The sequence below is a fragment of the Peromyscus eremicus genome, unplaced genomic scaffold, assembly GCF_949786415.1.
Source record: "Peromyscus eremicus unplaced genomic scaffold, PerEre_H2_v1 PerEre#2#chrX_unloc_2, whole genome shotgun sequence".
NCBI classification, from domain to species: Eukaryota; Metazoa; Chordata; class Mammalia; order Rodentia; family Cricetidae; genus Peromyscus; species Peromyscus eremicus.
Genome location: NW_026734289.1, coordinates 3,797,640 through 3,869,728, shown reverse-complemented (window position 1 = coordinate 3,869,728; position 72,089 = coordinate 3,797,640). Strand labels below are relative to the sequence as shown.

Here is a 72,089-nt window from a genome sequence, read left to right as displayed (position 1 = left end):
ATAGAGCAAAACTATCTTTTAGATTATGCAGTATGATCTAAATACAAATATATCATGATGCATGACTTAAAAGAGGAATAGAACAAAATGTATAACGTAAAAAATATATTTAAAGAATGTATCAATGCCACAATTCTCACACAAAGGACATAGAACACAAATACAAAAACCAGCATGGGAAAGTCACCTATTCATACTGTGAATGGAGGTCTCAAATGAACAGCTATTCTGAGCTATTCTAACCTGAGAATAAGGCTTTTTTTGCCTACAAGTAAGCTGGCTCAGAAGACCACAAATGCTTCTATGAAGGACCAGAACAAGTTCATTTTAACTAAGCCCTGACTGCTGCCCAACTCAAGGCTATGCCATTACTGTAGAGAATATCATTTTTCTTTTGGTTTTTCTGTAGCTCCAGTGGCCCTCCTGGAACACACTTTGTTGACCAGGCTTGCCTTGAGCTCAGAGATTCACCTGCCTTTGCCTCTTGGGTTCTGGGATTAAGAGCCTTCACTACCAGAAACTGGATTTTAAGAATTAAATTTTTTTTTTTTAGTTTTTCAAACTAAAAGTTTCTCTGTGTAGCCTTGGCTGTCCTAGAACTCACTCTGTAGACCATGCTGGCCTTGATCTCACAGTGCTCTGCCTTCCTCTGCCTTCCAATTTCTGGGATTAAAGGTGTGCATCACTACCTTCCAGCAAGAATTTCATTTTTAAACTTTGTTTTAAGTATATGGATATTTACCTGCTTGTGTCTGTGTGCAGTACCTACAAAGACCAGAAGATGGAATCAGAGCCCTTGCAACTGGAGTTATAAGCAACCATGGTTTCCAGCACATAGAGGTAGCTCACTCCCACAGATGAGTGATTGTTGAGTACAATTCATGCCAGCTTGTCCTCAGGTACACCTCAGAAATTGCTCTGGCATTTGAACTTTGGGCTTTCACACCCAAAGGTCCATCCCTAAAAATTCTTCAAAACTCCACAGCTCTTTGTAGATGCCTGATTGCCTTAGCCTTAAACAGACTTCAGTTCCAGTCTCAGGATCTTCTCATAACCTGGATGTCTTCTAGAGTTTCCACCATTCAGAGCTCCAAACTGAATGTTTTGCAGGCATCAGGGAAGCAGAAAGTGATCACATTCAGAGAAGTCAGACTTTACACCTGCAAGTTCCTTTTCTCTCCTTATAGGAGGTATAAACTCAAGAAGGGGAACACCTGACATGTGAGATTCTGGGCTCCAATTGCTGCCTATTTACCACATTGGAGATAAACTCACTTTTGTGGCTTGAATTAAATGGTCAACCATCTTTTAAAGACTTTTAGTGTCAGTTCCTCTCCTCTCTGTATTCTTTGTATTTTCCCCTCATTTTGTGGAGATTTGGGTTTAGAAAACTCTTGGATCAGTTCTCCCACTGCACCTGCAGTTCATGTGGTGGCAGCTAAGGCAGTGCAGCACCATGACAGGTTCAACATCACACGTTCCTCCTACCCAGTGACACCACAATCATTGCCCAAGAGGAAGGAGTGGTGAAGTCAGAGCCCAAGTGAAGCTCGGTGAGACTGTTATCCAAGCCTGCCTCTGCCAAGGTGGATGCAACACTGGAAAAGGTGATGGGAAAGGATAAAGGATCACACAGAAGAGTGCAAAAAAAGGGAAGAGGAAAGCAAAAGGCAACAGGCTAAAGTAGCTGACCAACAACTACAGATCTGCCAGCAGAAAGTGGAGACACTGAAAAACAGAGTCCAGTCTCTGAAGTAGAAGAGAAGGAAGCCAAGCCTGACTAACCATCCATCATGTCTGTCAGTATCCCTGCCTCACCTGTAAAATCCAGAGGAATATTTTAACCAACTATTTTAAATGTGTTGTTAGTAGCTCTAGAAACATTTTTAAATGGTGTGGGGGGGAATCCCATTTCATCCCATATTTTCAGTATAAATGATTTTTTTATGAAGTTAAAACACTTGACAGTTTTTGTTTTTTTAATACAATCAGAAAATATCAGGATAGTGAATCAGGAGAGGATGTGACTGTCTCAGGGGTCACCATAATATTCAGTATAGGGGGCTAGTTTTATATCGTTCAACACAAAGGATTCTTTTTTTTTTTTTTAAAGTATTTTTATTATTTTTTTTAAAGATTTATTATGTATACAGTGTTCTGTCTGCATGTATCCCTGCAGGCCAGAAGAGGGCACCAGATCTTATTACAGATGGTTGTGAGCCACCATGTGGTTGCTGGGAATTGAACTCAGGGCCTTTGGAAGAGCATTGGAAGAGCAAGCAGTACTCTTAACCTCTGAGCCATCTCTCCAGCCCAACACAAAGGATTCTTAATGAAATTTGAAGTCTCTTGGTCATGCATTTGTATCCAGAATATTCTTAGTTATATCTGCTCTCATATTTCTAGTAGAAATGTTTCCTAAAAAACCACTCCTTGTTCCTTGCCTTGTCAGAACTGTCTCTGTTCATTCTGTCCATTTTTCTACCATTTGTGAAAATGTGCTATGAGAAATTTGGATTTGATCTCTATGTGGCATAAAACTGAGTCAATGGAATTGATAATTGCAAGCATTTGATTGTTATGTGAAGGCTTAGGGAAAACTTGCCAAGTTTAGGATGGACCATCACTAGAATAAGTTCAAAGAAAAACAACACATGGGTCTTTTGGATACATGAACACAATATATGACTCTTAAGAGTTTGAGTATGTTTCAGGAATTGAAATGTCTGTGTACTCTGCTCCTCAACCAATAAAATCTCATTTGGGGAAGAGTAAAAACAGATTCTTGGAGCACCAAGTCTTAAGTAGTTTTGGGTGCTATCAATCTTATATTTCTTCTGGGTAACCTGTGCTGAGGTAAAGATGAACTTAGATCAGCCATCCACACCTTACTATATTAGTGGCATGTTCATAGGCTTTAATAGAAGCCTCAGCATTGAGGACACTACCATTTATAAACAGGACCTGACTCTCATCCCCTGCACTCACAAGACAGCTGACAACTGACAATACCACCAGTCACAGAGGATCAGACACCACATTCTGGTCACCATTGGTACCTAGCATGAACATGGTATACTAACCTGCAAAACTTATGCACTTAAATTAAATTTCATTCTTTTCTAAGCTAATAGGCACATGAATAAAGCCTTTCTTACAATATGGAATCACATACATATCTGTCTTTTTACTGTTTGCATATCTGGTCTCCTAAGAGGCAAGGCAAATGCACTCAAGTACATGGAAATACAGGGAGATATGATAAATTTGATGTAGGTGCTAGGAATCAAACTTGGGTACTCAAGAGGACCAGTACTACTGAGCCAACTCTTCAGGTCCCAAATATGTCATTATAATTTTGATGATGAAGATGTTCTACTGCACTTTCTGTCTCCTGTGAGTTGAAAGTGAAGAAAGTCCCCTCTAGATAGTTGTCAAAGGATTCAATGGATTTCTGTACCTCTGTGAATGGACTCTCTATATTGTTTTTTATTTTCATTGGTAACACACTTCTCATGATGTGAGTAAAGATAACAAAAGCTTTTGTTGAAACCAGTCACAATCCAGCCAGATTATTTTATGAAAAATCCCATAATTTGAGATATGCTTTTCTGTTGGAATTTTCTTGAGACAGAATGTGTCCAAATAGGCTGCCCTGGAATTCACTATGAGGACCAAGCTGGCCTCAAAATCACAGAGATTGGCCCAACATATTCTCCCTGTGCTGGAATTACATCCATGCACCTCTATGTCCAGAAATATGGGTTTCTAAGTGAACTACAATGGAAACAGAACATAAAGGATAAAACAATATTTAAAAAGAAACCATAATTGTTTTGAAGAACAGAATTATTTCTTAAAATTCTATAATTTAAATGGGCAAATCATTTTATATATTCTCAATAATTGGATTGTTTTCCATGCTGGTATTTTCATCCACTTAAAAATATTTGAACTGCATTTGTTTGTCTATGCCTGTGCCAGGATGTGTATGTTGCACAGAGAAGAAAACTTACATTTGTCTCTTTTCTACTTCCCCTATGTGAGTTCTAGTGATGAAACCTATGGAGTCATTTAGTTGTAAAGGACCTCAATGGCACTTATTCAAGTCTAAAATTAATTTATGTATGTGCTGATGTATGAGTGTACATATGTCAATGCCCAAGTGTAGAAATAAAAAAAAATCGTAGGAGTAGTATGGATCACCCAGAGATAGAACTCAGGTCCTCAGGCTTAGAGGAAACAAGTTTACAGAATGAGGCAATTCTCTGACATTTGATTGTGGTTCTGAGACAAGGTTATAAACAAATGCATAATAGTCCCCATAATTTTTCAATTTTGAAAAATATGTGGTTGTATAAATATTTTAAAATGCAAAGAAAATTTATTATTCATTTTGTCCTTTGTTCTTGTATTCTTTTATGAATTAAGTTTACAATCTGAAAATAAGACAATAATTTAATGTTGTAGTATTTTTAAGAATCTTTTTTGAGCACCAGTGAAATGGCTCATTGGTAAAGTCGTTGGTGTGCAAAGCTGGAAACCAGATGATGATCAACCTTATTAGGAAGACCACAAAGCTATCTTCTGGTCTTCACATATCTGCAATGAGCCTACAACCCATAATCATATCACACACCACATAAATTTTTCTTAAAAGAGAAATCTTAGTGATATTACATTACCTGGTATCTCTGGATAATTCTCTTGGAAGGAAATACATGAAGATGAAATGCCAAATGGTTAACTCATGTGGATAGGACAGTCTTGGAACATCAAATTATATAAATATACATATATACCATAGCAAGCTATGATATGAGGTGTATGGTGGATTGCTGATTATCCTACTTTATTACAACTATCAGATAAATGAAAATACTGCTTTGAATACACACATGAAGTATTTCATATTTCTTATATTCTCTTCCATTAAGCATTTTAACATTAATATTGTTAAATTTGGTTGAAAAAAGCATACATGATGGGAATACATCATCTACCTTTGGACTTGTACTCAGGAGGTGGATACATGAGGATCATGAGTTCAAATGTATCCCTGAATCATTACTAACATCCAAGCCAAACAGAATTACAACCACATATCTCAAGGGAATTTGTAAAAATATGAAAAACAAAGTCAGCAACAAAAACCCACCACCATTTTTCAGACAACCTAACTTGAAAAGTATGATCACACACAGCCTAATATTTAAGTAAACAGTGGACCACTTAGATTATGGGCATACCATTCTATACATTACAGCAGAAAAATACCTATCACTAAGAAAGCACAATAGAAAATAAACAAAAACAATAGGAAAAATATAAAGGCAACAAAATAAACATCACTAAATGTATTTGTCACACATATAGAACTCTTTAGTATCTACTTCAAAAGTTTCAAGATAGAAATCACAATGCAGTGATCTCTACTATTAGTCTTAATTTACTTCCTTCAAGAGTGTGGTGAGCCCAGCGGTGGTGGCGCACACCTTTAATCCCAGCACTTGGGAGGCAGAGGCAGGCCCATCTCTGTGAGTTTGAGGCCAGCCTGGTCTACAAAGTGAGTTCAGGAAATGTGCAAAGCTACACAGAGAAACCCTGTCTCAAAAAACCGAAAAAAAAGAGTGTGATGAAAAACAAATAAAACATGATTTCTTTTTCTTGAAGCTGAAGACAACTGTGACGTCTTTACCAAATTGTTTACATGAATAGGGTTTTTCTCTTGTATGAGTTCGTCCTCATTTCCACACTTCAAAATGATATAAATAGACTTTAAAAAATTTACAGCACTGGAGATATGACTGGGCAGTTAAGAAATGTACATTCCAGCCGGGCGGTGGTGGCGCATGCCTTTAATCCCAGCACTTGGGAGGCAGAGCCAGGCGGATCTCTGTGAGTTCGAGGCCAGCCTGGGCTACCAAGTGAGTTCCAGGAGAGGCACAAAGCTACACAGAGAAACCTTGTCTCGAAAAACCAAAAAAAAAAAAAAAAAAAAAAGAAATGTACATTCCCAGGACCAAGGTCTGATTTTTGACAACTTCCTGTCATTCATCTACAAGATCAAATGGTCTAACATTTTCAGGAACCAGATTGCATGATCACATACCCACACAAACATAGACATCACATAATAACAGATACAATAACTGTTTAAAGAAACAATTTTACATGAAAAGTTTTTCTTCTTTTAAGCATTAATTACTGTAACAGATGTTGAGGCACCTAATGGCTTTTAGAGTATTTCTTCATCATGAATTGGTTCACATAACAGATCCCTAGCATGTAGGCTTGAAGCCAGGGAAATCAAACCTTCTAAGTTGGTGGTATCATTTGGGAAATTTTACAAAATGCTGCCCTGCTGGAGTAAATAAGTGACTGGGGGTAGGCTTTAAGAAATTACATCCACACAGCATTTCTAGATCTCATTCTCTGCTTCAGGCTGCAGTTTAAGGACATGAGTTCATAGCCTCCTGCTTTAGCTGCCATGTCTGACACATATTGCCATGCCACTTTCATACTGATATTGTATCTTTCTGGACCAAGGGCCAAATTATACTCATTTATAAGTTGATTTGAACATTATATCACAAAAGAAAAGGAATACAAATAGATAAATTATTATACCTGAAATAGGAATTTAATGAAATTTAAAAGAAGTACAAAATCTAAAACAGTTATATTACCATTTAAATCAGTAGTGCAAGTTCCAAAACTACACAGAGAAATCTTGTTTCGAAAAATAAAAAAAATAAATAAAAACAATGCAAGTTTTTACAGTTCTGGAGGGAAAGATATTCCAAATGGCAGAAGTCAGCTTTTACCTAGAGCTATGAATGGGAAGATATCCTGGATGTCTACTGCTGTGAGGGAAAAGGTAACCTGAATATTCAGAAGTCAGGCTACACCTGATGCTGTGCTTCAGTGGGAAATGGTCTCCCAGCAAAAGATATTAATCCTGCTTCTCTCCAAAGGGAGCCCTTACAGTTGGACTCTGCTCCACACTGCTAAGAGTTTCCCAAGAGAGATGTCCAATGCTGCTCTCTTCCACTCCCCTGAGGGAGTTTTTCAACAGAGCTGACAATTCATTTTCTGTTCTGCTCTATTAGAGTTTCTAACAAAGATGTTTATTTCTTCTCAGCTAGAGCTCAAATTCTTCTATGCTTCACTCAAGCAAGATGTGAAATGCTGCAGAAATGTAGCAGTCTTTGGTGAAAAGTTATTACTTCTGCTCTGATCTTTTAAGGGAGTTTGCCAGCAGAGGGGTCCACTGCTTCTCTAATCCAATCTTATAATCAGATTCTCATCTACTCCAGTAAAAAGTCTTCATGCAAAATGCATTCAAGATATATATTAGGTAGGAAGGAATCTAAGAGAGCTCCAGAATTTCCCAGGCAGCTGCCAAATAAACAGACACAGGGCTTGAAAAAGCTGAAATATTGGGTGGATTTCATGCTCATGAATTGGTTGATTTCAGGCTCATGGAATGGTTGGATTTGTGCTTACTTGGTCAAGTTTATAGTGTGTTTCTTTAGCTCTGGTTTCAGGTCTAAAGTGTGTTTATTTTAATGCCCCCTTTTAAAATTTTGATTCTGGTTTCATAACCAGGGTGTTCCTATAACTGGTTCTGGATTCAGGAACAAAGTGTGTTTCTTTGACTCTGGTTTCATTGTCAGTATGTTTTTCACTCTGATTTGAGGGCCAGAGGGTGTGTCTTTCACTGGCCCTATGTTCAGGGTCAGTGTTTGTTTTTGTGGCTGCCTTATTTACCCTATACAAAAGGCTTCATAAATTCATAAATATGTGTTTATTCCATGAATGTGCTGCTGTAAACAATATAAAAGCAGATACCATAATGCTTGAACATTTTTTGACACTGTCAAATACTTTTCTATTGAAGACATACTCTTCTGTAACTTATCATAAGTGTGTTGCCTAAAGATCTTACCAAACCCTTTATAAGCAGGTGGCCACCATAACTTTTTCATGTAGTCAAGTACTATTGTAATATATGGAAAGGCTTTAACAGACTAATTACACACAAAAGTATTATTCCCATATAATGCGCAAAACTTAACCACATTGACTATGCCTGTACGGTTTTTATGCAGTATGAGTTTGAGAAATCTCAAGATTTTTAAGACACATACAGAGGCTTTACCATAGGGCTTCTCTCCAGTATGTTTTCTTTTATGCATTTGAAAAATTTTGAGACATGCAAAAGCTTTACCGAATTTATTATATTCATAGGGTTTCTCCCCAGTGTGTTCTTTTATGCATTTGAATACTGAGTTGTGCAAAGGCTTTACCACACTGATTGAATGCATAGGGTTTCTCTCCAGTATGTGTTCTTTCATGCCTTTGAAGAGTACTAAGAAGAGCAAAGGCTTTACCACAGTGATGGCATTCATAGTTTCTCTCCAGTATGTGTTCTGTAATGCATATGAAGACTTCTGTGATATGCAAAGGCTTTACCACATGCATTACATTCACAGGGGTTTTCTCCAGTATGTGTTCATTTATGCATTGAAGACAATTGAGTTGTGCAGAGGCTCTACCACATTGATTGCACTCATATGGTTTCTTTCCAGTAGGTGTTCTTTTATGTATTTGAAGATTGTTATGACATGCAAAGGCTTTACCACACTAATTACATTAATAGGGTTTGTCTCTAGTATTAGTTCTTTTATGCATTTGAAAGGTACTGTTTTGTGCAAAGGCTTTACCACAGTGATTATATTCAGAAGGTTTCTCTCCAGTATGTCTTCTTTTATGCCTTTGAAGATTACTGATAAATGCAAAGGCTTTACCACACTGATTACATTCATAGCGTATCTCTCCAGTGTGTGTTCTTTTATGCATTTGAAGAGTACTGTTTTGGACAAAGGCTTTACCACTCTGATTGCATGCATAGAGTTTCTCTCCAGTATGTGTTTTTTTATGCCTTTGAAGGCTTTTGACATGTAAAGGCTTTACCACATTGTTTACATTCATAGGGTTTCTCTCCAGAATGGGTTTGTATATGCCTTTGAAGACTACTGTTATACAAAGACTTTGCCACACTGATAACATTCATAGGGTTTCTCTCCAATATGTGTTCTTTTATGCATTTGAAGATTACTGTGCCATGAAAAGGCTTTACCACAGTGATTACATTCATAGGGCTTCTCTCCAGTATTCTTCCTTTTATGTTTTTGAAGATTACTTAGATGTCCAAAGGCTTTACCACACGGATCATATTCATAGGGTTTCTCTCCAGTATGTTTTCTTTCATGTGATTGAAAAACTTTGTAACATGCAAAGGCTTTACCACATTGATTACATTCATGGGGTTTCTTTCCAGTATGTGTTCTTTTATGTATATTAAGATTGCTACGCCATGCAAAGGATTTACCACAGTGATTACATTTATAGGGTTTCTCTCCAGTATGTTTTCTTTTATACCTTTGAAGATGACTTAATTGTGAAGAGGCTTTACCATACAGATTACATTCATAGGGTTTCTCTCCAGCATGTGTTCTTTTATGCATTTAAAGACTTTTGATGTGAAAAGGTTTTACTACATTCTTTACATTCATAGGGTTTCTCTAAAGAATGGATTCTTGTATGCCTTTGAAGACTACTGAATCTTGCAAAGGCTTTACCACATTGATTACATTCATAGGGTTTCTCTCCAGTATGTGCTTTTTCATGCATTTGAAGAGTACTCAGATATGCAAGGTCTTTAACACATTGAATATTTATAATATATTTTTTCCAGCTTGATTTTCTTCATCACTGCAAAAATAATGGGACATGTAAAAGCATTATCACATGTAATATACTGTTTAACCTTTATATCTGTATGAATTAATTTTACAATTTGGTTCAATTGTAAAGAAGAACCATATCTTAAGGTTTTATCATTGTTCACACTCATGTTATTCCACTTTATTAAGAGTTCGTTTGCAGCCGGGCGGTGGTGGCGCACACCTTTTAATCCCAGCACTCGGGAGGCAGAGCCAGGCGGATCTCTGTGAGTTCGAGGCCAGCCTGGGCTACCAAGTGAGTTCCAGGAGAGGTGCAAAGCTACACAGAGAAACCCTGTCTCGAAAAACCAAAAAAAAAAAGTGTTGGTTTGCATTTGTGAAGGTACTTGTGTTGGTAAGATCCTTTGTTACATGGTTCACATATACAGAATATTTTTATATATGAGATTATTCACATATTTGAAGAAAACTGGAAAGTGACAGAGCTTCAACATCTGCATTGCATTAATAAATTTTCCTATACTGTGGTACAGGTATTAAGGTTTCTTCACAATAACTGACCATAGCCGGGCGGTGGTGGCGCACGCCTTTAATCCCAGAACTCGGGAGGCAGAGCCGGGCGGATCTCTGTGAGTTCGAGGCCAGCCTGGGCTACCAAGTGAGTTCCAGGAAAGGCTCAAAGCTACACAGAGAAATCCTGTCTCGAAAAACCAAAAAAAAACCAAAACAAAACAAAAAAACAATAACTGACCATAGACTCTTGACTCTAACTGCCCCCTCTCTTAGCAGCACAATCACAACAAGTATATGAACTACATTACCATTACTATTCACTATTTGATTATTAAAAAGCTTTAAAAATATAATTATCAACTTTTCACTATGTATACTTCCATAATATGAATAGGATGAAATGAATTAATTGGCAGTTCTATGGAATATTTCCCATGGTGCTATGATTCAAGTTGAGATATCTGCTAAGGCATTGTCCCTTGTCTTTTTTTTAAAAGAATGCCTTGTAAATTTATTTCAACAACCTGAAAGAGATATATGGTTTTCTGAAAATTTAATAATCATTGATGTCCTTTAATCCGTGCTTATTTACACTGTTGCTTTTGTTTAAAACTTTCAGGACACATTTTAATTTCCTCAGAGGCACATTTGTATCAACTTGCACAAGAAAATTACCTTTCATCTCCTCTAGAACTTTGAAGATGCTCTGCAGTATTATGGTCTTCCCAATTGTATCCTAAAGTATAGTACCAGAAAATATATGTTATTTTCTTTAAAACTGTCCAAAATTTATGTTACTATCTTCAGTGAAACTTAGAATATGACTGATTTATTCACCTAATATTCTTTCTCAATTAAATTACAGAGGAGCATCCAAAACCTAAGGACAATTGTCCTCTTATTTTAATATGTGAAGAAAACTCCATCTTACCTATAATAGTGAGGTTCCTGTAGGTTTCCAGCATCACACCTTTGTAGAGATTCTTCTGGGAAGGATCCAGTAAAGTCCACTCTTCCCAAGGGAAGTCAACATGAACATCATCATAGGTCACTGCATTCTAAAATATCCCATACATGTGTACAAGAGAAACCATAATACTTACATCATTGTAAATGTATACTTCTTTGAGAGTATAGTCATATAATTCTGATGCTCCCCACACTTACTTCATGACATACAAATTATATGTAATCAACAAGTCCCTTTTGAAGGAAGCTGAATAGGAGGATCACTTCTGTCATTTCTGTACCCTTTGAATGGGATATCACCTTGCAAGAGAAATGCTTATTAACAAATATAGAGAGACAAGTAAACAAATCAACAGTATAGAGTATACACGAGAGAAATTGTATCAACAATTACGAACTATAAGGAAAAATAAGATGGATAAACTAGGTGTATTGGCTCATGCCTTTAATAGCAGGACTCAGAAGGCAGAGGCAGGTATATCTGTGTCTGAGTTGAATTCAAGCCTAGTCTATGCAATCAGGTCTAGGAAAGCCTATAGTACATGTTAAGACCCTGTCTCCCAAGCAAAAGTCAGCAGAACAAGAAAGAAAGAACTAAGAAGTTTTTACTGAAGTTCCTACAAAGAGTTATGCATTTACTTTAGTTATGTATTTCTCAAGAATGCTGAAGTGCCACAATTCATACTATAACATATGTAAAAATTTACTAAAAAGTTGTGCATGTTTAAATAGTTATAAAGGGAAAGATGACAGAATTAGCCATATAAATGTTGATTATAAATAATCAACACAGATTATGCAAGAGAGATGGCAAGCTAGTTAAGATCTCTTGCTGATCTTGCATAGAGGTAAGCTCATTTGCCAGTACTTACATGAGGAAACACATCTATCCATGATTCCAAGTTCAAGGTTACTGAGACCATCTTTTGATCACTTTAAGGATCAGGTACCCACATGGTGTATATTCATGCATTCAAATAAAATACTCATATTCATTTTAAAAATCAAAATAAATGTAACAGGCAGGAGGAAGTTCATGCACCTACCATGCAGTGACTCAGAAGGCTCAAGAATGTTAATATCATGAATACATGCCAAATAGAGAAATAGAATGATAACGTGTGTCAAATTTTAAAATTCAAGTTATATGTGGAGCTCAGTAAAACAGCATATGCTTAATATTTATAAAAACCTGCATCCCAGGCCCATCATTCAATAATATAAAAACAAAAAAGGCAGGAATGTTCACCCACATTAATCTGTGGACTTGGGAGACAGAATCAGGGGGATTTGTGAGTTCCAGGCCAGCCTGGTTTACAGAACTCCTTTCAGGACACTCGGGGTTACACAGACAAATCTTGTATTCAAAAATAACCAACAATATTAAAAGACCAGGTTAACAAACTGCCTTAGCACTAAATAGCAATTGCTTCTACTCTACCTTATGTGATATAGAGATAGAATCTGTAATTGTGGTGAAGGCATGACAGTAGAAGGAAGCTGGCTGATTAGTTTCAACCACAACTCAGTACACACAAAGAACAGCAAGTCATTTGAGGCTATAGAGATGCATATCACAAAACTAGTGAGGAATTTTCTCCCAAAAGGCTCCTCCAACTAAAGAGGCAATCAAAAGAAAGTCACCAAGGAGAGACACATGTTCACATATATCATTGTGTCTGAGAGGTTTTTCATTCAATCAACTATATTCTAAACAAGGTACCTATAGGCTCATGATCATCTAGGAAGAAAATGCATTTAGTCACTTCAATGATCCTCATACTTTGTCACATCCCCTACACTATTTCAAATGTTGAAAGCCTCTCCTGACAAATAAGACGGTCTCTTGATGGTGACATTTGTGAAATCAGAAAATGGATTATAACTTTCCAAAATACAATGGCACAGAATACCATTTAAAATCTAAAATAGAAGCCAGGCGGTGGTGGCGCAAGCCTTTAATCCCAGCACTCGGGAGGCAGAGCCAGGCGGATCTCTGTGAGTTTGAGGCCAGCCTGGGCTACCAAGTGAGTTCCAGGAAAGGCGAAAAGCTACACGGAGAAACTCTGTCTCAAAAAACCAAAAAAAAAAAAATCTAAAATAGAGAAATGGAGACATAGCAAGGGAAGATTAGGCAAAGACAAAACTGAAGTAGAGTAGGACAGACTTCAAATTCTCTATCTCTGTCTCAGATTCATGAGGATTCAGTATCAGCAGGCTCAGATGCCTCTATCCATGCAATTTCTCATACATTTCTTTGTTTACTTCACCTCAGCTAGGGCTCTGTGTGTCTCATACTTTAGATATCCCAACATCATGTGGTCACAAAATGCAATTCATGCTCTTGTGGAATATTATTGTAAGATGTGTTATATTTGTCTATGCTGTGGAAAAATTGTTTTAAAGATGCAAAGATATGTTGTATTCTTTTATGTTGCATATGTTTAACTCTGTGAGGCTGTGATACTTTGTCTGCCTAAAATACCAATTGGTCTAATAAAGAGTTGAACAGCCAATAGCTTGGCAGAAAAGGTTAGACAGGGCTTGGAGGCAGAGAGAACAAATGGGAGGACAAAACTGAAAAGAAAAAAGAAAGAAGCAAGAAAAGGAGAGGACTCCAGGGGCCAGCCACCCAGCTACACAGCAAACCGTGGAATCAAAAGTAAAGAGAGGTATACAGAATAGAGAAAGACAAAAGCCCAGAGGCATAAGGTAGATGAGATAACTTAAGTTAGGAAAAGCTGGCTAGATACAAGCCAAAATAAGGCCAGGCACTTATAAGAAAGAATAAGCCTCCCTGTGTGTGATTTATTTGTGAGCTGAGTTGCAGTCCCCCAAAAGAGTAAAGAGTTATTAAACAAAAACCAGCAACACCAGGCTTCATCCTCACAACTTCATGCGATGAACTCTCACAGTCTCCTTACTGGGTTTCTGACTCTTAAACATAGAATTCTGCAACAATGCTGAACTGAACCCCCAGACTAAGAATCTATGACCTTAAATATTGATTCTTTCTTGTTTCCAGGACTAGTAGATGATGGGTAATCCTGCAAAGCTTGACTTCTTAATTCAGATGGACACTAACATGCTTGGACCACAGGTGCAGCAGGTTTTGTATGAAGTTTCTTTCTAGGAGTAGGAATTACCTTGTTTAATCCTTCCATGAATTAAAGCCAAATAAAATTTTGTAGTCAATTTATCATACAAATGGCCTCTAGCTTATTTTATATTTATTTTATTTATTTATTTATTTATTTATTTATTTATTTATTTATTTATTTATTTTTTGCTTTTTTGAGACAGGGTTTCTCTGTGGAGCTTTGTGCCTTTCTTGGAGCTCACTTGGTAGCCCAGGCTGGCCTCAAACTCACAGAGATCCACCTGCCTCTGCCGCCCAAGCACTAAAGGCATGGGCTATCACTGCCTAGAAGCTTAATTTTTATTGAGTCTATTTCCTACTGAAATTCTATACTCTCAATCTCCACTTTCTGCTATTATTCTTAACATTTCTACCTTCCTGGTCATCCAGACAGTTCAGTAAAATTCTCTGTGAAACTTTCTATTATTTTTGCCACCTATAGTCCTGACATCTTCAACATTCTTTCAAAAGACAACATTCTCAGGTTCTACATACCAACAAAATCACCTTTGGTGTTCCATTTTTTGTTATGACTTGCTTTTATCCTTCTGTGATTAAATTTTGCATTCCACACATTCTATCAGCCTTGTGACATTTAGGTTCAGGCCCCAGGTCATACATTGAACAACTTAAATAGGGAAAGAAGACTGCAAGTCTACACCCTTGGACAGATGGAAAACTTACACAGTAAAGACATTTCCAGAATTATTACTTAAATACCCCAGTGATGTGAGACAGCAAGAACTTCTTAAGTTATGGTGTCCTGAGGTGAAGATCACAAGGGATGAGAAAGTAAGGAAAAGTATAAGGTAGAAAAGATAAAAGCTGGGGTGGGGAGGTCTTGCACAAGGTATGTCTCATGTCAACTATGCATCTTAAGAAGAAGAGCAGCTTTATAATACTGTTAGGGGCAAAATGGAAGGAAATGGGAAACTTTTAGGAAGTCAGCAGAAAGTATCATACAATAGGACAGAATCAGAGAGGAGGCTAATCAAACCATGCTGCACATGAGGGAACAGGGTCTCCTAAGAATATTACTGACTAAGCCCACAGTGATCTGTAGATGGATAACCATAGCCATATTTGGTGAAAGAGTTGGATTCTTGGGATCTGAAGCAACCCCACCACAAAGGCCCTGGTTCAAGACCATCACCAGCTCTTCAAAGGATATTCCTGGTTTTAGGGAAGGAGCTCTGTTTTATTGTCAATATGGTATGCCTTTAGGGAAAGCTTCCAAAGCCTAGGCTCTAGGCGGTTACTAGCTCTCCCAAGAATTTTCCTAATCCCTGTGTGAGGGCCTAAAATAAAGCATTGCTTGGTCAGTACAGAACTTAATATAAGAGTGTTCTACTTTACTTTTTTTTCTTTTCTTTCTTTCTTTTTTTATTGAGACAGGATTTCACTGTGTAGTTTTGGATCCTTTCCTGATCATAACTCTGTAGACCAGGCTGGCCCCAAACTCACAGAGATGAACCTGCCTCTGCCTCTTGAGTTTGTGCTGAGCAAAGTCCAGCACCACTACCACTGAACTGCTAGTGTTTTAATTTTCAAATAGTTGTCACCTGGTGTCATATTGCCCATCTGTCAGAACTAGGATTTTCTCAAGAAGAAAACTGGAAGTTTATGGCATGCCAGGACTTAAGGTTGTTTATGACCATGTAATGCCTCAATAAGCAGCTTGTTAGTGTCCCATTCTTTGATATAGTGTTAGGCCTAGAGGCTTGCTGTAAATCAGAGGTGGCTCCTTTTTAATGGTTTGCAGCCAAATGTCTGGAAAATCTTGATAAACAAATGTTTATCCTATTGTCCTAATCTCTAACAGGCCTGGCTACAATAATCTCATCTTTCAGTGTTTATGTTTGGTTTTGTTTTCTTTACTAAGATATGGTTTCTCCATGTAGTTTTATAGCCTGTCCTGGATCTTGCTATGTAGACCAGGCTGGTCTAAAACTCACAGAGATTTGCCTGGCTCTTCCTCCTGAGTCCTGGCATTTAAAGTGTATGCAACCACTGCCTGGCAGTTTTTTTTCCAGGCAGTACTCCCTCCATTAAATTCTATTTTATGAGACCTACTATGTCTTAAGAATTAGTAAATGCTTTATATCCTTATTTAAACTCCTCTCTCTCACACCTTAGTTGTGGAGTGCTACCCAATACATGAGATGCCTTTTACAACCTCCACAAAATTAACTATAAATGGATCTTACACATGAAAGTTAAATACAAAGTACTGAACCTCTAGAAGGCACTGGACAAAGTAGGCCTGCTTTCAATGAGTGCACCAAAAGCATGTTGAAGTTCACTACAAAGATGTTTCTATACACACCTCCCTACTCTCAATTCTGTGAACAGTTTTGGCCCACAGAGCAACATTATCCAGAGGCCTGGCCTGGAAATAGGAAGTTTTAAGGACCATATGGGACCTCACAGGACAGGGATCCTGCCTGAAGTTTCCCACCCAGATGTGAGAAAGACCCACAACTCTGGCTCCTGAACCTTACTCACAATGCTGTGGTTTTCCAGCTCACCCAGGCTCTTTGCTCAGCTCTCTGCACCCAGCACACACAGCATAGCACACAACACAAAACTGCTGCTGCCTGTTTTTCTTCAAAGTCAAGCTTGAAGCTTGCAGCTGGAAGAACCCTGTACCACTTCTGACTGGCAGGTCACCTGGAGGGCCTGATTGGCTAGTGAGGCCTGAGTGACAAGAGCAACTCTGATAGGGTTACACTGTGCTTAAAGTCACACCACAATGGTTCCTGATCCTGCCTTCCACCTCAGACCCAGACCTTTTCTAAATATTTGCATTTCAATAGCACTTGCCCCTGGCTCCAATAGCAGACCCTGATATCTTTCTGCTCTTGGTAGGCACTTCTCCTTCTTCATCCTGGACACAGTGTGGATAGCATGTACAGCCCACTATACTATGTGGGGTGGAGTGATTCCAAGTCACACAGGTGGAAGGTGCCCAGAATATCAACAACTAAAGAGAGAATGAAAGACAAAAAAGGAGATGTTTGTTTTGTGACTACAAGTTGAGGTCAGGTGAACTGAACCCACTTTTTACCGAGTGGTCACAGGGACTTCATAGAACCAGGAAAAAAATGCAGGAAGAAGATCACAAACAAGATAATAGGTCTTTCTCCCATCAGAAATGGCTTCATTGCTTTAGGATTTTTATTCCTGAAAATCAGAGTACACTGTTGGCAAATGAATAATACTAAAAGGTAGGCTTCAAGGAAAGTTGAATATTTAAAGCATAATGGAGCTAAGAAGAATATGTTTACAAGCACTGTTATTAATCGGCATATCTTACTCCTAGGCCGGGTGAAAAAAAAACAAACCAAAAACCCACTGTATTATTCAAGCTTCTGTCCATGAATAGTGTTATGAATTGTATAAAGAAGGCTCTGGCAGGTAGAGAGCCAAGGTAGCCTGCTGCTGGTGACAGACAAAGAGGACCTTCAGACAGTGAAGAGGTCTATTTAGTGGAGGAAGAGAGAAGGGGAAGAAAAAGAGGGGAAAAGTCAGGGGGGAGGAAGGAATCCAAATGTGCTCATGCTTCCTGGCAGAAAAGCAGGAGAGAGAGAGAGAGAGAGAGAGAGAGAGAGAGAGAGAGAGAGAGAGAGGGTAGTGGGTGGAAATTTCCCTTAAGAATGAGCTTTTATGTCAGGACATTGAGTGATGCCAAGGGCCAGGATCAGAATATTAATAAACAGGACTAGTAGAATGAATCTCTCCATGTGGTTACAATGTGGATTTATTAGAATGTCTCACAAGCTGTGGTAGAGCTAGTCTAACAATGGCTGTCTACCAATGGAAATTTGAAAAGTCCAGTAGGTATTGAGTACATGAGGCTGGACATCTCAGCTGGTCTTCAGTATACACCACAGTTTTAAGGAAGAAGGCTCTAATGCTAGTAAAGTAAAAAACTTGGTAACCAGACCTAGGACAAGCAGGCAAAAAGAGAACTTGCTTTTTAAATATCCTTTGTATATGTAGGCTGACACCAAGAGTTGCAACCCAGATTAAAGTTGGATCTTATTTTTTGTTGATTATTTTTGGCTATATCAGGAAAGGTTTTATCATTGTAGCCCTGAAACTCATTTTGTTGAGCACTGCAGATTCTTTCAGACCATCCAGCTTCCATTCCCAATACATTTAGATGGTCAATAATATCTGCAACTCCAGTATCAGGGGTCCTGACACCATCTCCTTGCCTCCCTGTCCACCATAAGAAAAGGAGACTTAGATCATAAAAATTATTTTTTGAGCTGGAAATGGCAGTGCATTCTTATAATGCCAGCAAACTGGACTCAGAGGCAGGAAGATCACTGCGAGTTTTAAAGCCTATGCCACAGTCTGCACAAACACACACACACACACACACACACACACACACACACACACACACAAAGAAGAAAACTGAATTACGTACAAGAAAAGGAGCACAGGAGAATTAGAACTATACAATACCTCTTAAAGTCATTTCAAGTGTCTACCACTGGTCCCATAGAATCATTTTCAAAAATAAAGATGGCTAAGATCAAACACTCTGAAGACAGATTATGTTGGAGAGGATGTGGAACAAGGGGAACACTCCTATACTGTTGGTGGGAGTGCAAACTTGTAGAGCCGCTTTGAATATCAGTATGGTGCTTTCTCAGAAAATTGGAAATCAATCTCCCTAAAGACTCAGCTATACAACTCTTGGGCATATACCCAAGGAATGGTCAATCATACCACAAGGACACATGTTTGAACAGAGCAGCATTATTTGTAATAGCCAGAACCTGGAAACAGCCAAGATGCCTTTCAACTGAAGAATGGATAAAGAAAATGTGGTACATATACATAATGGAGTACTATTCATCAGAGAAAAACAATGACATCATGAAGTTTACAGGCAAATGGATAGAACTAGAAAATATTTTCCTGAGTGAGGTAACCCAGACACAGAAAGACAAACATGGTATGTTATAGTGATATTTTATTTGTACTGAAATGTGATTTGTATGTTAATAAAGTTTCCTGGGGGTCAGAGCTATTAGCAAGCCATAGTGAGAGCTGGGAAGTGGTGGTACATGCCTTTAATCCCAGCACTTGTTAGGCAGAGCTAGGTAGATCTCTGTGTGTTCAAGGATACAGCCAGCATTGGAGACACATGCCTTTAATCTCAATACCAACCACAGAAGACCTGGAGGTCTGTATAGACAGGCAGTGACTAGTCATGTGGTTGGGTTTACAACCAATGAGATGGCAGAACAGAAACTCTATAAAAAAGACAGACACAGGAAGTAGGTCTTTTTTTCAGAGAGGTACAACAACAGCGACAGAGAAGTCTAAGGTTTTTTAGCTCTTAGCTATTCCTCTGACCTCTTGGCTTTCACCTCTGTATTGGCTCTGTGTTTCTTATTTAATAAGATGGTTGGTTACATCTACAGTATGTACTCACTCATAGGTGGATACTACATGTAAAGCAAAGGATAACCAGATTGCAACTCACAGCTCCAGAGAGGCTAGCTAATAAAGAGGACCTAGGCAAGAATTTGATTTCTAGCATACACATAAAAGCTCACAGTCAACTTTAATTCTAGTTGCAGGGAATCTGAAATCCACTTCTGGCCCCAATAGGCACCAGAAATGCACGTGATACACAGACATACATGTAGGCAAAGTACAAACATAGAAAACCTTAAATTAAAGCTACTATCTTCTAGTAAGAAATGTGCTAGGAAAAAAAGTGGGGCAAGAATGGTGTGAGCTATAAACATAAAAATGCAACAGTGTATAAAAAAGCACCAGGATTGAATACATAGTTTCACTAGATTGAATTAGAGACAAGGAGCTCTCCTGGATTCTGGCAATGCTTAATTTTTTGTTCACCTCCTTCTTAACCTAGGGCCTCTACATTCACAGAAAACACCAACCTGATCCTAAAAGTTACACTGGCAAAGCTGGTCTAATGCTATGACAGAGAAAAGCACTCAGTTTCCCTACAAGGAGCACAACCTGTTCTCAGGGGCCTAGAAGAACTGGCCCAGGACAATTTTCCAGGACTGCAGGAAAATTGTATTCCTTAATTTGTATTTGTCAGAATCATTCTGGTATATTGTTTCTGTTATAGAAAAGTAATTACAACCTCACTTAAACACACATGTGTGGGTGGACAAAACAGTTTTCCTTGAAATGTATCCGTCACTGCATTGAGATTTTTCTTCGTTGGTCATGGTTTGAGCTACCTGATGGGAAAGGAGAGACTTCCTTTGGTTGATAGAAAGACTGAGCTACTTCACATGGATATGATGGTCGAGGACACCTTGTGGAGGGATGGTCCAGTAATAGAGAACCAGTGGGCCACTATGGGCTTTGCTGCTTAGGCCTCACAAGGCTTGTGTCCATACTGTTTGCCTGGGACTAGCCAGCACCCCCAACCCCTTAGTTGACAACTCAGCAGCCACATGGAGCTGGACAACTGGAAATGGGATGTGGAGATGCCCCTATGATTCAGGCCTGTCTCCAAACAGTGTTCCAATGCACATGACTTTGACCTTAACGGCCAAGATCTTATTGTCTGGGCTTTCCACATTTTATATTTTGGGATTCGTGTGGCGCACCTCAAAGGGAGAGGTGGTGGGGAGTTTGTAGTCTGGGAGCATACTCTGGTGCTCTGCATGTGCTGTTTGCAGTAGTGATAATGTTGATGTTAGTAAGTGCTGGGGGAATAGTGAGCCTACAATATGTTGATATGAAAACATATTGCGAATTTAAGTATTTAACTCAAAATGCCAGATTCCAAGTAAAGAATAAAAAACATCTACTCCAATGATTATCTACTTGTAAGAGCTACATTTATTAGCAGATTTCACATTTGCTGGAATACACAATCATTTATTTAGACATTTATGAGGGGAGAAAATAACTGGAAGATAAATGATAGTATACTGGACATGTGCCTGTAATCTCAGCTCTTGGAATGTAGCAGGATTACCCCAAGTATGAGACCAGCCTGGTCTATATAGATGAATTCCAGGAAAGGCACCCAGCAAAATGAGCTCAGATATATTGATTAATTCATTCATTATAATTTTAAAAACAGGGAAAATATAATTTAGCTACAACAGTTTTTTAGGCTTTGTGACAAGATGATAGACACTTTCTTACCCACAGTCTCAATATTATCCACAAGAAAAGCATGAGTCTTTGTTCAAAAATAGGATATATGAAACAAAAAGCCTTAAAAACCAAGAAATGAAGTCATGTAACATCACAATTATCTTACTATAAGAAAAGTAGATGAAGTGAAAACTAATCCACAAAATTCATTAAGCAAAGAACAAGATCTGTTTACTGAGATTGTACCAAAGAAAAATATTTTCACACCACTCGGCAGTGGTGCATGCCTTTAATCCCAGGACACAGGAGGCACAGCCAAGTGGATCTCTGTGAGTTCAAGGCCAGTCTGGGCTACAGAGCAAGAACCAGGACAGGCACCAAAACTATGCAGGGAAAACCTGTCACGAAAAAACAAGAAAATGAAAACAAGAAGAAAGAAAAATATTTTCACAGATCAAACAAGTATTTCTAAGGAAGAAAGAAGTACAGTGGTAGAGTCACTGCCTAGCATGAGTCCTGCCTGGGTCTCACTCCATGATCAAAATTTCTAGCATAATAATTTAAGATACACAAAAAATCATAATTTTAAGCAATAAACTTTTTCAAAGAAAGGATGAATAATAATAATAATTCATAAATAATTTGTGTAGACATGGACCAAAAAAGAAAAAAATCAAAGATAACACAGACAGAATGAAAGACAGGATTATTCTTTATCTCTGAATCAAAACCTATGCAGTATGAAAAAAGGAGCAACATCTAAATATTTTATATTTAAATCATAAACTGGACACTGGCTGATATGGGGCTAAAAGCATTGAGACAAAGCTATCCTCAGGTAAACATAGAGTTCAAGGTCACCCTGGTCTGCTAAAGGACAAGTTGCAAAATAAGTACATCAGGCCCCAAATTTTTAGCCCACATGTGTTATTATACTTTCGCAAAGCAAAACCAACACTGACATTTAGTAGCCATACAAAAATATCTCAGCCAGGTATGGCAACATATATTTGAATTCCAGGGCTCTGGATTCAGAAGCAAACAACTCTCTGTGCTTGAAGTCAGCATGCTCTATTCAGCAGTGCTAGACCCACCAAGGATATATATTGAGACTGTTTCATAGAACCTAAATAAAGACAGGAATTGTTGGTGTAAGCTTTCATTCCGAGCACTTGAGAATCAGAGACAGGAGGATCTGTCTGAGTTCAAGGGCAGCCTGATCGACATGCAAGTTTCAGGACAGCCAGGCCTACATAGAAAGAATGGTTCAAAAAAACCAAAACAAAGTCTGTTTTTATTACACAAAACATTAAACTTCTTTATTATAAGCCTAAATAGTCTTTAAATTTTCAGTATCTTCAACAGTTGCATCCTTATACAGTACTGATAAAGATTTAAGATGATTTTTCTAAACCACAAATATTAAATGCAAAAAATGTTTTATGTATCTTCTCAGAGAATCCAAATTATTCCAAGTATCCCACTTTCCAAATATTTATTTTATGGCTACCAGTAAAGACTAGTTCTATGAGGTCAGAATTTTCACAACATACTGTCATGTTATACAAATTGGTGAAGGCCAAACACTTTCCAGAGTAACAGCAATATAATTAGAGGATAATAAATCTAAAATCATAGATGGGACCACTGAAAAAGAAATGAGATATAAAGACATACCAACAAATATATATCATGTTCCATTAAAAAAGAATGACAAGATTCTAATAAAAATCAGCTACAAGAAATCACTGGCCATCACTCATACAATATACTCATTCTCTCCTTTGCCAATAATAGAAAATGTGTTATGTGAGGCACATCTCCCACTGAAATTGGGAGAGATTCACATGAAGCCCTCTGATATTTTAACTTTGTAGAAAACAATTTTGACTACTAAAAGGATCTCATTCTCTTATGATCACGAAAAGGATATCTGTTAGGATCACAAACACTCCAAGAAAAACAACCATCGCATGTGTGCAGAGGACCTGACACAGAGCCATGCAGGCTTCATGACTGCCACTTCAGTTTCTCTGAACCTCTATGCACCCTGCTTTGTTGATTCTGTGGGTCAGGTTCTCCTTGTTTCATCAATCTCACTGTATCTTACAATATTCATTCCCTCCTTCCACAGGATTTCTAAAGCTCCACATCATGTTTGAGTAAGGATCTCTGCATGTGTTCTCATCATCTTCCGAAAGAAACCTCTCTGATGACAATTATGCTAGGCACCAATCTTTTATTATAACAGTATATAGTTATAAACCATCTCATTGTTTTTTCCTTGGTCAGTTGTGTTTGCTTCTTTCCTAGTTCTCTGAGCCATCCAATTCCAGTTCCTATCCATCTAGGCAGTGTCAGGCATGAAATTCACTCATAGCTTGGGCATCAATTTTGACTAGTCATTGGTTAGACAATACAGAAGCTCTGAGCCACCATTGCCATAGCATATCTTTCCAGCAGGACATGTGTCAAGTGTCAGCTGAATGTTGTGTGTCTGGCTTGGTGTCCCAATCCCACCACTGGGAGCTTTGTGTGGTTACAGAAGATCATTGGTTCAGCCTCTGTATTCTCTTTCTTTCTTTCTTTCTTTCATTTTTTTTGTTTGTTTTTCAATACAGGGTTGCTCTGTGTAAGTTTTGGAGCCTTTCCTGGAACTCATTTTGTAGAGAAAGCTGGCCTCAGATTCTCAGAAATCTGCCTTCCTCTGCCGCCTGAGTGCTGGTATTAAAGGTATATGCCACCACTGCCAGCCAGCCTCTGTATTTTCACTTTCTAGGGGTACTCACTAGGGCCACCCTTAAAGATTCCATAAAGTTTGCATTGCACTGTTTCTATGTCCCCTGCTAAAATCTTCCCTATTCCAGGTTTTTCTCCTTCTGTTTTCCCCATCTGTCCCTTCCTTACTCACCTGACCCTTCTCTTTCCATTCCCAACTGCCTCCAGTACACCCACAAAATCTATTCTATTTCCTTCTCCCAACAAGATTAATGCATATACCCTAGAGCTGCTCTTGTTACTTAGCCTTTATGCATCTATGTGTTATAATGTGATTAACTATTTTTATTGTGATTGTACTTTACTAACAACTAATTTTCACATATAAGTGAGTACAACATGTTTGTTTATGTGCTTCTGGGTCTTCTCACACAAGATAATAAAGAACCCAAGAAACTAGACAACAACAAACCAAGCAATGCAATTATAATGAGGTACACCTCTAAACAGAATTCTCAGTAGAGGTATCTAAAGTGGCTGAAAAAGACTTAAAAAATGTTCAACATCCTTAGCCATCAGGGAAATGCATATGAAAACTACTTTGAGCTTTCATCTTACACTTATAAGAATGGTTAAGATCAATAACACAAGTGACATCTAGTGCTAGGAAGGACATGGAGCAAGGGGATTCATTGCTATCACAAGTTGAAATTTGTACAGGCACTGTGGAAATCAATATGTAATTCTTAGAAAGTTGGGAGTCAATCCAACTCAAGACCCCGCTATACTTCTCTTGTGCATATACCCAATGATACTCCTCCATCTTATCACAAGAACAATTGCTCAACTAGGTTCTGGCTGTCTTGGACCTGATTGCATAGACTATTCTGGCATTCAAATCAGAGGCAGATATACCTGCACCTGACTTTGGAGTGTTGGGGTTAAAGTCATAAGACAATACACCCGGCTCTTCCATCTTATTTTCTTTCTGTAGTTAGTTATTGTTCATACATTTTCTCTCATGTATACTCTGTACTGCTCATCAGTTTCCTTGTCTCTACATTTGTTAATAGGCATTTCTCTTGTAAGGTGGTATCCTATTCAAAGGGAACAGAAATGACAGATGTTACCCTCCCATTCAGTTTCTTTCTAAAGTGACTTTTTGGTTACATTATAATATGTATGTCAGGAAATAAGTATGAGGAGCACCAGAATTGTATGAATATACTGTCAAAGAAGTATAGATTTATAATGTTCTCAGTATCATGCTTTCTGCTGTACATATGTATGGGACCTTTTAGAATGCAGTGACCTATGATGATGTGCATGTCAACTTCACTTGGGAACAGTGGACTTTGCTGGATCCTTCCCAGAAGAATCTCTACAAAGAGGTGATGATTGAGACCTACAGGAACCTCACTACTATAGGTAAGACAGTGTATTTTCCTTCACATTTTAAAATAAGGGGACAACTGTTTCTTGGTTTTGGATGTTCCTGTGTGATTTGATTGAGAAAGAAGAGTGAGGTGAATAAAACAGGCATGTTTCTCAGATTCACTGAAGATAGTAACATAAATTTTACAATGCTTTCAATTATATAAATTTTCTGGTACTCTATTTTAGGATACAGTTGGGAAAATCATAATATTGAGGAACATTTTCAAAATTCTAGAAGACATGTAAGGAAATTTTCTTGTGCAAGCTGATAAAAAAAATACTTGAGAAGAAATTATATTGTGCCCCAGAAATTTTAAACAAAAGCAGCAGTGTAAATAAATACGACTTAAAGTGCATTGATGATTATTAAATTCTCACAACATCATAAACCTCAATTTCAGGTTTGTGAACTGCCTTTGCAAGGCAATCTTTTAAGATCAATGTCAATGAAACAATTTCTCAAAATTTATCACCATTAAAACCATAGCACCATGAGAGGTATGCTGCACAACTGTCTTTTTATTTCATAACATTCATATTACAAAAGTTATACACAGTGAAGAGCTGATAAATATATTGTCAAAGCTTTCTATTGAGCAAATAGTCCATAGTAAAGCTAGTGTAACTAATATACTTGTTGTGACTGTGCTGTTTAGTGAGTGGGGCAGTTAGAGTCAGAAATCATGAGATGCTGTCGAGCAGAAATGTTAATCCCTATACCACAAGTCTATGAGGACAGAAAGTCAAATGGAATTCAATGTGGAAATCTTTTATTTGTTATTCTTCCTTTACTAGGTATGTCATATGTCACTCTGGATACAAGCCATATGAGCATAGGGATATGGAAGTCATAATATACCTCATTCTCATAACAATGAGAAGATATGTAGCAGTCCCCACATTGAGTATACTTGTTGAATTTGATTCTAGTATAAACATAATTGATTTTTTATCTTCATAGTTAATACATTAACAAACTCACACTACAGAGAAGCCCAATGAGTACTAGAACTGCATAAATAAAACATGGGTGTAAAAACAATGATGAAATCTTAAGATCTGATTCCTCTTTACAATTAGACCAAATTTAAATTTAATTCATAAAGATATAAAGAGTCAACAGTGTAGTGATTATGGTAAAGATTTTACATGTGCTTGCAGGCATGAAAGAAGTCAAACTGGAGAGAAGAAACCTTTCATATATACTGAATGTGGTAAAATTGTTGTATATGAGAGTCATCTTCAAAGGCATGGAAGTTCACCTATGGGAGAGAAACCCTTTCAATGTAATCTGTGTGTTAAATCCTTTGCCCATAACAGTCATCTTCAAAGGCATAAAAGAACACATACTGGAGAGAAACTCTATGAATGTAATCAATGTGGTAAAGCCTTTGCATATCATAGTAATCTTCAAATACATAAAAGTACACATACTGGAGAGAAACCCTATGAATGTAATCAGTGTGATATGCCTTTGCATATATCAGTAATCTTCAAGTGCATAAGAGAACTCACACTGGAGAAAAACCCTATGAATATAATCAGTGTGGTAAAGCCTTTGCACATCATAGTTCTCTTCAAATGCATAAAACAACACATACTGGAGAGAAACCCTATGATTGTAATCAATGTCTTAAAGCCTTTGCATGTAATAGTTATCTTCAAGTGCATAAGAGAAGACATACTGGAGAGAAACCCTTTGAATGTAATCAATGTGGTAAAGCCTTTGCATGTAACAGTTATCTTCAAGTGCATAAAGGAACACATACTGGAGTGAACCCCTATGAATGTAATCAGCATGGTAAAGACTTTTCACATCACAGCAACCTTCAAAGGCATAAATGAACACATACTGGAGAGAAAAACCTATGAACGTAATCAGTGTGGTAAAGCCTTTGCATGTATCAGTAATCTTCAAAATCATTAGAAAAAACTCGTTCTGCAGAGAAACCTATAAGTATAGTCAGTGTGGTAAAGTTATACAAGAGTTGCTGTGGGATGGTCTGTATGTCAAATGTGTTGCTGATTGGTCAATAAATAAATCACTGATTGGCCAGTGGCCAGGCAGGAAGTATAGGCGGGAATAACAGAGAGGAGAATTGAGAGAACAAGAAGCTGGGTGAGAGAGACACTGCCAGCTGCCATGATGAGAAACAGCATGTGAAGATGCCGGTAAGCCACGAACCACATGGCAAGGTATAGATTAATGGAAATGGATTAATTTAAGCTGTAAGAACAGTTAGCAAGAAGCCTGCCACGGCCATACAGTTTGTAATCAATATAAGTCTCTGTGTTTACTTGGTTGGGTCTGAGTGGCTGTGGTACTGGCAGGTGAGAGAGATTTGTCCTGACTGTGGGCTAGGCAGGAAAACTCGAGCTACAAATGGCGTCCAACGTGGTGGCAAGAGTTTCCACCTAAAACCTGAGAAAAGATTCTAAAATGGAGCTAAAAACAGTTCCTAATTGTCTCTCTCAAATAAGCGGCAGCTGCCGGTTTGAGCTACTGGTGGGTTTCTGGCGTGTGTGCTTGACCTGCAGTATGACGGGAATGAGGCCTCTGCAAGTGGCACATTAAGCTGCGTGGTGGATTTAGCCTTTGCAGGTACAAAAAAAAAAAAAAGGTTTCTGGGCTACACGCTGCTTGGATAAAAGCATAGACACATGATAGCTCCCAGAGCTGGCAGAAAATGTACCACTGCCATGTTGGGAAGCTGAGGTGGGTGGAGCCAGCAGCCACAGCTGCTGCAGTTTAAAGCAATAGATTCACAAGAAGACAGATTCAGATGTAATAGTTTACAATGTGTGTAAAATATATGTAGGCTTGAAAGAGACAAAAAAGGTGATATATAGAGTTATAGAAACAAATACATAGTTTTTAAAAAATAAAGTCTTTAAAGAGACAGTAAAATTAATATAAAAAATAAGCCACATGAAGATGAATATTACACAGAGAATCTGGATTGTGTTGTCTATGGGATTTTTAACTGCAGAAAAACATTTGATCGTAAAAGATGTTGAGTTATGCCAAAATGTAAATTTTAAAGATACCTTGACTTCAAAATTTGGATATAAGGATATGTTGCTTTGGAAAAGAGTCTCTTTTGTTTCCACAGAAAGCCAGATGCTATGGATTTGTTCCAGATTAAGATACATCAGGTTTGATCAGCCAAGACCACCTGAAAGGTCTCCGATGACACCATGGCCCAGATGATCCAACATCCAGAACCATTTCAAGGCAACTGACTCAGACGATACACCCTCATTGACTACTCCATAATCCTAAAATATTCTTTGTGTCCCCATAAGATACAGCGCCCCCCTCCAGCAGGAAGTAGTAAGAAAAGCTACGCCCAAATTCCCAAATGTACCAAGCTGACTTTGGAGATGTATAAAGGTTAAAACCTTCTTTTTTAAGAAAAGAAAATGGAAAGTGCTGTGGGATGGTCTGTAAGTCAAATGTGTTGCTGATTGTTCAATAAATAAATCACTGATTGGCTAGTGGCCAGGCAGGAAGTATAGGCGGGACTAACAGAGAGGAGAATTGAGAGAACAGGAAGCTGGGTGGAGGAGACACTGCCAGCAACCACCATGACAAGCCACATGTGAAGATGCCGGTAAGCCACAAGCCATGTGGCAAGGTATAGATTTATAGAAATGGATTAATTTAAGCTGTAAGAACAGTTAGCAAGAAGCCTGCCATGGCCATACAGTTTGTAATCAATATAAGTCTCTGTGTTTACTTGATTGTGTCTGAGTGGCTGTGGGACTGGCGGGTGAGAGACAATTGCCCTGACCGTGGGCCAGGCAAAACTCTAGCTACAAAGAGTAAAACATTTGGTGTACAATCAGTCTATTAAAGCCTTTCTATACTACAAGAGTCTTTGACTATCGGAAAAAGATACTCATGGCATCTTATTATAAAGTACTTGGAAAGATCTACAGCACACACAGTTATAATCAGTTACAGAGAAGTATGTATTCTGTAGGTAAATATTTGTGTGTCAACAAACTGTTCAAACATTATGTTGTCCATTTTTATATTGTTTGCACCAGCAAACTTAATGAAGAAAACTAAATTTATGAATTTTGAAAACTTATGTGTAGGGTAAAAGGGCCAGCCATGGAAACACACTCTGCCCCTGAAAAATGGAACCCATCAAAGATACATTTTTGGCCCTGAAACCAGAGGAAGAAGCATGCCCCAACCCTGAAACCAAAGTCAAAGAAACACAGGTTGTTTCTGAATCCAGAAGCAGGTATAGAAACACCCTGACCCTGAAGCCAGACCAAAAGAGTTAAAAGGAGGTGGCTGGACAGATGGCTCAATGGTTAAGAGCACTAGCAGCTTTTCCAGAGGACCTGAGGACACGAGTTCAATACCCAACAACCACATGGTGGCTCACAACCATTTATAAGAGGATCTGATGCCCTCTTCAGTCATGCAGGCATACATGTAGAACACTCATACATAAAATATAAGTAATTAAATAAATAAATAAAATTGTTAAAAGGGGCCAATGAAAGAAACACATGTTACACCTGAAACCAGAACCAAAGAAACACACTCTGCCCTTGACCAACTATGCACAAAGCCAACCAATCACTGAGTTTCAAATTAATCAATTCCTGAGCATAAAATCCAGCCAGTTTTTGAGTTTGTTCAAGCCCTGTGCCTGATCAGGTGGCAGTTGCCTTTTTCCATCCATGAAAAGGCAGCCAGTTTCCTGGATTCCTTCCTCCTAAATAAATTTCTTGAATGTGTTTTAAGTGGAGACCTTTAATTGAAGGAAATAAGAAACTCACTATTGGATTGGATAAGCGAAGAAATGGACACCTCTGCTGGCAAAGTCCGTTAGAGAAGTAGAGTATAACAGCTTTTCATTGGACTCTGTTATACTTCTTCAGCAATTTCCCCCTTACTTGAGTGAATCAAAGAAGTAAGAATTAGGGCTGGAGCTGAGAAGATATGGACATCTCTGATAGAAACACCCTAGTAGAGCAAAGAAGAGAAACATGTGATAGCTGTGCTGAGAATTTCCCTCAAAGGAGTGGAGCAGAGCAGCAATGGACATCTCTCCTGGTAAACTCTCTTAGCAGAGTGGTGCAGAACCCAGTTGTAAGGGCTCCCTTTTGGAGAGAAGCCAAATTATGACATTCTGTAGGGAGACAATTCCCCCTGAAACACAGGTTCAGATATGTCCTGACTTCATGATAGACAGGGTACCTTTTGCCTCTCAGCAATAGGTATCCAGGATATCTCCCTTCGCAGCTGAAGGTGGAGCCTGACATCCAATAGTCACTGTTCTTTTCTCTTCTGAGCTATAAGTATCTAGGATATCTTCCTTTCATAGCTCTAAGTATAGCCTGACTTCTTATAGGCTGGTTACCTTTCCCTCTAGAGCTGTAAAACTTGCACTATAAATTTAAATGATAATGAAACCCTTTTAGATTTTGTACTTGTTTGAAATTGCAATAAATATCTAATTCAGGTGTAAAACTTTATGGATTTTTGTTAGTTCTTTTTCTGTTGTTGTGATATATTTTCTAGGTCAACTTATAAAATAGTTTAATTTGGCCCTTGGTTCCAGAGAGATACAAGCTCACCATGAAAGTAGCATGGCAACAAGTGTCAGACATGACAGCTAAAACAGGAGGCCATGAACTCACATCCTTAAACTTCACCCTGAAGCAGAGTGTGGGAACTGTGAATGGTTTGTGGATGTAATTCTCAAAGCCTCCCCCCAGTGGCATGTTTCCTCCTGCAGGGCAGCATTTCCTAAAACTTACCAAATGATAAGATATGGAGTGACTTCCTGTTACTCCACTACACTTAGGATAGTGGGGTGTGCAAGGAAGTATCTATGGAAAGCAGGAAGACAGCAAGGTCTGTTCTTGGAGCCAGGAGCAAGTGGTATTGAAACGCATATCTCTGCTGATCTAAAAAATGTCTTTGTCTGGGGTGGAAGGCAGGGTCAGAAACCATTGTGCTGTGTCTTTAAGCACAGTGTAACCCTTAGGGAGGTGCTCTTGTCACTCAGGCCTCACCAGCCAATCAGGCACTCCAGGAAATTATCCATCAGAAGTTGTGCCGGGTCCTTCCTGCTGCAGGCTTCAGGCTTGGCTTTGAAGAGAAGCTGGCACCAGTGGTTTTGTGTGCTGTGTTATGAATGCTGCTTCAGGGAGCTGAGCAGGGAGCGAGGGTGAGCTGGAAAACCACAACATGGTGAGTGAGGGGCTGCCATCCCCAGACTGGGAGTAGCAGTCAGGTGAGTCATGGGAGCCAGTATGTTGGGTCCTCTCCTGGCTGGCTGGGTGCATGTGGCCAAATGCAGAGTTTGTCATATTCTTGCCTGGTCTTGCATGGTCCAGCATGATCCTGCTTGTCCTTCATGCTCCAGTGTGGTTCAGCGTGGTCCTATGTGGTCTTTGCAATTTCTATGGCCAGCTATTACCCTCTGCATAACTTCACTCCACCAGCAGTATCTGTGTAGAGCATTAGGAGTGGGACTGTGCTTTGAAATATCCTTGTTGACATCATTGTAAAATGCTGGTGCCCTTAGTGCTTATGTTGCTGCTATAGAACACAGATTTGACAAACTCAGGACCCCCTGGTTCATCTCACATCTCCCAAAAGTTCTGCACTTTGAAATTTAACATTAAGGTTTAGGAAACAACTGGTGTTTGTGAAGGGGCCCCAAAATAGCTTGACCACACAGCAGCCACAACAGGTGTAGGGGCCTAGACATGGCTTCTGAGACAGGCTTACTGGCAGGCAACATCCAGATGCAGGAAAAGCCTCTAGCAGATACCACCCAGGGATCCACCCAGAGATGAGGAAATTCCTAACATTCCTACCAAAAGGTGGCCAGATGTCCTTGAGTGTAGCACACACCTATTTTTGTTTTACAGATAGCCCTAGACATTTGTCAGCCAATCAGCATCCTAAACCCAGGAAATCCCCTCAGCCCTACCTCTGCTTTGATTAAAACAAAATCCCACCCTGCCTGGGCTCAGGGCTCTCTGCTCTCACCCCTGCTTTTGACAGACAGAGGGACTGAGCCCCAGAACTTGAATAAAGGCTTTTTGGTTTTACACATGGGATTTGGACTCTTTGATGGTCTTTAAGGGTCCCTGTGATCTGGGCATAACAGAGTTAATTTTGTGGAGCTTGTAAACAGTATTTCCTGTGTCAAGTAGCACTCCACTGCTAACTTGTGATGTAGAAGAGTAGAATTGATGGTAATAGAATTGATGGTATAAAGGCTTCCCAGTTCTTAGGAGACATTGACTCACAAAGTAGAATTTAGGTAAGGGAGGGCTGCATCCCAGTATCCCAAAGATAAGTAGTATGCTAACCATACCTGTTAGAGATTAGTAAAATAAGATGATAGTGTTTGTTTCCCAGGATTAACCAGCTACATTCCCATAATAAAGGGGACAACCTTGATTTATAACCAGCAGAAAGGCCCATTCCCTCCATTAAAAACCTGGCCTCTAAATGCTTCTCCAGTGACAATTACAAGGTTACAGCCAACATTAAGTCCTGGTGTGCCACAAAACTATGTTAATTTTAGAACAGGGGCATCTCTAGTCTTTTTGAAAGTCAGTTTTGAGCCAAGGCCTTCTGTGTTGATTGAGGTGGACTTGAACCCTGTCTGTAGCACTACAGGGCATTTCCTTTGCTATCTTCCTGACTAACTAATCCTAAATCTTGGTTTATACATCTGCAGCACTACAGAGTTCTAAAATTACCAGTCTGAGTCTCATAGTGGACTGTTCATTGCAGAACAGGGAAAGGATTGGTGTGTGGAGCATGGCTCCTCCCTTCAGGCCAGAAGAGGAGGAACAGTATACTGTGTTCACTGTAGGGGGAAACAGTAGACAATAACTAGGTCATAGACTGAAGTTGAAGGCAGCGAGCTGCAGGGGTCTCCATTACACTGAAGGATTGATGTGGCATGGTGAGTGACTTTCTCTGTAATTTTCCTGCATGCATTAGTTTTTTCCAGGTGAATGAAGACAGACAGAATTGATGGGTGTACAGTTTTGGGAGGATAGCTACTAAGTATTTAGATTCCAACAGCAAACTCTCCCATGAAGATGTGTGTAATCCTGGTTGACACAGTTAAGTTGGCTTAGAGTTTTGAGGCACAGGCCATTGGCTGTAAATCTGTGTCCGCTTACTGCACTCAGCAGCTAATAATTTACATGAGACAAAGTCATACAAAGTCTTACTAAAGGCATTTTCTTTAACAGGAAAGTGACTACTCTTATTCAACATCATCATAGCCTATTATTCCTTCAATTCTTTTCACAATTTTAAAGTCAGTTATTGGTATTATTTTAAAATTTTATCTTCTTTAAATGAATTACTGCTCTAATGAATATTTGTTTCTATTTCCTAATGGTTTTTTAAGTCACTAAAAATTTCATTCTATTTTTTATTAAGTGTAAGTTAATTAATAAATGAAGTTAACTAATTAATATCAGCTTAAAATAGTAGTCTTCCATCTGGGAATTACGACTCCCTTTGGGGGTGTCAAAAAACCCTATCACAATGGTTGCTTAAAACCATCAGAAAACACAGTTGTTTACATTATGGTTCATAACAGTAACAAAATTATAGTTATGGGGTAGTAGTTAAAAGAATTTTATAGTTGTGGGGGTCACTACAATGTGAAGAACTGTATTAAAGGGTCATAGAATTAGGAAGATTGAGAACCACTGGCCAAATTAATGTCTTCTGTATCTCAGGTTTCTCTCACAATACATAATTGAAACTTGTTTAAAAATTTAATGCTTCCTCTGCTGCCTAGTCTTGGAAGACAGTCTTGCAACTGCCTCCAGGCAGGGCCTAGAATGGTATGTGAAAACAAAGAATAAAAGGGTGAATGAGTTTCCTCCAATCTCTCTGACTTTTATTGGGAACTTAAAATGAAGAGGTTCTGTGCAAGAATTGAGTTCACAGATGAACAGTAAAGCCAGGTGTATTCACAGCACAGCAAGGGAGGGCCAAGAAGGAGTTTCACCTTTCCTACTCTGACAGTAGTTGATATTAACAATGAGAAGTGAGGTATTAATTTTTTCATGATGTCATTGTTTTATTTTTTTATTTTTTATTTTTTTGGTTTTTCGAGACAGGGTTTCTCTGTGTAGCTTTGCGCCTTTCCTGGGACTCACTTGGTAGCCCAGGCTGGCCTCGAACTCACAGAGATCCGCCTGGCTCTGCCTCCCGAGTGCTGGGATTAAAGGCGTGCGCCACCACCGCCCGGCTGATGTCATTGTTTTAACAGTTGAGTAATATTACATTATATAAATGTACCACAACCTCTTCATACATTCTTCAGTTCAGGGATATCTTCACTATTTTTTAGTTCCTGGCTATTATGAATAAAATCCTCATAAATGAATGTAGTTGAGCAAGAGTTCCTAGGGTAGGATGGAACATCCTTTGATTATATGCCCAAGAGTGGTATAGCTGAGTCTTGAGGTCAATAGATGCCAAGTTTTCTGAGGAACCATGGTATTGATTTCCATGGTGCCTGTATTAGTTTTCACTCCTACACACAGTGGGGTTGTGTTGTCCTTGCTTCACTTCCTCATTAGCATGACATGTCACTTGGGTTTTTCATATTTGCCATTCTGACAGGTCTAAGATGGAATCTAAAAGTAATTTTGATTCAAATTTCCCTGGTGGCCAATGATGTTAAACATTTCTTCAAGTGTTTCTTGGGTATTTGACATTCCTCTGTTGAGAATTCTCTGCTTAGATCTATACTCCACTTTTTTTTAATTAGTTAGATTTTCAAGGGTAGGTACATGTATTTTTCCTGGTTGCAGCTCACAAATAAATACACTGAGGCTTATATTTATAAGTGCTCAGCCTACAGCTCAAACTTGTGACTAAATAGCTCTGACAACAAAAATTAAACCACTTCTATTCATCTATGTGCAGCCCAGAGGCTTGTGGCATTTACCTTTCTGGCGTGTCTTAATTCCTTTCTGTCTGATTGGTGACTCCTCTGTCTCTGAACTCTTTTTCCCAGAATTCTCCTAGTCTGACTCTCCCTTCCAACCTCTTCCTAGCCAGCTATAGGCCAGTCAATTTGTAATTAACCTGTGAGAGTACTACATATTCACAATGTACAGAAGGGTTATTCCATAGCATTCAATATCTTGTTTTTTTTTTTTTTTTTTGAGTTCTTTGCATATATTGAAGATTTGGACTCTTTTGGTTATGGAATTGTTAAAAAATTTTTTCCCATTCCTTAAGCTGCCTTTTTAATCGACTATGTCTTTTGCCTTATAGAAGGTTTAGAGCTTCATGAGGTCCCATTTATTAATTATTGACCTTAGTGTTCTGTTCAGAGAGTTGTCTTCTGAGCCAGTGCATTCAAGGCTTTTCCTCTCTTTGTCTTATATCCTTTTCAGTGTTTCTGGTTTTATGTTGGGTTTTTTGACCCACTTGGATTTGAGTTTTGTTCAGCATGATGAAAATGGATCTATTTGAATTCTTCTACATGCAGAAATTCAGATTAATAGGCACCATTTGATGGAAGTGCTGTCTTTTTTTTCTTTTCATATTTCTTATTTTCATTATCAGAAAGCAGGTGTCCACATGTTTATAGATTTATGTCTGGATCTTAAAAACATGATTCTATTTTTCAACTTGTCTTTTTTACTAACAATGTCATGTTGTTCTTTTATTGTTCAAGATTGTTTTAGCTATTCCATTCTTTTGGTTATTCATATGAATCTGCAAACTGTCTTTTCAAGGTGTTCAAACAAATGTGTTTGAATTTTGATGGAGATCGTGCTGAATCTTTACATTGCTGTTGGTAGGGTGGCCTTTTTACTGTGTTAATCCTACTGATCCATGAGCATGGGGGATCTATCCATCTCCTGATATCCTCTCCAATTTCTGTCTTCAAATACTTTGAAATTTTGATCACGCATGTATTTCACTTGCTTTGTTAGAGTTACTTGAACATGTTTTATAATATTTGAGGCTATTGTGAAGGGTGTTTCCCTTATTTCTTTCTCAGTCAGTTTGTCACTTTTTAGAGGAGGGATACTGATTTTTTTTGAGTTTCCCTTGTATCTAGCCACTTTGCTGAAAGTGTTAATCAGCTGTAGTCCCCTTGTTGGAATTTTATTGTCACTTAAGTATATTATCATATCATCTACAAATAATAATACTTTGAGTTTTTCCTTTTCAAATTATATCTCTTTTATGTTCTTCATTTGTTTTTTTGGTCTTATCTAGAACTTCAAGTACTATATTGAGTAGCTACAGAGAGTTCACAGCATTATCTTGTTCCATATTTTAGTGCAATTACTTTGGATCTCTCTCCATTTAATTTGTTGTTAGCTATAGGCTTGCTGTAAATTTCCTTTATTACACTTATGTATTTACCTTGTATCCCTTATCTCTCCAAGACTTTTATGATGTATGATTTTGTCAAAGGCTTTTTCAGTGTCTAATGGGATGATATAGTTTTTTTTCCTGTATATTTTTATGGTGGATTGCATTTACTGATTTTTATATATTGAGTCATCACTGCCTCTCTATGATGAAGTGTACTCCATCAGTTTGGATGATCTTTTGGATGTATTCTTGGAATCAGTTTGCAAATCTTTTATTGGGTATTGTTTCTCTATGTTCATGATAGCAATTGTTCTTTAATTCACTTTATATTTACCATAACACTGGAAGTCTGTGCTTAATTAGTTTAATGATCTCAAGGATATCAAGCAGTGAGGCTATGACTCATTGAATAGCTGAAATTGGAACCCCAGAGTCTGTCTACCTCCAGATTGTTGCAATCTCCAGATTTTTAAGGGCCAGTTTTGTTTTTGATTTTGTAAATTAGAATATTATCTCTGTGTCTCTTAGTTTGAATTAGGATTTGTATGTCTTGTTGATTTTCTCACAGAACCAAATCTGCTTTATTGACTCCTTGTATTTTTCTTTGTTTCTATTTTGTTGATTTTTTTTTTTTGCTCAATTTGATAGTTTCTTCCTGTCTACTCCTCTTAGGTAAGCTAACTTATTTTTGTTTTAGAGTTTTCATATGTGCTGTTAAGTTGCTAATATGAGATCTCTTCATCATTTGAACTTTTTTATATAGGCTCTTAGTGATATGAAGTTTCCTCATATCAGCACTTTTGTTGTGTCCCCTGAGTTTGCATACATTATGTATTATTTCCTTGAATTCTAGAAAGTCTTTAATTTCCTTCTTTATTTTTGTCTTGACATATTTTCTTCAGTGGAGATTGGTTCATTTTCCATGAGATTGAAAGCTTTCTGTTTTTTGCTTGCTTGGTTTTAATATGTAGCTGTAATCCATAGTGGTCTGATAGGATGCAGGTAGTTGTTTCAATCTTCTTGTATATGTTGAGACTTGAATTGTGTCCAAGTGTGTCATCAACTTTGGAGAGAATTCCATGTTGTGCTGAGAATAAGGTGTATTCTTTTTCTTTGGGTAGACTATTCTCTAGTATCTATTAGATTCATATGGTTTATAAAATCCATGAGATCCAATATTTCTCTGGTTTTCTGGATGACATGTCCATTGGTGAGAGTGGTGTATTGAAGTCTACCACTATCAAACACTGTGTGAGAATCAATGTGTCATTTGATCTGTATAAGTGTTTCTTTTACAAAAGTGGGTGACCTTGTGTTTGGGGCATAGATTTTAACAATTGAAATGTCATATTTGTGGAATTGTCCTTTGATGAAGATGGAGTATTTTTCCCCAACTCTTTTGATTAATTTTTGGTTGACATCTATTTTGGTAGATACTAAAATGGCTACAGAAGCCTGCTTCTTAGTTCCAATTGATTGAAATTTTTTTATCCATCCTTCACCTTTCACAAATATCTATCCTTGATGTTGAAGTGTGTTTCTTGTATGCAGTGGAAGGATGAATTGTGTTTTTGAGTCCATACTGTTAATTTGCGTCTTCATTGAGGAATTGAAACTATTGATATTGAGAAATATCAGGAATTATGATTATTAATATTTGTGATTTTGTTCTTGTTATTGGTGGTGATGATAGCATGTGAATGAGAGTATGTTTGTGTGTGTGTGTGTGTTTCCATTTCCCTTCTTTTGTTTTTGCTGACATGATACTATTTATTTACTGTGTTTCCATGTGTGTAGCTAGCTTTCTTTGGTTGGATTTTTTCTTCTAGTACCTTCTGTAACGCTTGATTTATACATAGATATTGCTTAAATTTGACTTTAACTTGTAATATCTTATTTTATTTTATTTTATTTTTGGTTTTTCGAGACAGGGATTCTCTGTGTAGCTTTGCACCTTTCCTGGAACTCACTTGGTAGTCCAGGCTGGCCTCGAACTCACAGAGATCCGCCTGGCTCTGCCTCCCGAGTGCTGGGATTAAAGGCGTGTGCCACCACCACCCGGCCTTATTTTCTTTACTATGGCAATTGAAAATTTTATGGATACAGTAATTTGGCATGGCATCTGTGGTTACTTAGAGCCTGCATCAATGTATCCAAGTCCTTATGGATTTTAGAATCTCCAAGGATAAGTCAGGTGTAATTTTCATAAGTCTGTCTTTATATGTTACTAGGTTTTTTTCATTTGCAGCTTTTAATATTCTCCTTTGTTCTGTATGTTTATTGGTTTGCTTATTATGTGACAAGGGATCTTTCTTTTCTGACCCAATTTATGTGGTGTTATGCTTGCTTCTTTGTGCCTTCATCAGCACCTTCTGTAACTTGGGAAACATTTATTATATAATTTTATTGAAAATATTTTCTGGACATTTGAGCTGGGTTTTTTGTTTTTTGTTTTTCGTTTTTTTTTTTGTTTTTTCAAGACAGGGTTTCTCTGTGTAGCTTTGTGCCTTTCCTGGAACTCACTTGGTAGCCCAGGCTGGCCTTGAACTCACAGAGATCCGCCTGGCTCTGCCTCCCGAGTGCTGGTTGAGCTGGGTTTTTTCTCTTTCTTCTATTCCTGTCATTCATAAGTTTGGTCTTTGCATAATGTCCCAGATTTTTTGGTTGTTTTGCTTCAAGTAATTTTTATATTTAACATTTTTTGACTGATGTATCCATTTATTCTACTGTATCCCCAGTGCCTGAGATTCTCTCTTCTATCTCTCTATTCTATTGGTGAACCTTGCCTCTGTACTTTTTGTACTGTCTGTAGTCCTAAATTTTTCATTTCTGGAATTCCTTCAGTTTCTGTTTTCTTTATTGTTTCTATTTCCATTTTCAGGTCTTAAACAGTTTTGTTTCCTTCAGCTATTTGTTGGTTTATCTTGGCTTTATTTAAGTTGTTTTTTGTTTTACTGCAATTGTTTGTGTTATTCTAGCTTTCTTGGAAGAATTTATTGATTTCCTCCAATTGTCTGTTTGTTTGTGCTTTCATGAATTTATTTAAGGTATTTATTAATTTTCTTTTTAAGGACCTCTATCATCTCCATATAGTTTGTTTTAAGGTCTTTTTCTTGTATTTCTGCTATGTTAGAAAATTTAGGGGGCTGGAGAGATGACTCAGTGCTTAAGAGCACTGACTGCTCTTCCAGAGGTCCTGAGTTCAATTCCCAGCAACCACATGGTGGCTCACAACCAACTATAATGAGATCTGGTGCCCTCTTCTGGCATTCAGTCATGTATGCTGTATATATAAAATAAATAAATCTTTTTAAAAAAAGAAAATTGAGGGCCTACTGTGATAGTATAGCTGAGCTCTGCTGGTTCCATGTTGCCCTGACTGTTACTATGTTCTTATGCTCAGCATCTGGGTTTGGGGTGATTATAAGTCTAGGTGCTGGTTTCTAACATCATCTTGGTTTGATTGGAGTTTTGTTTCTGTGTTTCTCTTTGTTCTTTGGAGTTTCAGAGTATGTGTTGAGTGAGTAGTGCCTTTTGTCCTGGCCTTCTTGGCTGTTATGTTCAAGGGAGAAGGCTTTGTGGTGTTGGAAGCTGGGGGAAAATAAATGCAGGGGAGCTGATATTAGGGATCCACAGAAGACATGGAGAGGGCAGAGGGGAAGATGCCTCTGGTGTTCTACTCCAGTGGTAAGGGCAACCTTTAGAATAAGGTCTAAGGTAAGTGACCATGTCATAGATATGCAGACATTTTAACTGGCATTCTGGAAGATGTAGCAAATAATTGAGCCAGGAGTGTCTGCCCATTTGAGTGATGTGACTCAGATATGAAGTGAGTAGGAAAGGGTAGGTGGGGATGGTATTTGGAACCCAGAGCGGACATGGAAAGGGAAAGGAGAAGCTGCAGTTCTGTTTCAGCCCTTGGGGTGACCCTGAGTATTGGATCTTAGATAATAGAGAGTGGGGAAAATCTGTAGGTAGCCTACCTGATCCCATAGCCAATGTCTTAATACCAATTCATTAGGTTCCCAGGGATTATTCATTTCCTTATTACCTTATTTAGGTTTCTGTTGTGGTTAATATGTGAAAGACTTTCAGTTTGTTGGATAAAAAGTACTGTGCATGTCACTCTGCAAGTATTCTTCTTGGAGGAGTTCAGATACCAGCATGCAAGTTTTTAGGCTTATAACTATTTGATATTCCCAGATCCAGGGGATCTGATATGCTCATTGTTGTGTCATCTGTACACATGGAAGATATGCTCTTTTACACATACAAATATACACATAAAATATGGCTAGATTTGTTTTCAAAGGCCCTTAAGACTTATAAAACAATTAGAGGAAATCAGCTTGCTTTTGGTATAGAAGAGAAATCACACAATATTTATTTAAAAAGCTTTTACCTTTCATTTGGTTTGAAAATTTTCCATTTTCCCACTCTGATGCAGACTAACATCCAATCTTCAATCATAGGAAAGAAAATCGTTTCTAAATGATCTAACAGACATCCTTTTCATTACCAACAGAGAATGATATAGCTTTAAGAGCAAAAACTATTTTCTACAATGCAGAAATATTAGAATTCAAGGAAGCCTATCCAATTATGGTGGAAGAGTCCTTCTCACCCAACCCATTTTTGTTTTTGTCTTTTGAGACAAGGTTTTTCTATGTAGTTTTGGTGTCTGTCCTGGATCTCACTCTGTAGACCAGTCTGGCCTCGAACTCATAGAGATCTTCCTGGCTCTACCTCTTGAGTGCTGGAATTAAAGGTGTCTTCCACCAATGATCCCATTTTCTATTATTGGTGAAGGCAAGAACTGGAGTGCACAAAGTGAGTGTTAGTCAGTGCTTTCTTTGATTTGAATTTTTATTAAAATGTAATATTTCTTGTTCAAGTGACAATGTTATATTTGTATGTCTGCCTCTCTGTCTTCTTTTGTCAATGATACCATCTATGTTGTGTGATTATTTTTTTATTTTATTTTATAATTTAATTTAATTTTACATATCAGCCATGGATTCCCTTGTTCTCCCCCCTCCTGCCCCCCTGCCTTCTCCCCAGCCCACCCCACATTCCCATCTCCTCCAGGGCAAAGACTCCCCTGAGGATTGAGTTCAACCTGGTAGATTCAGTCCAGGCATGTCCAGTCCCCTCCTCCCGGGCTGAGCCAAATGTCCCTGTATAAGCCCCAGGTTTCAAACAGTCACCTCATGCACTGAGTACAGGACTCAGTCCCACTGCCTATAATCTAGTCATATTTGTTTCTCTGGAAAATAATGAACCTTCACCTATTTTTATTTTCTGGAAAACTGATACATTATGTCAGGAGTTTCTTGAGTTTATTGGTTTGGCGACTTTCTGTGGAGAAAAAAATTAAGCTTCCTTTTCTTGCTTCTAGAAACTTGTATTTCCTCATTTTTTAGCATATCTGTGTTTCTAGTTGTTATTATCATTAATATTTGCATTTTAGCTACTTAAGTTATTGGTGTAGTTGATATATTGGTTTGTGTTTTTTAAAGCCTTTGGGAACATCAGTTGAGGATGTTCCCATCAGAATGGCTGGTTGCTAAGTCTTTGAGAGATTTTGTTCATTGATGATTGATGGATGATGTCCCTTCCACTGAGTGTGCAATATTCCTAAAAAAGTTTGCCTACACTGAATAAGACAGTAAACTAAGCATTAGACAATGACCAAGTAAGAGAGAAAGCCAGGAAATGAAGATTCCTCATGGTTTTTGCCTTCAGTTGCTAGATTGAATTTCTAACCTGAGTTCCCACAATGATGGATTGTGATCTGGCAGAATGAGCCAAATAGGCACATCCTTTTCCTGGGGTGCTTTTGTTTAGACAATTGAATCAGAGCAAGAAAAATTTAAGTTATAACAGAATGTGATAAACCAAAAGTGATTTTATTATTCAAAGGTCCTGGGAATGATGACTTTTGGAGGAATGTTAAAGATAACAAAATTTAGATGGCAAAGGACATAGAGAGCTGTACACAGAGCTTAACTGGTCATTCTTATAATATTTAGAATAAAGTACTGTTGAAGGTACTGTAAACAGTTGGGGTAGAGGACATAGGATTACAGTGGGAATTAAGATAGAGGTCATTTGTATGATATTTTGGCACCTAACCTTTCTTATTATGCCATGTTCCCAAGAAAATGAGTAAGGAAGCATTAAAAAAAATAATGGGGCTAATTTCTTAGATGGAATAATGACTCTCTTGGATGCCTATTATTTATGATTCATTCAGGATTACAGTGAAAAAATTCAAGAAGTAGATCATCAATATATGACAAGTCTATGGGTTGTAGAGAAAAACAGGACTATGTATTTTCAGATGACAGTCAAATGCTGAACAGAGACAAAATTTCAGGAAGATTATAACCATTATAAAGAAGGCTTTTGCTCTACATTGGAAGTCTAGCAAGGTGTCTTAAGGGTAAGAATCCATCCTTCTATGCCATCAGTTAATGGAGGGTTTAGGCAAAGTGATTCCCAGTCCCAGGAAGGAACTTCATAAAAACCCTGCTGCAACTCTGATCCAAGCATGGTAGGGGCCATCAGAACTTAAAAGCCAAATTGGGGAGAATCATTGATGGTGAATTGGTTTTAGAACCAGAATGATACAAAATTTAAGTTCATACATTGTTAGTCTGGGTTTTCAGGTCAACACTGTTGTAGACATGAGTGTTTGGTATGGTAAGAGCTCCAGTGAGGACACTGTCTAAGTTCATTGCATGATACTATGAGGATGCAACCTGGGTTGCATTTGGAGACCATAAGATGTTGAGATACTTAAGCTATGAGATATCTTTCATGGAGAGCTGCATATATGCAGAGTAAGTAACCAAAGAGAGAGATGTATGGGAAGTTGTGGGTTGAGAGCCATCTAAGCCCTTTGAAAATGAATCTCCATGTGTCTGACACAGAACTACTAGATTTGATGGTTGCCCTGCTGAGTTTCAGTCTTCTCTTTATCCAATCTTTCCTCATTATGTCTCAGTTCCCCTCCTTTGGAATGGGAATGGGTTTTCTATGCCATTTATTTGTTGGAAAGATTTAAATTGTTTTCTGATTTTATAAGATGACACAGTCAAGAATTTTCTGGAGTGTTAAAAGAGACTTTGGATATTTGAACAATGTAGAGGTGGTTCAGACTCTGAGGATTATTGAGGTGGCTAAATGATCATGGATAATCTTGAGCCTATAGTGACATGGGTCAGAATCTAGTCAACTGTATGAAAAGATCCCAGATAGGATGAGGTATTTGAACATATGTCTCTCCTTGGCAGCTTCCTTCGGGGTGCTTTCAGAACCTTAAGTAGGAAGAACCTCTCTGGATGAAGTATCTCATTGGGGGTGGGGTATGATATGTATCTCTATAGCCTTAACTCATTTTCTTTTCTAGGTTTCTATTATGTTGTGGTTCAAATGAATCAACCACATTCCTTCTTGTACTGTCATGATTTTACCACCATTATAGATGGTATTACTAAATCACATAAGATTCAATTAAACAAAGTAGTATTCAATGCTAAGCCATTTTCTAGCATGATTTTTTTTTTAATTTTGCTGTTTTTATATTTGTTTCTGATGATACACTTTGTCTGAGTCACTCTGACTGTCCTAAACATAGTTCTGTACACCAGCCTGGCCTTAAACTCTGAGATTTACCTGACTCTTTCTTCTACATGGTTACATTAAAGGTTGGCCAACATTCCAGGGTTTTTTTTAATAGACATTATTGGGTGATTGGCCTGGAGTATACATTTTTGTACATGTCAAACTTATGCTGTTTTTCTGAGCTTTATCCCCAGCTTGAATTTTTAAATTTGTCAGAGGGTATCATTCTCTTTCCCAGGATGGCAATATTCATGACAGTAATAGTGCCTGGGTCTTCTGAGTCTTTAAATTACATGTGTGTCATTCCTCTTGCTCATTGTGTTTGTTTTGATTTTTGTAATAATTGTGATTATTTTGCCTGTATACATGGATATGCACCACACATATGTGTAGCCCTAGCAGCAGTCAAAAGAGAGTCTTAGAATCCATGAGCTTGAAATAATGAACAGTTGTGTGATTTCCCCATTTAAGTCCTGGCAATTGAACCCATCTATATGAAGGAACAGCAAAAGCTCTTAACTTCTGAGTCATCTGTCCTGCCCTGTGTTGATTATTTATAGTCAACAGTGATATTGCTAATGTTATCATCTGTCTATTTGTAACTGTTTCAATAAACAGTTCTTTTTAGTAAGATTTTTTTAAACTACAGTTTAAACTAGAGCAATTCAGGTTTCTGGAAGATGAATACAGAACTGGAGTGAATGCCTAACTCTTTGTAGCAACTTCATTAAAAAAAGGTCTCTGAGTTTATCCTATCTTTTTTGTTCATTTGATTGATGTTTGCAGTGCAGACAGGTTCTTAATATTTACTCCTTGCTGTCCTGGAACTGATTGCATAGACTAGACTAATATACATATACCTGCCTCTGCTTTCTGAGTTCTGGGATTAAAGGCATGAGCCAATACACTAAGCTTACTCATCTTTTTTTGTAGTTAGTTATTATTCATACAGTTTCTCTGATGTGTACTCAGTACTGCTGATGTGTTTACTTGTCTCTCTATGTCTGTTAATAGGCATTTTTCTTGCAAGGTGACATCCCATTCAAAGCATTCAGAAACAATAGAAACAAACCTCCTATTCTGTTTCATTCTAAAATAAATTGATTATATTGTAATATCTGGGTTGTAAAATAAGTGTGGGAAGCACCAGAATTATATGACTATATTGTCAAAGAAGCATGCATTTACAATGTTGTCAGTATCATGCTTTTGTTTTATATATATGCATGGCATACTTATGTATGGCATATTTTAGGATGCCGTGACCTATGATGATGTGCATGTCAACTTCACTCAGGAGGAGTGGGCATTGCTGAATCCTTCCCAGAAGAATCTCTATAAAGATGTGATGTGGGAGACATATACGAACCTCACTGCTATAGGTAAATTTTCCTTCACATTTTAAATTAAGGCAACAACTGTTTCTTAGTTATTGATGCTCTTTGGTAATTCTGATTGAGAATGAGGATGAATGAGGTGACTAAATCAGGCATGGTTCTAAGGATCACTGAAGATAGTAAGTTAAATTTTGCACAAATTTCTGTAATATTTCATACATTTTCTCATCCTATATTTTAGGATACAGTTGGGAAGATCTTGAAGTTGAAGAACATTGTGCAAGTTCTGAACGACATGAAAGGTAATTTTCATGTGAAAGCAGATACAAATGTGCCCCCGGATATATTTTAATGTCTCTTTAAGTTTTAAAGAAATGCAGCAGTGTAAATAATCACAGCTTAAAGTACATTCATGATGTTCATAATCCATATACCTGAAAGGCAGTAAGTGAATTGTGTTGGCAAGTCATTCTTTTTAGAAGAAAGACAAGCAATCAATACCTTAACAGAAATCAGCATTGGAATCATAGATCTATCAGAGCTGTGCTGTAGAATTGCCAATTCATTTAGATTCATATCACTCATACTACCAAAGGTATACACATTGAATATATGATGTCTGTGTCCAAAACATTTTAATAAGCAAGTAGTCCATAGTAAAGCTAGTGTTACTCTCTAGTTGTTCTGACTCTGCTAAGTTTAATGAAATGGGTTATTAGATTCAAGAGTTACGGAAGGATTGTATTGGAGAATCCTTAAAACCCATAGGACATGTCCATGAGGAACAAAATATCAAACTGTGTGGAGGCATTGTAGAAACCTTTTATTTGTTATTCTTCATTTACTAGGAATATCATATGTCACTCAAGCCATATGAACATAGGGATATGGAAAGAAGAAATGTATCCTTTTCCGTCTCGAAACAATTATAAGTTGAGTAGTGGTCCCATGTTGAGTAGACTTGCTAAATGTGATTCAAGTTTACATGTAATTGGTTTCCCAACTTAAAAAAGAATACATCAGCAATCAAACTGAAGAAAAGCCCTATGAGTAATGGGAAGATGTAATACTTCTGTCTTCCCTGGTTCACTTTGCAAATATAGTAGGATTAACAATATAGGAAAACACCAGGCAGTGGTGGCGCATGCCTTTAATCCCAGCACTCGGGAGGCAGAGCCAGGCGGATCTCTGTGAGTTCAAGGCCAGCCTGGGCTACCAAGTGAGTTCCAGGAAAGGCGCAAAGCTACACAGAGAAACCCTGTCTCGAAAAATCAAAAAAAAAATATATAGGAAAACATATTGATGAAATAAGTGGGGTGAAAGTCTGAATTCTTCCAGTTCTTTTCATATATATGAAAAAATCTCCTTGAGAAAAAATATGCCATAAATGTGAGTCCTGTAATAAAAGTTCTTACCATAACAGGCATCTCCAAATGTGGAAAATAATCTTTATTGAAGAGAAACAACATGAGTCTAAGCAAAGTGATAACACCTTAAGATTTGATTTCTTTTTACATGTATAACAAACTGAAAAATTAATTCTTAGAGAAATAAATATGTAACAGTGTAATAATTGTGGTAAAGTTTTACATTTTTAAATTATCCTTGTAGGCATGAAAGAAGGCAAAAGGGAGAGAAACAGTATGAATGCAATCAATGTGCTAAAGCCTTTGCACAACATGGTAATCTTAAAAGGCATCATAAAACACATATTGGAGAGAAACTCTATGAATGTAATCAGTGTGGTAAAACCTTTTTACTTCACAATAATCTTGAAATGCATAGAAAAACACATACTGGAGAGAAATCCTATGAATGTAATCAGTGTGGTAAAGCCTTTGTACAGCATGGTCATCTTCAAAGGCACACAAGAACACATACTGGAGAGAAACCCTATGAATGTAATCAGTGTCGTAAAGCTTTTGCTCAAAACAGTGTTCTTCAAATGCATAAAAGAACTCACACTGGAGAGAAACCCTATGAATGTAATCAGTGTGGTAAAGCCTTTGCTTACCACAGTGTTCTTCAATTGCATAAAAGAACACATAGTGGAGAGAAACCATATGAATGTGATCAATGTACTAAAGCCTTTAGACATCATAGTAGTCTTCAAAGGCATACAAGAACACATACTGGAGAGAAACCATATGAATGTGATCAATGTACTAAAGCCTTTGGACATCATAGTAATCTTCAAAGGCATACAAGAACACATACTGGAGAGAAACCATATGAATGTGATCAATGTACTAAAGTCTTTGGACATCATAGTAATCTTCAAAGACATACAAAAACACATACTGGAGAGAACCTCTATGAATGTAATCAGTGTGGTAAATAAAGCCTTTGTACTTCACAATAATCTTGAAATGCATAGAAAAACACATACTGGCTCTGTTTCTCTTGGGCCCGTGGTGCCGGCAAGATGGGCAAGTGTCATGGTCTCCATACTGCCAGGAAGCTCCACAGACACTGACGGGACCAGAAGTGGCATGATAAACAATACAAGAAAGCCCACTTGGGCACAGCCCTGAGGGCCAATCTGTTTGGAGGTGCCTCTCATGCCAAGGGAATTGTGTTGGAAAAAGTAGAGATTGAAGGCAAACAGCCAAATTCTGCCATCAGGAAGTGTGTCAAGGTGCAGCTCATCAAAAACGGCAAGAAAATCACAGCTTTCGTGCCCAACGATGGCTGCTTGAACTTCACTGAGGAAAACAATGAAGTTCTGGTTGCTGGATTTGTTCGAAAAGGTCATGCTGTAGGTGATATTCCTGGAGTCCTCTTTAAGGTTGTTAAAGTAGCCAATGTGTCCCTTTTGGCCCTGTACAAAGGCAAGAAGGAAAGACCAAGATCCTAAATTTTGACAATGGAAATGCAATAATAAAAAATTTTCATATTCTGAAAGAAGAAAAAAGAAAGAAGAAAAACACATACTGGAGAGAAACCCTATGAATGTAATCAGTGTGGTAAAGCCTTTGTACATTACAGTCATCTTCAAAGGCACACAAGAACACATACTGGAGAGAAACCATATGAATGTAATCAGTGTGGTAAAGCCTTTGTACAACATGGTTAACTTAAAATGCATAGAAGAACACATACTGGACAGGAAACCCTATGAATGTAATCAGTGTGGTAAAGCCTTTGTACAGCATGGTCATCTTCAAATGCATTGAAGAACACGTACTGGAGAGAAACTTTATGAATGTAATCAGTGTTGTAAAGCCCTTGCATAACACAACTTTCTTCCATTGCATAGAAGAACACATACTGGAGAGAAACCCTAGAAAAGTATTACTATTAGTGTGTAATTGGTATATAAAAGCCTGTGAATATAACTTTACATCTTGAGCATCTATAAAAAAAACTCATACCAAAGAAATGTGACTATAAAGGATTTGATAAAATCTTTAGCAAACACACTTATATTCAATTACACATGATTATTATGGAGAGAAATATCTCACAGGTGTCAAAATTCTCTTCAAGAATTGTGATATCCCTCTGTATTTGGTTTATACCTGCAAATTTACATTATCAAAAATGACTACAGATTTAAACAGTATGGTAACTCTTTTAGATTTCATACTTCAATTACATGAGATAATGAATCCAGGTGTAAAACTTCATGAATGTGTACTAATTCATTTCTGTTGCTTTGATGTAACATCATGTTAATGTGTACCTATGAAAGTATTGAATTGGCCCTTGGTTCCAAAGCAATACAAGATCAGCATGAAAGTGGCATGGAAACAAGTGTCATACATAGCAGCTAAAATAGGAAACTAAAAATTCACATTCTCAATCTGCAACATAAAGCTTAAAGTGTAAATGGGAAATGTTATACTCTCAGGCCAACCACCAGCCGGGCAGCCTTTTCTTAATTTTCCCAAATAATACCACAGACTTAGAATGATTGATTTTTCTGAAATCAAGCCTACATGCTTGCTTTCAGTTAAATGAATCAATACATGATTGGGAGTAACTCTGTAAGCCTTCAGAAGCCTCAATACCTTTATGACTAGAATTAAAAGAGAAAAACATTCTTAAGTAAAAATTAGTTTGAAGATTTCTTTTAATTTTAATTATGTGATGTCTGTCTGTACTTGTGCATGTGCATTCTGCTTCTCCAGAAGTTTAGACCCCTGGAACTTCTTGCAGTGTGAGTTACTGTAAGTTGTCAAAACCCTGATTTTGGTCCTGGGGATGAGCTTGTATTAAGAGATTGGTCATGTCTCTAGCCCTGTAAATACTTTAGAGCTTTCTTTTATGTACTATTGATATCAGGAAATAAGGAAAATCTCATACAAGAGAAAAAGTGTATTCATGTAAACATTTGGTAAAAACTTTAGAATCACAGTTGTCTTCATTTTCAAGAAAAAACAAAAACTAGGAACATCTTGTTTTCATTTCCTTGAATTAAGTAAATTATTCAACATGTTCACTAAAGACTGATGTGAAGATCTCATTATGGCTTCTATTTTGCAACTTTTGAGGTATATATTAAAGCGGCTATAGGTAATGTAAATCTACTTAGCGAAGTTTATTTTGTGGTCCTTATATTCCTTCTGTGGCTTTTGCTCATGTTCTCTTGTGCTCTCACTTAGTGAGAGGAATTTATCTTCTGCAATGTATAAAATAATGTCCATCATCTAAGTGGTCTGTTTGTATTTAAATATCAGGCACTATGTGACCATAATTTTCAAGTAAGGGTGTCTGTAAAAGGGTGATGGGATTTTCATATTTTTCATAAATTACCTTAAAATGTTGTTTGTTATCCAGCCTGGCTGGGACATCAGTAATTAGTCAAGGATATGTTTGAACTCATAATCCTCATGTTTTGGTCTGCTAAGTACAATTCTATGTATAGATGATGCACGCCCAACATTTTCTGTTTTGTCAAATCATTTTAAGAGTCACATTTTTTTTATTATATATACCATGTTCTGCCTGCATGTGTCCCTGCAGGCCAGAAGATGGCACCAGATCTCATTATAGATGATTGTGAGCCACCATGTGGTTGCTGGGAATTGAACTCAGGACCTCTGGAAAAGCAGTCAGTGCTCTTAACCAATGAGCCATCTCTCCAGCCCTTGTCAAATCATTTTAACAATGTTAATGTTAACATACTTAATAGAGAATATAAAATAAATTATATACCTCACATGTGTATGCTAAGAAACATTATACTTCCTTGTTATAAAGGTTTTTTTTGCATTTTCTCAAAATTTTTTTCTATTTAGAACACTTTCTCCTTTAGCTCACACTTTCCTCACACAATGTAATTGAGAATTGCTTTGATCTTTTAATGCTGACTGTGCTGTTGAGGGTTGTGAAGATAGTTCTGCCATTTCTTCTAGTCTGGGTCTTAACTGGTCAGTGAGAAAGAAAAATAGACCAATGATTGAGTGTCTTCCAAACTCCGGCATTTCTGGAAACTTACAATTGAAGAGGGACCTGTGCAAGAGTTGAGTTTGTTGACCAACTTTGAAGCTGGTAGAGTCACAGTGCAGAAAGGGAGAGGAAGGATAGAGTTTGAGAGATTTCCTACTTCAACAATAGTTGAGATTAGCAATGTGGAATTAGGTTATCAATTTTAGATGCTCTGTAAATATCCTGATTGGCCATTTCTTTCAGTCCACAGACCAGGGCAATCCAGAACCTGAATAAAGGATTGAACTTATCTTGAAATCAAGTTGCTATAGTTACAATAGTTCAACCAAAATAGATCTGTGTAAAATGTTGTGGCTCTCCCTATCAGGACGTTATTTTCTCATTTTAGAAGTATACTCTGAGATGAAAGTTTTGAGAAATATTTGATGTGCTGTAATATCAATCCCTAGTGTCTGAAGCACATGGACATAAAGCCTGTTTCAACTTTTCAAAATAATTTTTGAAGTTATAACTATGTCATATTCACATTCTCTTTCCTGTCCTTCCATAACCCCTCATTGTTTTCTAATTCATGGCCTGTTTTTTTTTAAGAACAGTTACACAGTAACTTATACAACAGTTACTATGTGTTTGTGAACTGTGTTTGGATGTAGGACTCCCAGATACAAGGCAATGTGTTGGCTGCACTGCATAAAAAGTGTGTAATACAATGTGCACACAAAGAACCCTGTGCTTTGGATGAGGAACAGGATGTGCTATAGGAGAGTGGAAGAATGTCTACTAAAGTACAAACTTTCTTGACTAGAGCCTTGTCTACTGGGCTGGGCAGGCAGAGCTGGAAGGTCTGTGCTTTCTGAATCATTTTATCTCTGCTCTTTCACAAATGTAGCTGTTGATATTCTGACTTCAACCTGGTGACCCTTAGCCAATGAAGGTCTCTGGGAAGGGTTAGCAATCAGGAGTAGTGGCAGGTAACTTGCAGGTTCTTTCCAGGATTCTCCTCTTTTTCTATTGTAGTGAGTTGTAAGGAAGACCACAGACTATACTATGGGAAGTATAGGGTGCTCAAAACAGGTCTGTTGAGCTGTCATTTCTGCTGGTATTTGAATGTATTTCAAAATGGATTACAATATATATATTACTCAGTGGTAAAAATCAGTTACATCATGAAATTTTAGGCACATCGATGGAACAAGAAAAAAGTCATCCTGAGTGAGGTAACCCAGATCAAAAGAGACAAACACAGTGTGTCCTCACTCATAAGTGGATATTAGAGTTAAAGTGAAGGATAAGCAATTCACAATCCCAGAGAAGCTAGGTAAGAAGAACAACCCTAATGGGACATGCATTGCCCCCTAAAATGTCCCTATTCTACTCAGCTTTCCCTATATTCTCTCCCATTGTTCTTCTCTTCCTCACCTGATCATTCCTGGTCCTGTTCCCATCAACCCACAAAATCAATTCTATTTCCCCATTCTAGGGAAATCTGTGCATCCCTCCCTTCAGCTGTAATTATTACTTAGCCTCTCTGGGTTTGTGGAATGTACTGTGATTAGTCTTTACTTAAAAGGTAATATCCACTTATAAGTGAGTACATAGTCATGTGTGTCTATGTGGTTCTCAGTTGCCACACTCAGGATAATAATGAACTCAGGAAACTAGACCTGAAGAAACCAAATAATCCAAACATGTGGTGTAAACCTAAACGCAGAATTTTCAACAGAGAAATCTAAAATGGCTGAGGAATACTTAAATGGTCAACATCCTTAGCCATCAAGGATGTGCAAGTAAAAACTATTTTGATATTTATGTTATAGCTGTCATAATGGCTAAGATAAATAACATAAGAAACATATCATGCTGGCATGGATGTGGAGTAAGTAAAACTCTCCTCCATTGCTTGTGAGAGTACAACCTTATATAGCTTTGAAATAAATATGGTGCTTCCTCAGAAAATTGGGAAATGATGTATCTCAAAACCAAGCTATATCACTCTTGGGCATATTCCCAAAAGATGTTCCTCCATCCTGCCACAAGAACACTTGGTCAACTATGTTCATAGCATATTTATTCATAATAGCCAAAAACTGCTATATCTGTGAGAGATTGTTCCTGGTTTGTGTTTTCATAATTTCACAAATTCCCTGAGATGTTTGTTATTCAACCTGGTTTGGATATCAACATTAGGGATACATTAGAACTCATGATCCTTATGTGTCAGTCTCATAAGTACAATTCGTAGGGTATGTGGTATACCCCTAATGTGTGCTGTTTTGTCAACATGTTTCAATAATGTTTGTATTAAAAAGCCTAATAAAAGAAAATGTAAAAAACATTAAATACCACATGTTTGTATTCAAAGAATAATTTTCATCTGCTTTGTAGAGATGTAATGTTGTAGGATAACCAGCAATGAACTGTCTATTTTGCTGGAGACCTGCTTGGGGAGGGGGTTCAGGTATCAAAGATGATAATATGTGGAATTAGCAGGGTTCAGAGGGAAGGAGGGGACTGACACGATGTGAGTGTGAATGGGACGGCTATGAGCAGTGTTTAATTTAAAAAAAGACACCTTTTATATGCTATAGTTGCATGTAGGATTCAACAGGTGAGAAAAGGGCTTGTGAGGTTGTGTGTGGCTTAAAATCATGGGTTGTGGAAACTAGCCTGACCTAGACAATAGGCATCAGCCATATGTTAATGAAAGGACCACAAGTTCCTCCTGCCAAAGATTAGGAGAATGAGCTCTTTAGCCACTGGGAACTTTCCTCAAGCCTGTGAGGAAGTGGACATCCTTATCCAAATACCTGACCTTGGTAAAAGGACTTCTAGGAAGTAGACACTATATCACAAATTTTAATGTTGCTGAATGGACCTGTTCCCCTCATAATGCTCCCCAAATGGAAGGTCCTGATATCTTACTCTTTTTTCCCATTATACCATACCATTCTAACTTCTATATATATATATATATATATTAATTGAACTCTTGACCTTAATTGCCTCAGACACAGGATCTGAACAGTAGGCATTTCACCCTTGGCATCAGGTGTGTCTAGTAAATCTTTAATGTTCTGTTCTTGGTGTAATTAAAAGGACACAATGGAATTCCTGGTTCTGCAGTGGCAGGGATTTTTGTCCAAAGCATTCTTTTGTTAAGGAAGTCTACCTTTGCATACATTTTTATCTTTTACCAAAACTTGTCCAACATTTCCCAAAGGGAAAGGCATTCATAGTGAGAATCATTAAAAATAAAAGTAAAAAGGTTCTGGAAAATTGTGATTATTCTGTATTATTGAAATGCTGGAAATTTGCAACACATCAATGACACCATGTGTTCCACACCAATATTTCACAACATAGCTTAATGTGCTATGTATTTGTACATATTATTTAAAGTTCCCATGCTTCTTCATATCCGCATTAATTTCCCATTTGACACTTCATCTTGAAGTCCTGCTTTCCAGTGAATTATCCAGAAATACCAAATAATATAATGGCAATGGGATTTATTAAAATATACAAAACAAAATATACACAAACAAAAGACATTTCTGTGTGTGTGTGTGTGTGTGTGTAATGTGATTATGGGTTTTTAGGCTATGACAGATATCAGGATACCAGAAGGCAACTTTGTGGGACTTAACTTTTGTTCTTCTTCATATGCACAGACATTTCTCACTTAGTTGTCTCACTGGCCCTCAAATAAAACTAGTTGAAATATTACATCAGTAAAATATTGTCTTCTTTTCAGATTGTAAACATATTGTCATTTAATGATAGAGGAAAACAGGATGATTTGAATAATAGGTCCTATTTGCAAATGCAAATAATATACTGCTATCTCTTTTTATTCTTTTTACTTTTCTTTGAATTTTGTTAGTTTATTTTGAGGATTAAACTTTTGTTCATAACATTTTCTTAAAACCACAATCTAATGTCATAGAATTGTTTATGTGGGTAATGTTGGTTGCTAATAAGCCTAATGACCTCAGTTCAATCTCTGGAAGACTCAAATTATGCCCATAAAATTTTCAGTTATTTCTACACTCTGGCTGAGGCATGTGTACACTCTCAGACTGGAACATACATAAATAATTTTTAAACCCCATATGTGTCATTGAGGTCACTTGCAACTAAATGACTCCCTGGGTTTCATCTCTAGAACTCACATAGGAAAAGTAGATAATAGACACCTGTAAGTTGTCCTCTCACTGCCTCTCACTCTCACTATATACTTGATTGTACAGTTATATCCACACGAACATAGTTCAAATGTTTTAAGTGGATGAAATTAACATAATAAATAACCTAGATATTGAGAATATATGAAATGATTTGGTAGTTTACATTATTATTACAGATTTTCAGAGGGTATTAGTGTTCATGAGAACATTGATGGTTTCTTTTAAACACTTTGAGATTTGAGGTAAGATTGTTTCAAGTAGTGAGTTCCAGGACAGCCAAGTCTATGTGGAGGATTCCTGTCTCAAAAATTCCAAAAAGAAAAAGACATATCTCAAATTATAGAACTTTTTCTATATAATATGACTGGGCACTGATGGGTTTCAATAAATCAGGTTTGTTATCTTTTGTTTTCTGTACTCACACCCAGAGAACTATGTTAATAATGAAATAAGAACCAAAGTACAGAGTCCATTCACAGAGGGTTAGAAAGCCATTGAATCCTTTGACAAGGACTTTTTATCACCTTCAAGTGACAGGAGACAGAAGGAGTAATCTGGCAGCTTCACCTACATTTTAATGTCATATTTGGAAGCTGGAGAGTTTACTGAATAGTCCTGCTCCTCTTGGTTGCCCAAGTTTGGTTCCTTGCACCCACATCAGATGGATCAGAACTACCTGTATTTCTAGGTCCAGGAGATCTGCTGCATTCTTTGGGCTTGCTAGGTCACTAAATATACAAATAGTGAAAAGACAGATATATATGTGATTTAATATTTAAAAATTTTTTCTTCATATATATGTTATTTTCAAAAAGAATGAAGTTTAATTTAGATGTATATGTTTTGCCAGTGTGTATATCAAGAAGTTGCCAGGTACCAGTGGGATTCATAAGAGAGGGTCTGATCCCCAATGCCTGTAGATAGAGATTGTTGTGAACTGTCTTCTGGATTCTGGGAATTAAAGTCAGGCCCTGTGAATGAGCAGCCAGTGCTCTCAAGTGTTGAACCATCTATTCAGCCCCATGAACATGTCATTATAACAGTGAGGTGTGATGGATGATCCTGATGTCATCTTTACCTCAGCTCTGATGACCCAAAAGAAATACAAGATTGATGGCTTCTAAAACTCACTTAGACATGGTTCTTAAAGAAGTTTTTAAGCCCAAATCTCCAAAAAATGAGGGAAGAATAAAAAAAATTGTCAGGAATATAATTGACAATACAAGTATTTTTTTGTGTTTTTGTTTTTGTTTTTGTTTTTTGTTTTGTTTTGAGACAGTGTTTCTCTGTGTAGCTTTTGGAGTCTGTCCTGGAACTCACTTTATAGACCAAGCTGGCCTTAAAATCACAGAGTTCCACCTGCCTCTGCCTCCCGACTGCTAGGATTAAAGGCATGTGCCTCCACCGTCTGTCTGACATTACAAGTTTTAAAAAGTATCTGACTGCTGGAAGAAAAGCCACAAGACTTGAGTTTGTCTCCAATTTCAAAAAATGAGCAGCAATGTGAGCCCACAAGGACAATTGTCAGATGTCCCCATGCTGGAGTTTATACCTCCTGTAAGGAGAGGAGAGGAAATAGTAGGCATGAAGACTGACTTGTCTGAATGGGATGATATTCTGCTTTTTTGATGCTTGTAAAACTTTCTGTTAGGAGCCCTGAATGGTGGTGACTCCAGATGACACCTGGCTTGTCAGACTTAAACAGAAGTCACTCGAAGGTAGGACAATCAGGCATTTTCAAAAAGCTATGGAGTATGGAGGAAGTGTCAGGGAGGGAGCGTCAATCATCAAAGCCCAGGATCAAATGACAAGAAAGGAATGTTTGGGGTGTACCTGAGAACAAGCTGGCTTCTATTGTGCTCTCTGTATCCACAGAGTTGTGGTAAATCGGTGCACTCCAGGTCTTCTACTCTTTCCTGTTTTTGACAAGTACATGCAGCTGTCAGTGACAATGTCCTGCAGCCCCAACGTTGTGATTCACACTTGGGCCTTGAAGCTCCTCAGTTGCCACCCTGTCAATCCCTGTAACCAACATTCCTGATAGAAATAAGGATAACATAAAGAGACATTCATATATCTCCCATTGGCTAACAACTAATGAAATAGTGGACCACATGAAATTCTAATTTCACTGGGGATCTCATTGTGGGATAACACTTGAATCTTCCAGAAGAGAATGTGGAAGGGTTTTAATGATGGGAAAAATTAGTTACATGGCTTTATTAGATTACTTAGTTTTGTATATCTTTTGCCTTCTGTCTAAACATCTTAGGACCCCAAGGATGGATTAGTTATCTTATATTATTTTTTATTGTTCCAAATTAGTCAATTTGAATAAATATCATGTTTTAAATTTTCATTAATAATTTGCTTTATTCCCTTTGTTATATTTGTTTGTTTTGTTTTTTGAGACAGGATTTCTCTATGTAGCTTTGCGCATTTCCTGGATCTTGCTCTGTAGACCAGGCTGGCCTCGAACTCACAAAGATCTGACTGCCTCTGACTACTGAGTGCTGGGATTAAAGGTATGTGCTACCACCGCCTGGCCCCTTTGCTGTTTTTTTTTTTTTTCTTTTTTGTAAAGTGTAGTATTACTATGATTCTCTGGCTGTCCTGGAACTCACACTATAGACTAGGCTGTCCTAGGACATCAGACAGATCTGTCCACTTTAGCTGCAGAGTGCCTGCATTATAGGTGGGTATGTCCCTCACTGGATAACTTTGTTTATTAAATTGGCTTACTGAGGAGGAATGGCTGATCCTCCCTAGTTAACGTAGCCAAGGCACAGGTTCTGGTCCTATCTCCAGTAACAGAAGAATGTTCCCATATAGACTTCCTGCCTTAAAGTCCACTGTCTTCCACTATGAAAAATTTTATTTTTCTTTACTATTGAGTGTGTTATAACTCATCAGTGACCTGGGAAGAGTTCTGTTCTTGTTCTGCAGATGGTGAAACCTAGGCTCACAGGGATAAATAGTTTTTGAGTATAATTAAGTGTAACTGTTCTTGTTATTCATTCACGATTCTAATTCCTGACTAAATGCAATTGAAGCCACCTAACCCAGGCATGCTGGCACAGGCCTGAAATCAAGGTACTTAAATTTGGAGGTAGGAATTTCTGGATTTCAAAGTCATGCAAAGTAAGAATGGTTATTATGGTAAGGGAAGAGGGCCACTGAACCAAGGGATACTGATTGGCTCAGGACAATGCCCATAGTCTTCCCTGCAACTCCAGAAATTAAGGGCCATTGAACCAGCAATTGTTAGCTGAGGTATTTACCACCTCAAGATTACTACTCTTGAAAATATTTTCTATTTTTTATAATGTTTCCTGTCCTAAGCACCTAGATTACTTGGGGATTAGACTCTTGGTACTCATTAAATAGTGGAATTATCCTGCAGGTGGGAGAATTAGCCTAAGGCAGGGATGAGCTCACCAACTGCATGCTCAATACAATGTGTTCATCCTTGAATCCCTATAAACAAAACCAACAGAAAGGGACTCAGCAGGTTTTATTCATATATTTGTGCATACATATTCTCACATGCTTAACAAGGAAGAAATTGGAAGGGAAGAATTTGGGAAGGGAAGGAGAGAGAACAAAAAGGGAAAATTGATTTAATAGATATTAATTAAAATGTATGAAAATAAATTTTAAATAAAGAAGTGGCCTAGGGAGATAGCTTAAAAGTTCAAAGCAGAACCAGGTATTGTTACATAGGACAGAGGTTCCATTATACCTAACCATCTCCTGTAACTCTCTTCTAGCCTCTGCAAGAACTCTTCACAGACTCCTGGAGGCAAACACCCATATACATTTCAAAAAAATAAAGCTTAAAAATGGAATTCTCTGCAATGGTGTCCCAGCCCTGAGACAGACAGCAGGCAGGACTGGTTAAAATGATCTCCTTCCCATCCTGAATGCTTTTCAGACATTCTATAAAATCAACTTTCTACATACATGGAGAGATTCATTCTACCAGTCCTGATCATGGTGAGAAAGTTGAATAATACAGTTGTCTTTTTTTTTTCACCTGCCCATGGATGAAGATGTGTTGACTAACAATGGTGCTTATAAATGCATTCTTCTTGGCTCCATTATTCTCTAAGTATTCAACTTTCCATGAAGACTACTCTTTATTTTATTTAATTTGCCAACAGTTTGCTCTGAATTTCAGGAATAAAACTCCATAAGCAATTGAACCATCATCCAGCTTTCTAATGGGAGAAAGGCCTAATATCTTGTTTCTGATCTAGGGATCTTATCAAGCCATCCAAAACAGTAGAGGCTGGCGGAGGTACCTGCCCCTCTGCAAGCTCAGGTTTAAAGGCAAAAGCCATAAGATTATATCATTTATGGGCGCTAGTGTGGGTAAAATCTCGATTGGCTCAAGTTTGAGGTGCTTTTCAGAATTTCTGTGTTATCTTACTTTGTAGTTTTAAGCAGTTGTTTTTCAAACTTTGTAGACTACCTCTGGCATTGGGGCATTCTGTGGTTAATCAGTTGCTACCAGATAGTCCTTCAAACAACCTGACTTAGAACTTTTGACCATCTGTGGCATTGGGGCATTCTATGGTTAATCAGTTGTTACCAGATGGCTCTTCAAAGGTCCTGACTTTGTCCTGGGACCTATGTCAGCAGCTCTGAGAACTTTGAAACTCAGGCCAGTTGCAAGATGGGGTGATGAGCTTGCTTGAAATGGTGTTGGTTTGGTTTTTTAGTATGTACAAGCTCTCCAGCCACAATGTGTCCAGGAGGAAGAAGGGGAAGTGCCTAAGGAGAGCAGGAGGAGAGCAGGGTTTACTTTTGCAGCCAGGACCAAGTGCTATTGATGTACATATCTCTGCTTATCTAGAAAAAGTCTTTGTCTGGAGTGGAAGGGAGGGACAGGAACTATTGTGCTGTGTTTTTAAGCACATTGTAACCCTATGGGATGTGGTCTTGTCACTCAGGTCTCATTAGCCAATAAGGTCCTCCAGGTGGCCTGCCAGTCAAAAGTGGTGTAGGGTTCTTCCTGCCACCCTTGGCTTCAGACTTGGTTTTGAAGAGGAGTTGGCACCAGCAGTTTTGTGTGGTGTGGTGTGCTGTGAGTGCTCCTGCAGGGAGCTGAGCAGACAGCATGGCTATGCTGGGAAACCATGACATGGTGAGTGAGGGGCTGCTGTCTATTGATGGGGTGGAGCAGATGGTGAGGTGGAGGATCCAGTATGGTGAGTCCTCCTCGGGTCTGAGTGGGAACCTGTCTGCAGAATCCCTGTCCTCTGAGGTCCCATGTGGTACTTGACACTTTCTGGATCAAGGGGCAGGCTTCTGAATACCTGTTCTGTGGGCTGAATCTGCTCACAGAATTGGAAGTATGAAGCTGTGCTTAAAGCCATCTTTGAACTTAAACATGCTTTGGTGCACCCATGGAAACCATGATTGTTATGCCCAGATTATGACCCCAAAGACATCCACCACAGACCTTAGGTACAGAATGCAACAGCATGGTTTATTTCTGTTTGTTTACAAGCCGCAGGCAGGGAAGCTCGATCCAAAGCACTCACTCATAGTCATGAGGCCAGGAGAAACTTGCTTTTTCTTTGTGTGGCTAGCTTTTTAAAGGCAAAATCCACAAGCCCTTCAGGGGGGTTGGGGGAGTTTTGCACGGGTGCAACTCAGATTGGTTTATTTTTATCTCTGTTCTCTTTTAATTGGGTGAGGGTATGTAACCTTTGAATTTACTGGTTGGTGGTTACAATTTATTACTTTGGGGGCAGTCCAGCACAAGTCCCAGGCTGTGTCCTTGAGCCACCATGGGGGCTGGCTGGCCAAGCACATACTGCACGTAACTCTAAGTTGGTGAGGGGCCCCAGACAGTAAACATCTGGCTGAACTTTGAGCAGTCTTTTGTTCATGGCCCTCCCAGAAACTGCTTGTTCAAGTCTCAGGAAACTGAAATTGAGGCCTGATCTCTGAGAGAAGACTGAGCAGCCTGTTATGGCATCCGCTTGGTCCTTTCAATGATGCCAAACTTGGAGAGTACCTTCTAGTACCTTGTTGAGTGAGGATGAGTATTTTGCATTTTATTTTTATGTGTAAGATGCATTTACAGTTAATTTTGTGGGTGGTTTTAAAAGGCACCTCATGTATTGGGTAGCATGCCACTAGTAACATGTGATGTAGATGAGTAGAATTGGTGATTTAAAGGATTTACTAATGCTTAGGAGATAGTAAGTCTCACAAAATAGAATTTAGTGGAGAGAGGACTGTCTCAAAAAAACAAAACAGAGATAAGTATATTCTAGCCAGGCTTGTTAGAGATTAGAACAATAGGATACACTACTGTTTGCCAGGATTGTCCAGACACTTTTTTCCAAACCATTACTATGGAGCCACTGCTGATTTACAACCAAAAACTTGGCCCAACACTGTATAAAATAATGAGATTCTTTTTTTTTTTTTTTTTTTTGGTTTTTTGAGACAGGGTTTCTCTGTGTAGCTTTGTGCCTTTCTTGGAACTCACTTGGTAGCCCAGGCTGGCCTCGAACTCACAGAGATCTGCCTGCCTCTGCGTTCCAAGTGCTGGGAATAAAGGCGTGCGCCACCATCACCCGGCAATAATGAGATTCTAACAAGCATCTAATTGAGACATTATAGTGTCACAACCAACTTTAAGGCCTGGTGTGCCATAAAGTTCCAGTTTTCTTCTTGAGAAAAGCTTATTTCTGCCAGAAGGTCAATATGACACCAGGTGACAAGTATTTGAAGAGTAAAACAATGTTGTATTAAGGACTGGACTGATCAAGCAAGGCTTTCATTTAGGCCCTCATACAAGGAAAAGGATCATTTTTGGAAGAGCTATTAACAGCCTGGGGCCTAGGCCTTGGGAGCTTTCCCTAAGTGCCTGATTGATTGACAATAAAACAGAGCTCCTTCCATAGAATCAAGAATATGTTTGGGTGAACTGGTAATGGTCTAGAACCAGGACTTTTATTGTGGGGTTGCTTCAGATCCCACATAGAGCTTTGGTTATCAGTCCCAAAAACACTGGTGGGCTTACTCAGTAATGATCTTGAAATATCCTGTGTTTTTTTGCAGCATTGTTTGATTAGCCTCCTCCTGAGTCTGTCCCATTGTATGATAGTTTCTGCTTACTTCCCAGAACTTTTCCATTTCACCACTGGAAGTAGTATCCAAGGTACTATTCATTTTAAGAAGCTTACATGTCTTGCAATGTAGCTTGTACAAGGCTATCCCATGCCAGCTTTTTTTTCTACCTTCCACTTTTCCCATGATTGTCATCCATAGTCAGCTTCAACCCAGCACAATATCACTAAAGAACGACCTACTGTCTCAGGTGTCTGTAATATTTAAGAAAGAATTCTTGGAAAACTTTTGCTGTCTAACTCACCCATTTGCCCAAATGGCTAGACCTACAGTTGCCTGTCTGTATTTATATTGTTCAATGTGAAACCTGGAGAATGTAGCTAAAAAACACAAGGATGGCAGCATATGTTGAATGCACAATATGTCTAGGTTGTCTCCTCTTTGAGCATTTGCCAGAGATGAATGCATACTATTATTAAAGGTATTTTTCTTTTTTAATATCCTATGTGTTATTTCTCCCTGGGAAGTCATATTAATTCCAGGACAGCTGCATTTTCATCCTGTTTGAAAAATCTAAAAAAAAAAAAAAATTTAAAAAAAAATAGTAAAGGCCAGGCGGTGGTGGCGCACGCCTTTAATCCCAGCACTCGGGAGGCAGAGCCAGGCAGATCTCTGTGAGTTCGAGGCCAGCCTGGACTACCAAGTGAGTTCCAGGAAAGGCGCAAAGCTACACAGAGAAACCCTGTCTCGAAAAACCAAAAAAAAAAAAAATCTAACAATAATGCTGCTATGAACATAGTTGAGCATGTGTCCTTGTGGTATAATTGAGCACTCCTTGGATATATGCTCAAGAGTGGTATAGCTAGGTCTTTAGGGAGACTGATTTCCAGTTTTCTGAGAAAGCACCATAATGATTTCCAGAGTGTCCGGACAAGTTTACACTCCCACCAACAGTGTAGAAGTATGTGGAGTTCCCCATGCTCCACATACTCTCCAACATAAGCTGTCTTCAGTGTTTTTAATCTTAGCCACATTTAGTTTTGAAAATGATTCTATGGGCACCAGTGGCAAACACTTGAAATAACTTTAAGAGGTGTTGTATTGTTCTAATGCTCCTTTTCTTATATGTAATTCAGTTTTCTTCTTTCCGTGTGTGTGTGTGTGTGTGTGTGTGTGTGTGTGTGTGTGTGTGTGTGTGTATGTATGTGTTTGTGTGTGTATGTGCATGTGTTTGTGTAGACTGTGGCATAGGCTTTAAAACTCTCAATGATCTTGCTGCCTCTGTGTCCAGTTTGCTGACAATATAAGAATGTACTGCCACTTCCAGCTTAAAAAATAATTTTTATGATCTAAGTCTCCTTTTCTTATGGTGGACAGGGAGGCAAGGAGATGGTGTCAGGACCCCTGGTACTGGAGTTACAGGTATCAGTGACCCTTTAAATGTATTGGGAATGAAAGCTGGATGTTCCAAAAGCATCTTCAGTGCTCTTAACTGGTGATTAATTTTCCTACCTGTTTTCTATTCTTGATTATGTTTCCCATCCAAGGTAACCCTGTCAGTGTTATATACCAGATGCTGATTGAAGTGTGGAATTCTCCAGAGAGAATTAACCTCAGGCAAAGATGAGATCCCTAATTATTTATCGAATTCAAAATGGTCAACCCATTCTCTCTCTCTCTCTCTCTCTCTCTCTCTCTCTCTCTCTCTCTCTCTCTCTCTGTGTGTGTGTGTATAGATATAGATATTTTTATCCAAAAAAATGGATGCAACAGTTTGTATTAATGTATATCATCATACATATTCACCTACACCTAATAAGTAATAAGTTGGAAAGTATGTGGGAAGGGGTAGAATCAAGAGATAAAGGAGAAAGTGATGTAATATCTCTGGCTTATCAATTTATGGAAAGAAATTTTAAATGAAAAGGGGGCTAGATTGACAGCTCAGCAATTAAGAGAACTGGGTGTTTTTATAGAGGACCCAGATTCCATTCCCAGGTCCCACCTGGAGCTAACCATTTGTTGTAACTTTAGTCCCAGGCATCTTCTGCTTCATTCTGTCCTTGTTAGGCACTACACAGAGACACATACAGGCAAAAACGTTTGTACATATTTTTTTTAAAGGTTAGAAAAAGGAAACAATAAAAGTTTTTACTATGATGTCATAGCCCTTAGCCATGAAACAAGGCAGGGCTCATTCAAATGAACTCCTGCTGGTGTTGCATGGAAGCAGCTGTGCCCCCAGGCTAAGCCAGCCTGCTCAGAGGGAAAGCAGTTTTGTTCTGAGGTTCATATAAATCATTATAACCATCTATTTAGGAGCAAAGTAAACTGTGCTCTTAGGTGACTTTTCCTTGAAGGTTTCTGTATTTGTGTTCTCTATCTTTTGTATCTGTGAGAATTGTGGCAATGGTACAGATATATTTTAGATCAAACATCAAGATTGACAGGTCACATGGGCCCAAAGCAATGTTCTTTTTGCAAGGTCATTTCCTTGATTTTCAGCTAAGACCTTGTGGTACAAGATGAACATGTTAGAGACATTTCTTTCCATCATTTTTAAAATTAATATATGTTCCTGCCTAACTTTGAGGTAAGAATAACCATAAATGTCTCTGCTTTTACATTGTGATCGTGATCAGAAGTGGATTTGTTAACTGAGCATGCTTAAGAATATGCAGAGTGCTACAGGAATGTGTCCATGCTCCCTATTCAAAAACCACATGCTTCCGTTGTTTAGGAAAAGCATTGTTTTGGAAATGACTCCCATGTTCTCCTTGCCTTCTGCAGTTAGGAAATCTTTCTTATTTCATCTGTCTTGTCTGTTGTGATGGCTAATCTTTTTTTTTGTTTTGTTTTGTTTTTTGTTTTGTTTTTTGTTTTGTTTTTGGGTTTTTTTGGTTTTTTTTTTTTTTTTTTTTGAGACAGAGTTTCTCTGTGTAGCTTTGCGTCTTTCCTGGAACTCACTTTGGAGACCAAACTGGCCTTGAACTGGTAAGAGATCCACCTGCCTGTCTCCTGAGTACTGGGAATAAAGTCCTATGCCAACAGCACCTGGCCGTGATGGCTATTCTTAATATTCAAGCTGACTACCTCTTTTTTTTTTTTTTTTTTGGTTTTTCAAAACATGGTTTCTCTGTGTACCTTTATGCCTTTCTGGAACTCACTTTGGAGACCAGGCTAGCCACGAACTCACAGAGATCTGCCTCCCTCTGTGTCATGAGTGCTGGGATTAAAGGTGTGCCCCACCACTGCCTGGCTTGCTGACTACCTCTTTAATTAATTAAAACCCAAAAGATTTGTGTACACATGTGAGGGATTTTTCTTAAAAGTTTTGAAGTTAAAGACACATCTTTAATCTGAATCATTTTAGGTGATAAGATCCACTTTTAGCTGCTTGGGGGCAGTGCACACCTTTAACCCCAGGAAGCAGAAGCATTTGGATTTTCTGAGGTTGAGGGCAGCTTGCTCAACAGAATGAGTTTCAGGGCAACAACAATAAAACCTTTCTTGAAATAACAAAAAAAAATCAACAAAGAATAAAATCCAACTTTAATCTGGGTAGCAACTCTTGGTGTCAGCCTACATATATAAAGGATATTGAAGAAGGAAGTTCTCTCTTCACCTGCTTGCCCTAGCTCTGGTTACCAAGTTTTTTACTTTACTAGTGTTAGAGCCTACTTCCTTAAAATTGTGGTGTATACTGAAGACCAGCTGAGATGGCCAGCCTCATGTACTGAATAACTACTGGACTTTTCAATTTTCCATTGGTAGACAGCCATTGTTAGACTAGATCTACCACAGCTTGTGAGACATTCTAATAAATCCACTTTGTACACACATGGAGAGATTCATTCTACCAGTCCTGTTTATTAATATTCTGATCCTGGCCCTTGGCGGCACTCATTGTCCTGACATAAAAGCTTATTCTTAAGGGAATATTCCACCCACTACCCTCTCTCTCTCTCTCTCCTGTTCTTCTCCTAGGAAGTATGAGCACATTTGGATTCCTCCCTCCCCCCCCTTTTTCCCTCTTTCTCATCCCCTTCTCTCTTCCTCCACTAAATAGACCTCTTCACTGAGTGCTGTCTGAATGTCATCTTTGTCTGTCACCAGCAGCAGGGCACCTTGGCTCTCTACCTGCCAGAGCCTTCTCTATACAATTGATAACATGGTTCATGTACAGAAGCTTGAGTAATGTAGTGGCTTTTTGTTTTGTTTTTTTTCCTGCCCTAGGAGTAAGACATGCTGATTAATAACAGTGCTTGTAAACATATTATTCTTAGCTGCATTATGCTTTAAATATTCAACTTTCTTTGAAGCTTACCCTTTATTATTATTCATTGGCCAACAGTGTGCTCTGATTTTCAGGAATAAAAATCTTAAAGCAATGAAGCCATTTCTTATGGGAGAAAGACCTATTATCTTGTTTGTGATCCACTTTCTGCATTTATTTCCTGGTTGTATGAAGTCCCTGTGACAACTAGGTAAAAAGTGGGTTCAGTTCACCTGACCTCAACTTGAAGTCACAAAACAAACATCTCTTCTTTTGTCTTTTAATTTCTCTTTAGTTGCTAATATTCTGAGCACCCTTCCACCTGTGGGACGTGAGATCACTCCACCTGACATAGTATAGTGGGCTGTACATGCTAGCCACACTGTGTCCAGGATGAAGAAGGGGAAGTGCCTACCAAGAGCAGAAAGACAGCAGAGTCTGCCATTGGAACCAGGAGCAAGTGCTATTGAAATGTAAATGTTAAGGAAAGGTCTGGGTCTGGGGTGGTAGGCAGGGTCAGGAACCATTGTGCTGTGACTTTTAAGCAGAGTGTAACCCTATGGGAGGTGCTCTTGTCACTCAGGCCTCACTAGCCAATCAGGCCCTCCAGGTGACCTGTCAGTCAGAAGTGGTGCAGGGTTCTTCCAGCTGCTAGCTTCAAGCTTGACTTTGAAGAGAACCTGGCAGCAACAATTTTGTGTTGTGTGCTGTGCTGTGTGTGCTAGTGAAGAGAGCTGAGCAGAGAACCTGGGTGAGCATGAAAACAATAGCATTGTGAGTAAGGTTCAGGAGCCAGAGTGGTGGGTCCTTCTCAGATCTGGGGGGAGACTTCAGCCAGAATCCCTGTCCTGTGAGGTCCGATATTACCCTGAAAACTTCCTATTCCCAGGGCAGGCCTCGGGATAACTTTGTGGGCCGAATCTGTTCACAGAATTGGGAGTAGGGAGGTGTGTATAGAAATATCTTTGTAGTCAACTTCAACATACTTTTGGTGCATTCATTGAAAGCAGGCCTATTTTGTCCAGGACCTTCTAGATGTTCAGCACTTTGTATTTAACTTTCATGTGTAAGATTCATTTATAGTTAATTTTGTGGTGGTTGTAAAAGGCATCTCATGTGTTGCGTTGCACTCTACAACTAAGGTGTGAGAGAGAAGATTTGAAATGGTGATATAAAGGATTTATTAATTCTTAGGAGATAGGAAATCTCACAAAATAGAATATAACTGAGGGAGTACTGCCTGGAAAAAAAACCCTGCCAGGCAGTGGTTATACACACCTGAAATGCCAGGATTAGAAGGCAGAGCCAGGCAGATCTCTGTGAGTTTTAGACCAGCCTGGTCTGCATAGCAAGATCCAGGATAGTCACCAAAACTACATGGAGAAACCCTGTGTTAAAGAAAAGAAAACCACTCAAAGTTAAGAGTATTGTAGCCAGGCCTGTTAGAGATTAGGACAATAGGATACACATTTGTTTACCAGGATTGTCCAGAATTTTGGCTGCAACCAAACAATTACAAAGATGCCACCCCTGATTTACAACAAGCCACCAGGCCTAACACTGTGTCAAAGAATGGGACTCTAACAAACTGCTCATTGAGGAATTACAGGGTCATAACAAACCTTAAGTCCTCGCATGCCAAAAAATTCCACTTTTCTTCTTAAGATAAACCAAGGTCTGCCATATGGGTAATATGACACCAGGTGACAAGTATTTGAAAAGTAAAACACTAGCAGTTCAGTGGTGGTACATGACTTTGCCCAGCACTCACTCAAGAGGCAGAGTCAGGTTCATCTCTGTTAGTTTGGGGCCAGCCTGGTCTGAAGAGTTATGTCCAGGACAGGGTGCAAAGCTACACAGTGAAATCCTGTCTCAATGAAAAAAAAAATGAAAGAAAGAAAAGTAGAAAACTCTTACATTTCTTTAGGCCTTCAGGTAGGGATTAGAAAAATTCTTGGGAGAGCTAGTAACAGCCTGGGGCCTAGGCCTTGGGAGCTTTCCCTAAAGGCATAACATATTGACAATAAAACAGAGCTCCTTCCCTAAAACCAGGAATATGCTTTGAAGAGCAGGCAATGGTCTTGAATCAGGGCCTTTGTGGTGGGGTTGCTTCAGATCCCAAGAATCCAACTCTTTCACCAAATATGGCTATGGTTATCCATCCACAGATCACTGTGGGCTTAGTCAGTAATATGCTTGAGATAACCTTTTTCCCCTTGTGCAGCACGGTTTGATTAGCCTCCTCTCTGTGTCTATCCTGTTGTATGATACTTTCTGCTGACTTCCTAGAAGTTCCCCATTTCCTTCCATTTTGCCCCTAGAAGTAGTATAAAGGTGCTATTCTTCTTAAGAAGCATAGTTGACATGAGACATACCTTGTGCAATACCTCTCCACCCCAGCTTTTATCTTTTCTACCTTATATTTTGCTTTCTTTCTCATCCCTTCTGATCTTCACCTCAGGACCCTGTCACTGAAGAATGTCCTGATGTTTCACATCACTGGGTACTTAAGTAATAATTTTGTAAATGTCTTTACTGTGTAAGTTTCCCATGTGTACAAGGGGGTAGACTTGCAGTCTTCTGTCCCTATTTAAGTTGTTCAATGTGCAACCTGGAGCCTGAACCTCTATGTCACAAGGTTGATAGAATATGGGGAATGCAAAATTTAATCACAGCAGGATAAAAGCAAGTTAGAACAAATAATGGAACACCAAAGGTGATTTTGATGGTAGGTAGAACCTGAGAATGTAGTCTTTTGAAAGAATGTGGATGATATCAGGACTTTAGGGGGCAAAAATCATAGAAAGTTTCACAGAGAACTTTACTGACCTATCTTGATGACCAGGAAGATACAAATGTTAAGAATAATAGCAGAAAGTGGAGATTGAGAGTATAGAATTTCAGTAGGAAACAGACTCAATAAAAATTAAGCAGCCAGGCAGTGATGGCCCATGCCTTTAATCACAGTGCTTGGGATGAAGAGGCAGGTGAATCTGTGTGAGTCTGAGGCCAGCCTGGGCTAGAGAGTGAGTTCCAGGATAGGCTCAGAAGCTACACAGAGAAACCCTGTCTAAAAAAAAAAACAAAAACCCCATAAATTATTATGCCTGGCTGTGGTGTTGCACACCTTTAATCCCAGCACTTATGAGGCAGAGCCAGGTGGATTTCTGTGAGTTTGAGGTCAGCCTGGGCTACCTGGTGAGCTCCAAGAAAGGCACAAAGCTATACAACAAAACCCTGTCTCCAAACAACCAAAAAAAAAAGAATGAATAAATAAATAATCAAATAAATAATAAATAAAATAAAATAAAATAAGTTAGAGGCCATTTGTATGATAATTTGACTACAAAATTTTATTTGGCTTTAAGTCATGGAAGGATTAAACAAGGTAATTCCTACTCCTAAAAGCAACTTCATACAAAACCTGCTGCACCTGTGGTCCAAGCATGTCAGTGTCCATCTGAATTAAGAAGTCAAACTTTGCAGGATCACCCATCATCTACTGGTCCTGGAAACAAGAAAGAATCAATATTGAAGGTCATGGATTCTTAGTCTGGGGGTTCAGTTCAGCATTGTTGCAGAATTCTATGTTTAAGAGTCAGAAACCCAGTGAGGAGCCTGTGAGAGTCCATTGCATGAAGTTGTGAGGATGAAGCCTGGTGTTGCTGGTTTTTGTTTTTTAACTCTTTACTCTTTTGGGGGCCTGCCACTCAGCTCTCAAATAAATCACACAAAGGGAGGCTTATTCTTTTTTTTTTTTTATCAGTGCCTGGCCTTAGTTTGGCTTGTATGTAGGCAGCTTTTCCTTACTTAAGTTATCTCATGTACCTTACACCTCTGGGCCTTTATCTTTCTCTATTCTGTATATCTTTCTTTACTTTTTACTCCATGGTTTGCTGTGTAGCAGGGTGGCTACCCCATGGTGTCCTCTCTTTTTCTTGCTCCTTCCTTTTTTTTTTCAGTTTTCTCTTCCAATTTGTTCTCTCTGCCAGACAGCCCTGCCTAACGTTTTCTGCCAAGCTACTGGCTGTTAGACCAGTTGGTATTTTATACAGGCAAAGTATCACAGCCTCACAGAGTTAAACATATGTAACATAAAAGAATGCAAGTTACTTTTGTATGTTAAAATAATTGTTCCACAGAATAGACAAATATAACACATCTTAAAATAATATTTTGCAACAGCCTGGATTATATTTTGTGACCACATGATGTTGGGATACATAAGGTATGGGACATCTCCCATAGAGCACTAGCTGCATATATGGAGATGAAGTAAAGAGAATTATATGAGAAGTTGCATCAATAGGGCCATCTGAGCCTGTTCATAATGAATCCTCATGCATCTGAGATAGAGATAGAGAATTTGATGTCTGTCCTGCTCTATTTCAGTATTGTCTTTGCCTAATCTTCCCTTGATATGTCTCCATTTCTCTATGTTATATTTTAAATGGTTTTCTGTGCCATTGTATTTTGGAAAGTTATAATCCATTTTCTGATTTCACAAATGTCACCATCAAGAGACCATCTTGTATGTCAGGAGAGGCTTTGAACATTTGAAATCGTGTAGGGGATGTTGCAAACTATGAGGATCATTGAAGTGACTAAATGCATTTTCTTTAAAGATGATCATGAGCCTATAGGTAACTGGTTTAGAACATCTTTGATTGAATGAAAAACCTCTCAGACACAATGATATATGTGAACATGTGTCTCTCCTTGGTGACTTTCTTTTGATTGCATCTTTAGTAGGAGCAGCCTTTTGGAAGAAAATTCTTCACTAGTTGTGTGATATGCATCTCTATAGCCTCAACTGATTTCCTGTTCTTTGTGTGTACTGAGTTGTGGTTGAAACTAATCAGCCAGCATCTTTGTATTGTCATGCCTTCACCACCATTAGAGATTCTATCTCTATATCACATATTTAGTGCTAAGGCAGTTTGTTAACCTGGTCTTTTAATATTGTTGGTATTTTTTGAATATAAGAATTGTCTGTGTAGTCCTGAGGGTCCTGAAAGGAGTTCTGTAACCAGGCTGGCCTGGAACTCACAAATCCCCCTGATTCTGGCTCCCAAGTCCACAGATTAATGTGCGTGAACATTCCTGGCTTTTTTGTTTTTATATTATTGAATGATGGGCCTATGATGTAGGTTTTTGTAAAT

General features: G+C 38.3%; 1 protein-coding gene and 1 pseudogene across 1 annotated transcript; both read left to right on the top strand.

Annotated features, from left to right (window-relative positions):
• Positions 1-45,908: 45,908 nt before the first annotated feature.
• On the top strand, positions 45,909-49,054 carry LOC131901107 (zinc finger protein 120-like; the record flags this gene model as incomplete). Its single annotated transcript, XM_059252387.1, has 4 exons — positions 45,909-46,023; positions 46,220-46,280; positions 47,590-48,275; positions 48,909-49,054. Coding segments are annotated over 4 exons (1,008 nt in total), but the record flags the coding sequence as incomplete, so codon positions are not given.
• On the top strand, positions 48,404-48,935 carry LOC131901106 (small ribosomal subunit protein uS12-like; annotated as a pseudogene).
• Positions 49,055-72,089: the final 23,035 nt, after the last annotated feature.